This window comes from Vespula pensylvanica, chromosome 1 (assembly GCF_014466175.1).
Source record: "Vespula pensylvanica isolate Volc-1 chromosome 1, ASM1446617v1, whole genome shotgun sequence".
Lineage (NCBI taxonomy): Eukaryota > Metazoa > Arthropoda > Insecta > Hymenoptera > Vespidae > Vespula > Vespula pensylvanica.
In genome coordinates, this window is record NC_057685.1 from 11,864,864 (window position 1) to 11,936,952 (window position 72,089).

At 32.7% G+C, this 72,089-nt stretch overlaps 3 protein-coding genes across 8 annotated transcripts; 1 reads left to right on the forward strand and 2 right to left on the reverse strand.

Annotated features, from left to right (window-relative positions):
* Window positions 1–600: 600 nt before the first annotated feature.
* LOC122635090 (tubulin beta chain-like) lies at window positions 601–2,283 on the reverse strand. Its single transcript, XM_043824896.1, has 2 exons — window positions 2,108–2,283; window positions 601–1,881 (listed from the first exon to the last, which is right to left on the reverse strand). Exons 1-2 carry the CDS (start codon window positions 2,162–2,164, stop codon window positions 601–603), a joined length of 1,338 nt encoding a protein of 445 aa, XP_043680831.1. The 5' UTR covers window positions 2,165–2,283.
* A 142-nt stretch (window positions 2,284–2,425) lies between these two features.
* On the reverse strand, window positions 2,426–22,953 carry LOC122635056 (organic cation transporter 1-like). Of its 5 annotated transcripts, none has more exons than XM_043824829.1 (11): window positions 22,251–22,953; window positions 16,201–16,928; window positions 15,158–15,903; window positions 13,152–13,535; window positions 6,432–6,690; window positions 6,269–6,360; window positions 5,730–5,933; window positions 5,348–5,597; window positions 4,336–4,467; window positions 3,902–4,256; window positions 2,426–3,531 (listed from the first exon to the last, which is right to left on the reverse strand). In XM_043824829.1, exons 3-11 carry the CDS (start codon window positions 15,281–15,283, stop codon window positions 3,306–3,308), a joined length of 2,028 nt encoding a protein of 675 aa, XP_043680764.1. In that variant the 5' UTR covers window positions 15,284–15,903; window positions 16,201–16,928; window positions 22,251–22,953; the 3' UTR covers window positions 2,426–3,305. The 5 variants fall into 5 exon arrangements, with proteins under 5 accessions (XP_043680764.1, XP_043680755.1, XP_043680772.1 ...); XM_043824820.1 differs by having other exon boundaries at window positions 15,985–16,928; XM_043824837.1 differs by having other exon boundaries at window positions 15,158–16,945.
* A 1,857-nt stretch (window positions 22,954–24,810) lies between these two features.
* On the forward strand, window positions 24,811–29,174 carry LOC122628700 (vacuolar protein sorting-associated protein 28 homolog). Of its 2 annotated transcripts, XM_043811249.1 has the most exons (4): window positions 24,811–26,383; window positions 26,465–26,764; window positions 27,782–28,007; window positions 28,087–29,174. In XM_043811249.1, exons 1-4 carry the CDS (start codon window positions 24,921–24,923, stop codon window positions 28,504–28,506), a joined length of 2,409 nt encoding a protein of 802 aa, XP_043667184.1. In that variant the 5' UTR covers window positions 24,811–24,920; the 3' UTR covers window positions 28,507–29,174. The 2 variants fall into 2 exon arrangements, with proteins under 2 accessions (XP_043667184.1, XP_043667175.1); XM_043811240.1 differs by lacking the exons at window positions 24,811–26,383; window positions 26,465–26,764 and adding an exon at window positions 27,354–27,492 and having other exon boundaries at window positions 27,759–28,007.
* Window positions 29,175–72,089: the final 42,915 nt, after the last annotated feature.

A 72,089-nucleotide genomic window follows, 5' to 3' on the forward strand; every position in this document is an offset into this window, starting at 1 on the left:
TGATCAATCCCAGTTGACCAGAAGGACGATAGCGAGTTCGATAGCGAGCCGCGGTAAATGTTCGAGTGTTGGTCACACGAATGCATGCCTATGATTACTCATATTATTATTATTAACAGCTATATTTAAAATATCGACTTTGATTCACGTTAACTTGTTCAAGATATCAATATTGAACGTATTCAGTTGCGTTAACATTTTACATTAGAAATTTAAGATTATTTTAACGCTTGTTCGACAAGCGGTTTTAATGCAGATGTTATAAATTAGATCAATCCAATCTCAAATAGATCTTTAACACGAATACATCCTTACCTTTTTCATAGATCTTCGTTATAACTCAATAAAAAATCAATTACTCGAGATAAATAATCTATTCGACTAACAAATCTCTTATAATTCCATATAAATCGTATATAAAAACTTATAAATCTCTTAAAAAATTCGAAAATATTAAAACGGAATAAATGGATAACAAAAGTAAAATAGATATCGAAAAGTAAAAAGAAAAAGATATAAAAAGTTTCTTCATTGTATACAGTTTCCTTGTATTCCTATCCGATCGGGATCATTCAATGTTCGGTTTTACCGAGCATCTTATTATTTATCTTCGATTTCCTCCTCCTCGTCGTATTCACCTTCGTCTTCAGCCGTAGCTTCTTGATATTGTTGGTATTCGGATACCAAATCATTCATGTTCGACTCTGCTTCGGTGAACTCCATTTCATCCATTCCTTCACCGGTATACCAATGAAGAAAAGCCTTCCTTCTAAACATCGCCGTAAACTGCTCTGAGATCCTTTTGAAAAGTTCTTGAATGGCAGTGGAATTTCCAATAAAAGTCGCTGACATTTTAAGGCCACGTGGTGGAATATCACATACAGCTGTTTTTACATTATTCGGAATCCATTCCACAAAATAGGAACTATTTTTATTTTGAATATTAAGCATTTGTTCGTCCACTTCTTTCATCGACATTCTACCACGAAAAACAGCAGCAACAGTGAGATATCTTCCGTGTCTAGGATCACAGGCAGCCATCATATTCTTCGAGTCGAACATTTGCTGAGTCAACTCAGGTACGGTCAAGGCTCTGTATTGCTGATTACTTCGAGACGTCAAAGGTGCAAAACCTGGCATGAAAAAGTGAAGACGTGGAAAGGGTACCATGTTGACGGCCAGTTTTCTCAGATCAGCATTCAATTGTCCTGGGAATCTCAAGCAAGTAGTCACACCGGACATCGTGGCAGACACCAGATGATTTAGATCACCGTAAGTAGGTGTAGTTAGTTTCAAAGTACGGAAGCAGATGTCGTAGAGTGCCTCGTTGTCGATGCAGTAAGCTTGATCAGTGTTTTCAACGAGTTGATGAACGGATAATGTAGCATTGTAGGGCTCGACGACGGTGTCAGAGACTTTAGGCGATGGTACCACAGAAAAAGTGGTCATTATCCTATCAGGATATTCTTCGCGGATTTTCGATATCAAAAGAGTGCCCATGCCTGATCCGGTACCTCCACCCAAAGAGTGTGTCAGTTGAAAACCTTGAAGACAGTCGCAACTTTCTGCTTCTTTTCTTACTACGTCCAAGACAGAATCTACCAATTCTGCTCCTTCGGTGTAATGACCCTTGGCCCAATTGTTTCCAGCTCCTGATTGGCCAAAAACAAAGTTGTCCGGTCTGAAGATCTGTCCAAACGGGCCGGAACGTACAGAGTCCATTGTACCAGGTTCAAGGTCGACTAAAATCCCTCGAGGTACGTATTTCGGGCCGGAAGCCTCGTTGTAGTACACGTTGATTCGTTCCAATTGTAAATCCGAATCTCCATGATAAGTTCCTGTGTTATCGATACCATGTTCGTCGGAGATAACTTCCCAAAACTATAAATTAGTAAATATCGATTTTGTCATGTTGTTTAATAACGATCGATGAAATTGACGAAATGTTAAATCGAGGTTATATTTGATGTCAATTATACTCTATAAACGATTTGTGATCCGATTAGTATGTTTTACGATAAATTTCAGTGTCAGTGAAAATTTCAAGATAATGCTTTGGAATTTATAACAATGAATTATTATGATTTTAATGGTTTTAACGACAAACCTTGGCGCCAATTTGATTGCCACATTGGCCAGCTTGAATATGTACGATTTCACGCATTCTGAAATTTTGAACGAATCACTCTGAGGGATGAAAAAAGGAGGTGTTGAGCAAATCGAAGATGTTCTCTTCGAAAATGGTCCCAAAGATGTTCGATCGATAGGAAGCACAAGGAACGAATAGGTGTTGTGGAAATGACAGATTAAACACAAACAGACGACTGTTTGTTTCTCCTTAGCGACGGTAATTTAAAAAAAAAAGGATTCCATGGACGAAATGCGGCATGATTTGATTTGAGTTTTTGAATGATTTCACAACGGGTTATTAGATTTCTTTTTATGTATTCTCGCTTTAAGTATTACAAATGAAGAGTATCGAAAATAGCTCGTTCGTTCGACGATTTTCTCCTCGCATTGTAATTTCAATTTGGTCCATTCGATGTTGTAAAAAAGAAAGAATGTAAGGATAGTTTATCTTTCGTGCAGGTAATCGCTCTTGAAGCGACTTTCAAACGTTAAAAATTGTCCTTAAACGTTATAACTTATCACATTTCTTAATATGGACGAAAACGAAGAGCTATAAACGTAGTGTGAGTCGAAGTCCTTAATAAGAATTTTCCTTATTTATCGCGATGGCTGACTAATCATCTAACGGTCTATAATGTCTCTATACACATAAGTGACGAGTCGATGTCGTTAGAACGTTTTTTTTTTCTTTACGTTTACGTAGAAAAGTTTTTTGCTAATTATTAAATTATATATAAAAAAAGAATTCAATCGTCGAGCAATTCCGCGAATAAACCGAGTCATCCTTCGATTATTTCCAAGGATATTTACGATAAATAATAATAACTGCGGTTTTAATATTATATTATTATAATATCGCGAAGTTCCTCTAGTTCTTTTTCATTTTTTCTTTTATTTTATTGAACGTACGATCTCAGTTCACTCTTTCTGAAAACAAAAGACATCTTTGTATCGAAGATGATTGACAAATCAATCGATCCCTTTGTAATGCAGAAACGAAAATTATGACAGGCACACGGAACAGACTTTACAAATGAAACGCATTATATAACATAAATGAAAAAATAAATACAATGCGTGTGCCTATACCGAGGCAAATTATAATACGAAGTTGTAGGAAGCTTTTTGTCCTTTCAGGAATAACGAAAAAAAAAGAAGAAAAAAGGAAAACGTCCTCATTGTATTTTTCTCAGACGATCTATCTCTTCGTTCGACGACTCAGATATTCTTTCTACATCGTCCTTTTCCTTTTCTACGTCATCCTTTATCGGTTTCGTTAATTCCGCTTCTTGACTTTCCTTTTCTGCTTCCACGATTTTTGTTGCCGCCGAAATTCTTTCTGGTTTTCCGTTTACCAGATATCTAAGCGGCACAGATTCTGATTTTCTTTTTGCGTCTTTCCTAAAAGAAAAAATATACCGATTTTATATGTCATCCGAACGTATTATTAAAAAATATATTAAAAAGATTGTGTCACAAAACGTACAATTATACTATATATACTACAACACATATACACACGATGATCCTAATTATTTACATAATTAAAATAATGATCTACATGGACGATTAAGATATACGAAGTTGTCCAAGTCTAAAAATTATTACGTATTTGAATTTGTACGATTAAAGTTAAATACAATAATTTCTTTAAACAATCCAAGATGTCTGGGAATATATTTTAAATTCAAAAGATACTTAATTATATTGTTGCATTATCTAAGTAAATAAATCATCTCGTACAAACACATTCGTTAGAATAGACACTAACTTTGGTATTATTGGACAGGACCAAAGTTTGAAATCGGCGCCAAAGAGTTCACCTTCCTCGATCGTTTGTGGCAAGTGTATGTTGAGTGTTTCCGGAAGGAAAACGGACGTGAGAGCACCGGCTACACTCAAGGAACCCATTATGATCAATGGTAATACCCTGGAGTAGTTAGCTAGATGAACGATGTAAGGAAAGGTGAGTAGGCCGATACCAGCGATGAAAGAAGCGATTCCCATCGCTTGTGACCTCAGCACCGTTGGTAAAAGTTCACCAACGAACACGTAAAAAACGGCGAAGGACGCTGCGATGCCAAATTTTCCAATCATCGCCAAGCATACCGTCACCCAGACAGCGTCTACTGTGACAGAGGTCAACGAGTGTACACTGTTCATTGAGAAAACCTGGTTTTTAAATTTAATTATAGAAGGATGTACCTTCGGGCACGAACATGCAAGAAACGCAGGCAACTCCACCTAGGAGCATTGTTAAACACAGGACCCATCGTCTACCCAATCTGTCCATGGCGTACCACGTGATCACGTATGATGGGATTTCCACAATTCCACCTGTAAGATCGATTCGAACAATTTTTTTAAATGATCTCTATAGAAATTACTCATTTATTTTCAAGGTATTACGAAATAGATTGAATTTGTTAATCATGTATTTATTGTCTATTAGAATCTTATCAGCCTAACAGATTCCAATAATTAGATAATCATTAGATTGATTCATAAATAAGTGCCGCTTTATTGTAATCGATTTTTTACTTCTAACAACAATCATTTATGAATCAACACAATAATAACTGTTTAATTATTCTAATCTATTAGGCTCTGTTAAATAATTTTTTAATTAAATCTATGACTCGATAAGAAAGAGTATATTATGATTTTAATGAAATAATTCTTAGAAAAGAAGCTTCTCGATATCATCTATACTCGATCTGTGTATTATATATCGAACTTTTTACTTAGAACGTCACTTATTTTATAACTGAATCATCTAATAGTTTTGTAATTGTTGGAATTGATTAAATTCTTCAATTGAATAATTTATGATAATCAAATAAAATGGTTAGATCTTATTTGATAAGCAGAAGTATTTCAATACTTGATTATCTCTAAATAAGAAAATTTACTTGATAACAAATGATAGAATGTAACGACGAAGCATCCAGAGCATCGTTCGGGTGTTGATTCTCGGTGAACCCCTTTGTACATTGCTCGGTACGTTCACCGTTTAGATGGGTTCGCGTCCATTTCAATCAAGTGTCGGGTACGCGTGTGTCGTCGTTGAAGACGCTATCGCATTATGCAGGCAACATCAGCCGCAATAACGTATGATAAAAACATATTTACAGGCAGACCGCTGTCGTCATGATAACGAGCACGATCGTATATCAAGGATGAGTTATCGAGAAAAGAGCAATGTTGATATCAATACCGATGAAGAAGGCCAGGTAATCGGAGACCCCAAGGTTCGTCGTATTGTAGGATAATCCATTATAGACGACAGCATTCGCAACCCAATCGAAAGCAAGAATAAAGAATTTCTTTCTAATATTTGGATTCCTGATGAGGTCCATCGGTGTTGCGGAAGGTGGTGGCGACCTGTCTTCCCCTTCAATATCTAGCACAACGTTTCCAGTGTTCTTGCCGTTGCAAGAAATACCTTGTCTCTTCATTATCTCAACCTGGAAACATCGTAAACGTCTACGAAAAATGTCTGACGATCTTTGGATTGCTTATTTGAAGTGAAGATCAAGATCGATAAGTGCTGATTCTCAAAGAGTTTTAATTTGCTTTTTTTTCTATCTTGGTATTACCTCCATTTGCCTCAGAAAGTTGGATGGTACCGTTCTGCCATTGACTTTGGCCATGTGCTGAACGATCACCTCTGCTTCGTCTATCCTGTTTTTGCTTAGAAGCCATCTTGGAGATTCAGGAATGATCCAGTAGTAACTGAAGAGAAGTACGAAGGGTACCGATGTGGCTAATGACAATGTGTACCAATGCCTTAACAAATAACCCTGGAAAGAAGATGCAAGTAATGTTTTAACGTTTACTTATTCATTTAACGTTAGGTTTATTCATTTACTTCAAAAGATTTATGTACGCTCGTCGAACGTTTCAATCAACGAGACGTTCTTTGGAACGATCGTAAATCTTGGTAAGATTGTTCAGTAATTTTATTATCTGTTTTTGATGAATTCACGTTTTCAAGTTTAACGAGTTGAGATTTTGATTATCTTTTCTTTTTCATGAAGTAATACTTAGAATGGAAATAATTAACGTTACACGATTAACAATAACGAATATTCATAACAATAATAAAAATTCATTTTCAATGTATTTCAAAACTTACCAGAAGTGCAAGAAGACACATTGCACTAGCGAAAAACATACAGATCACCATACCAGCAAAAGTCCTATATCTTGGACCCATTAATTCTAAAGCTAGAAATACAAAGTATATCAAATAATAATTGTGTTGAATAGAATATACCAGGGACAATTATTTTTATTACCAAGTATAAAAGGTATCTGATAAATAGCAGGAAAAAAGAGGCCGTTCACCGTCCTCAACGCCGTGTAGATAACATAGTTGGGACTGAAGCTTGTGGCAATCGAGAAGATAACTTCTAAGAAGAGAATGGCGAATATGGCCGTTCTTCTACCCCATTTGTCTGCGATCCATCCAAAGACAACGTTACCAAAGAGGCTCCCAACATAGAAAAATGTCGTTGACGTTGAAGGCCACCAACTGTTGTCACATACCAGGTCTAGCTATGTGGATGCACGATGCTGTTAAAATCCTGACTCTAACGTATATAGTAATCAGCTGATTAATTTCTTTTAAGATATATTTCATCCAAATGTTCGATCAACTTTTAGACATTTAATGTTCTAGACATTTAACGATTCGTTATATTTTATTGTAAGTATGTATGTATGTATTTACTGATTAAGTTTTAATGGCAGATTAGTTTGTTTTTATTTTACGAAATATAAGTATCAAAGACTCTAGTTATCATGCATGTAATGTGACTGCAAAGAGGACACGAGTTATTGACCCTTATAATTTCGTAATTTTTTTCTCTTGCATATGGTGTAACATACCCGTATGTTAAGAGCCTATTGCTATAAAATAAATGATAGGACTAGTTCTATCACTTTTTTGCTGAAATATTGAAAATATTGGATAGGTTCAATATTCGACGGATTAAAAACGATCAGTAAGTAAATCAACTATATTCTTGAATGAGCTTTACAACTCATGCTTTAAGTATTGATCAGAAATTCGTTTAACAAAAATTTCTAGTATAGACGTGTTAACCACAGTTTGTCAACAGTTTGAATTAGTTTAACGATACTATTGTCTCTTATTTGCGATAAATACATATACGAACATGCATGTATACGTATAATCATGAACATTTCATCTAATTAACAAAACATTGTCATAATTTAACCGTGCCTAGATTCTCATAATAAAGCAAATACTCACTCACGATCATATTCGATACTTATTTAATTACATTTCTTTCCTACAAAATCCAATGTCAAAATTAATAAAAAGCAGAAATCAAATGGATAACATATTCTCTTCTGTTCATTGTTATTATTACATATTATTAAATAATCCTTAATAATCCTAATCAACTTAATTATACTTTTTCTTAAAATATCCAAAATCGAGTATCAAAAATAATACAAAACAAACAATCAAAAATCGTTATATCATTATTAATAATCCTGAATTCCATTATTTAAAGATTATTAACAAATAATCATGTATTGTAGTTTTCTTTTCATGTGTACATTTATTAACAAGATTGAAAAGTTACTGCACGAAAATATCCACGATAGAAATGAAAGTGAGTCATCTTGAACGAGCAAAGCTTCTAAGAAGGATTCAAAGTATAAAAAGAGAATGGAGTAGGCACACGTGTGAACTCGATCGTCACACGCATCGTCATTCGTCGATCGTCAACGCGGCGTAACGCTGTGATTCGTGGCGATTCGTGGAGAGTCAAAAGAGAGAAAGAGAGAGAGAGAGAGAGAAAGAGAGAGAGAGCGAAAGAGAGAGGTTGATGATGCGAGGGTGGAGTGGGGGATGGTTCTCTCTTCAATGGCGTCTGTTCGGCTCGCGCGTGCACGCGCGCTCGAAAGCTCGATAGATGATCGCGGTGTCGTCGACGCCGTGTATGCGTGTGTGTGTGGGTGTGTTTCTTTGTGTGACTGTGTCGGTAGGCTCCCACAGTGAGAGGTGTCCATCACCCTCCGTTGACAGGAGGAACGTGCCTCGGCCGCTACCTCGCTGACCCCTCGCCATCGACCTTTCCAAACTCCCTATTGTCCTTCTCGCTAAACTCGATCGACTCTTTCGCGGCTCGCACGTTTGTACGCCATCGTTTCTTCACGTAACTCTCTTTCTCTTTTTTTCTTTTTCTCTTTCTTTTTCTCTCCCTCTCTTTCTTTTTCTCTCTTTCCTTTTCTCTCTCTCTCTCTCTCTCTCTCTCTCTCTCTCTCTCTCTCTCTTTGTATCTTTCTTTTTTTCTCTTTCTTTTTCTTTTGATATTTTAGTAAGACTATTTTCTTGTCAATTGGTTTATCAATTAGTTTAGTTAATCTCCTTGATTCAGGTTCTCCTATGTATTCAGATATTTCAAAAAGAAATTTTACTAGATAGTTATTCGTTTATTGTCTGTAACTAAGTTATTGAATTATCAAGTATAGTATAGTGATACTTGATTATTTGTTTTGTATTAATCTTGACATTTGATTTTTGATGTTTCAGGGAAAGTGTAATTTATTTGGTATCAAGTATTAATGGTTTATAATAATGTTTAATCGTGACAATGAAAAAGAATAAGTTATCTATTTGATCCTTTGCTTTGTATTATTTGTAATGTTTTAGGAATAATTGTAATTAAATTACTGTCAAATATTAACGATATTTAATAATATATGATAATAATAATGATAATGAATACGAACGAGAATCTGCTTGATTCTTTGTTTTGTATTAATTTTGACACTTATTTTTGGACGTTTTAGCAAAACATTTAATTATATAGATATCAAGTATATTATATGATAAATATAAAATCGCAAGGTATTGACGATATTTTATAATATCAAATAAACATATATAACATATAATAATAATAATAAGCTATCTCAAGTATGTCCCTTCAATTATTAAATAGATTTTTGTATTATAACAAAAGTATGGTCTCTATTATCAAATAACATTTTTACAAGAAAGAGAAAGAAAATTCTTTCTTCTCTCTTAATCCAAGAAGGACGATCAACGTTGTTCACGAAATATAACACGCTCTTTCCTGCATTCGCAGTTTCAAGCAAAGAATATCATTTTATTCGTCGGTAAACATATTCAAATAAGCCAAATCTTAATTGAGTGTCTATTAGACCCCAGCAAATAAAGTTTCCCGGTGGGCGTTAATGGGTTTAACACGAACTTTGATTTAAGCAAATTGCCACTCACGGACTTTTAATGTCTGCGTGAAACGCAAAAGGTAAATTGCGTCGGGAAGACAGGAGCACTCGCGTATAATAATATGCTATTGAATTATTGTCAAGGGCAACGTACGCGAGTACACGTAAAGGACGATGGGATATGATGTACACACGTAGATTTTATCACCCTGACACACTTCGAAAATTTTATTGATTTGACCGCGAGTAGGTATATCATAAGGCGATCCCCATGAAAATGTGTCTCTATAGATTACGTACTGATCATGATCAATACTCTCAAAATATGACATATATCTACTTTGTTAGGTGTCCGCAATGTTTGTGATTAAATTACTAATAATTCTCTGTATCTTCTTAAATTCTCTCTGTAAATTCTTAAAAAACGAACTTCACTTCTAAGTTATTTGATATCCTAAGATATCGAAGAAGCTTAGAAAGGAAGGGAGAAAGAGAGAAGAAAGATCTCCAAGATGACCGATACGTCAAAATGACGTTTCGCGTGGGTTGGTCTGTCTCTGAGCATTGCTTCCGATCCGATGATTTATTATTGTACTCGATTTAGGAGGTTCGCTTTAACTACTTCAGCCAGCACGACACTGCGGAACGGGTCATTGTCTTTTCCGTGTGTCGACATGTGGCCGGTAAACTCACCGAATGACGACTTACAAGTTCTTTCTATATACCTTCCAATATTCCATTATAAGTTTCCAAGAAATATAACAAAATTGATATTGATTCGAAAAATATAAATATTCAATCACAATTATTAAAAATTAATTAAGTTAAAAACTCACAACAATGATTAATCGTTACGAGTAATTTCGTGCAAAAATCATTTAAAGTATAAGCATTCGTCAAATTGGTTTCAATCAGCACAATCACGTACGTACGTTAATAAAATGGTCGGAATGTAGAAAAGTGTAAATTGTTGCACAACTCGTCGTTTCTCGCAAACGATATTTTATTGGATTTCGTAACCGATCTCAACTTACAATTAGACTTAAACCGATCAATTGCACCTTGGTCATTTTTCTTTTCGTGTTTCGAAGGGATTGACGAACGAGTCAAGTTGATCGTTGTTAATTAAGACGATTAATGTTTCGTTTCGATCGTTTTCCAATGCGGGAAGGAAGAAAGCGATGCGTTTAACGTTACGAAGGGGTGGTTAACGTATCACGAAGCACTTTGTGCGGTAGAAAGTGAGAGCGATGAAGAACGGAAAACGGAAGGACAGGATTTGCCTCGATGGCTCTTTGCGTCATGTGTCTGCGTAAATCCGGAGCGTGTAAATACGCGGTAATATACCCTCTGCATTGCTAGAGCCGGTAGGAGTTAGCGCTAGCAAATTCACCTACCACGAACTGGAACAAACGGCCCCATTTTTTTTAAACGATCCATTTAAAAAAAGAAAGAGAAAGCGTTCCTTCGAATTTCATTCATCAACGCTGATACATTTGATCTATATAATAGAGCAATTAACAAATGTTTTTTAATCTTCATTGGTTAAACGTAAAGAGTAAATGTGCACTCATTTAATTAAAAAAATTAAGACTTTTATAAATGTTTCTAGAGGATATCCTCTTTTTCCGATGTAAAGCATATTATTGGATAAATAATATATATATATATATATATATATATATATATATATATAAAACACATCCCCCTCCCTGCTCCGAATTGTTCTCGATAAGAATCAATATTTTTCTTTTTTATTTAATAATTATATTGCAATAGAGAAAAGATATAGAGAAATGATTTTCATCGAAATGATTCAAGGACGAATGTTAAATTATCAGTTGTTATTTCTACGAAAAGGAGTATCTAACGAAAGTTTAAAATTGGCGTCTAGCAGTCTGGCTGCTATGGCAAAGCAGTATCGCGCGAAATATGTGGGGACATATACCCTCGACATAGGCAGAGAGTAGTAAGCAGCGTTGTGCGAGGCGTTTGATGTTACATATCACATGACCGGATGCGGGGGTAGGTAAATTGGTCGGCAATTGCTGACGCCACCAGAGCTGCAACCTATCGGCCAGTCACTCTGTTGCTCATCAACCTTGTTCACCTGTTGACATTCTTTCTCTTTCTCTCTATCCTTCATTTTTCTTTAGAAATTTCCTTTTCATAGCTTTTCATTCATTTCTACGATCCATTAGAAATTCCATCTTCGACGTAATCTAACGTTACACGTTGCTTCTTCTAAGAATCATTTGTGCGTTCGTGAATGTCATTGACCACCTGTTGAGTTTTATATCGATCTTACTTTACTTCTGTGCCTTTCTCTTTTATGCTATTATTACCATCCAGTGACATATGTTTTTAATGTCGGGATTGAAAGAGCTATTATTTGGATCTTTAAAATATCTTTAAGTTATGTTAAACAACATTTAAAAATCATTATCTATTCATTGGCTAGTACATACACATATTGGTAATTATCTTTTTATACTGATTCGTGAATTGTTCATGTATAATTTTATAAAAAATGTATCGTGAGAAAATAATAATTAGTATATAAAATATGTAGAAATTGGATCGTATGTGCAACGATGTTTTCTTCTTTCAATTTTGTGCGAATATGAGAACGGTGCAGTTGGAATAATTGATTCCATCTTGACATTTAGAAAATATCTCTATCTTTTGAACTTTGGCGATCACGCAACAAAAAACGAAATAAAGAGAGAGAGAGAGAGGGGGGGGGGGAGAGAGAGAAGGAGAATAGTCGTAGATCCTCGACCCCGCGAGTTATGTTTCTCGTTGCGCTAATAGCTTGTAGCCACCGTGTGTTGTCTAATTGCGACAACTTAATAACCGCGTTAATAGACACTTATGAGACGTGGCCATGTGACCGCGAACTTTTCTCAAGCATGGAGTTTCTCAAAATGTATCTACGTATTTAAATGCACAAGATATGATCAAAACAACCTTATTTATTCTCCCTTTATTATTATTTCTCATTTGCGTTTTAATATCTCGTTTGAGGTAGGAGGAGCTTAAATAAATGTTACAAATTCGCATTAATTTAATGATTCGTCATTTCAACGAGCTTATTTGTTCTCGTCTCGTGACATGAAGTTAAGAAAAATGAAAATATTTATTTAACGAGCAACGAATGTTTTAGTGTATCATTATGATTAATTAATTTGTATAATTATCATTAGATCGAGCGAGAGCGAAATAATTTATCGATAATTTACGAATATCTAGAACGATGTTCAATGATATTTACGAGAAAAATATAGTACAATGAAGCCAAAGGCCAAGGCAAAGTAGGTCGTGAAACCCGACGCTCTACGGAGAAGAAATTTGACGTTGACAATTACCGAGACGTGGTAGGAGTATTATGCAAATAGCATGACTGACCAACGACGAGAAACCAAGTAAGAAGCAGTCAACCAACTTCATCTCACAATTTTATATTTACCATGATGTACCTTCATAAAATATAACGACAATCATTTAATAATGAATGGTCTAATGACCATAATCTAAAAGGGTTGACTACTCAATTAATAAATTATTCTTCGGATTAACTCGTTAGTTGTCGTTAATCGAGATTACTTAGTATTACGCTTACTCAGAAGATATAAATGTTACCTGGAAAGAACAATTACTGAGGATTTCAGAGAAAACTTATTCACTCCGATTAAAAAGGATATCCTTTGTAAAATTTACATGCCATGAAATCGAAAAAAGGAAACGAAAGAAATTTCGAATAAAAGAGAGAAAGTCAAGTTTACCTCTGTGACGAGGGTGCTGTCATAATCCTTGTTATCATAAATCCAACCGTGTTGGCATTTGTTGACTGGCCAATGAGGATCACTGACAGGAGGTGGTGGTAATCGGTTTGTGGGATGAAAGGAAGATGTCGAGGAAGGCGACGTGGTCGAATGCGAATCCATCGTGTTGCTAGAATTTTGCGATATCCCACGTTGCAACCACGATTCGATGATCTCTGTATAATTGACGTCGTACATTTGACATTTCGAATAAACTCTCCTACCGTCCGACTTCATGGAGTATGGTAAAGATAGAGCCTTCTTTTCTTCCAAGGTCATCAGGCCCGTCAAGTTCTCCAATTCTGGTATTTTGCACCAGTGTTCTGGTGAGGCACTCACGAATACCTAGTTAGAAATATTTAAAAGATTGTTCTAATTCTATTAACTATGTTATTTTTTCAAACGATTTTAATCATTAATTTCAATCGTTTATTATAATCTTCAATCATAATCTTCTAAAAATGTAATATCTACAACCATTTTGTTAACATCTTATATCGTTAAAAATAATTTGTTTATTCGTTGTACGTTGCAATCGCCCGCATATATTCTTATTTTGAATTTTCCCACGTAAATCTTTGATCTTTGCTAAATCAAAGGAAGTAGAAACTCTTTAAGAGATAGATAGATAAATCTCTCACACGGGATAGTTTATTAAACGATACGATTATATCTCTTGGTTGCATGCGACCGATCGATGAAGCTCTTTGAAAGCATGCAACGTCTGATGCAGCTGTGCAAATAAATATTGCTACTACCTAAAAAAAACATTAGCATTCGTCGGCACGTTTCAAATATCGTATGCGTCGATGAGACGATTCTAATTCTAGTTTGTGTCTCGAGGAACGAGATTCGTGCTTGAGTGACGACTATTGGAAAAAGGCTATTCGCGTCTGCAAGTTTTCTTCTTTTTGTTATTTATTCATTGTTCATTATACTCAAAGACGAGAAAAATAAAGAGGAGAATCTTTCGAAAAATTCCCGATGACTTTCACGCTTAAAAGTTTGAAAAAAAATCTCATTCTATTTAGGAAGATGACGTAATTTTATATTTATCGAATATAATAATAAAATACTCTTTGCGTCCTTTTTTATTTGATGAAAGATGTATACATCATTATTTAAAGATTAATCGAGAAATGATCGAACCTGTAAACGTTATCGAAGATACAATTAAAATAAATAATTTAGGAAATGCGAATAGAAAGATGATTTATGACGAGTATCATTCATTTTTTGTATCTATATATTTTAATTACGATCGGTTTATATACAAAGATTTATATAAAATGGTATAGTTGCGAATTGTCGGTCGAAATTTAAGGAAAAATGTAAATATATTTTCCAGCTAGTACACGAACTAGAACATATACAACTGTATGTACAACGTAGACGCATGTGATCGATATGGTCTATTCGATATATCGAACTATATTTAGCTTGGAAGCATTTCCTTCGACGTAGATTAGGATATTTAACATCGCTTACGTAAAAACACTAATAATATCAAGCTTGGATATTAACGGTTGGATTGATTGAGGGCAAATCAGATATTGTTCGATGGGCGATGGTAAAATCGCTCGGAGTTAAATTAAAAAGAAAGAAAGAAATCATCGTTGATTAATAAAAGATTCTATTTTCATTTCATTTGCTAGAGAAATATTCAAATGCAAATGAAGTATAAGAAAATTTAAACTTGACGTTTTATATATCACGTTGTACGATAGCTTAGACACATTATATTAAAATATAAAACAAATTTACTTTATATCGAAACAATATATGAAGATCTTACGGCTGAGAATAAAAAGAAAAAAAGCAAAAAGAAACAAAAAAGAGTAAGGAAATTAATCGATCAAATTTGGTATACAAAATCAAATCATCGAAATAATCGAATTTGTACGATCGATTATCAAACAAAATGATTAATACAAAATAAAAAAGAAGTTATAAATGAGGGTACTTACCTGCGAGAAGGCCAGGAAAGCAGCCGGAAGGGTTGCAGGTATACATAGGAGATAATACATGATGTTCTGATATCGGCCCTTCTCTCCCACGTGTAAAAGCACCTCGTCAAAGTCGATCGAGCTCATCTTTCCAACGCTGCTGGCACTCCGTCGCGCTTCAACAGCGTCAGTGTGACGGTGACGACGACGACGACGACGTGGACAACGGCGAGGATAGCTCGGCACGATGAGACGTGGTTCACGTGGTGTCCCTTTGAATTACACGGCATGACCGCCGTAGCTCATCCTCATACCGAAGATGGCCACACGATTCGAACAATTTTCCTTTTTCTTTTTTCTTTTTTCCTTCTCTCTCCCTTCTTCTTCTTCTTCTTCTTTTTTCTTTCTTTTTGTTTTGTTTTTTTTTCTTCAATATCTTCTCTGTCGAGAAGGAAACACACTTTTTTCAGCTTCTTTTGAAAGCACTCGCTATAAAAAAGTCGAGCGAACCTCTCGAATTTACAAAAAACTTCAAGTTCCTTCGAAATCTCTCTTGCCTTTTATCTCTCATTTCGAATTCGAAGAAAAATCAAACTTTTATACTCTTTTACCAAGAATTTAAAAACCCGTGGGAAGCTTCGAACGCTGTTAGCTATCACGTCCGATCAGTGCTCGGCCTCGTCTACTTTCGAGACACTCTTCTTCTACGGAAGAACGAACGTATCTTCTTCTTCTTCTTCTTCTACTTCTTGCTTCGAGACGACGATCTACGAACAAACGTCGATCGATTCTCATTCTCCCATAATCCACTATCTTCTCTTTTACTTATTTCTATCGACAATACCCACCCTGATAATCTCAACACGTAACAACGAACCGAACATCTCGTAGAGAATTCGAAATTCATCAAAGAAAAAATTAATCCCTTCCTAGATCGTCTTCACTAACGAATTATGATGCCGTATTTGAGAATGCACTTCACACTCACCAAAAAGAAAAAAAAGGGAAAAAAACGAACAAATAAAAAGGAAACACAATTAATTCTAATCTCAACGTAAACTCACCGACTGCTTTAATTAGGAGAAAGGAAGGTCACTTCGGTCACTTTTGCTTTTTCTCACTCGCGATATCTCGCGATATGTAATTCGCGACTGACTGAGCTTTAAGCTTGGTGAATTAAAATGTTGTCGAGGTCGTTCTCATCTTTCTCTTTCTTCCTTTTGCTCTTCTTCCTCCTCTCCTTCTTCTTCTTCTTCTTCTTCTTTTTCTTCCTCTTCCTTTTCCTCTTTTTCGTCGTCGTTGTCGTTGTTGCACCGCTTCCACGTGTCGGATATATGCAAAGGTAGGTATATATATAATGAATGTATATATATATATGTGTGCGTGTGTGTGAGCCTGTGTGTCTGTGTATGTGTAAGAAAAAATCGAGCTTGAAGGATCGAGAGGTGCGCGCGCACACGCGCTAAGGATCTCGAGTTAAAACGAAGTCGATTTCCGATTGATGCCGAGTCAAGAGCCGAGCTGTCCTGTTCGCACAATGATCAAAAAACGCGTGCATCTCTTTTTATACGTAAGAGGCGTCTATAAATCAACCATTACCGGAGAAGACCGACACTCTTCTGATTCTCTCCTGCATCATCTTCGATGACGTTGTCTCGGTGGCTGTCGACACCCACCACCACCACCACCACCTCCACTACCACCTTTTTCTCCTCTTTCTCTTCCTCCTCCTTCTTCTCTTCGTTCCTCACTTCCAACGTAAGCAAAGCCCGTCCGTCGCTCTTCCGCTTTTCTGAAAAGCAAATCGTCCTTTTCCTATGTTTCTTTGATCGTTCGACCGGCTGATCAGAGGTACTCTACTCTATAAACCTATTTTTCTACGATTCTTACAACCCTCATCTACTCTTTCTCTCTCTCTCTCTCTCTCTCTCTCTCTCTCTTTCTCTCTCTCTCTCTCTTTCTCTCTCTCTTTCTCTCTTTCGCTCTTTCTGCTTCTCTTTCTATTTCTTAAGCATTTCATTTTAATGTCAGGTAAAAGAGAAAATCCTGAGATCAACAAATTTTGTTAATTAAGAATTTCAAAGCTTTCTAATTGCGTGAATCCTTTTGAAAAATGTATTATTTTTTTTTTAAGTATAAGAATAATCTAATTATTTTATATATTATAATTAGGTTGGAAATATAAAATTGTTTGATAAACTTTATTGTAAACTTTATTGCAGATTTACGTAAATGTATGATATACGACGTTTGATCTACACAATATTGCAGTGAATTTTTTTCCTACAAAATATTATGGAAGATACTGGTTGGTTATATCAATTTGCTTAATTTAAACTTTCAGAGATATCGTTTTATCAATCGACGAGCATTTTACATCAAGGAACAAAATAACTTCAAGTTTTTAAAGTATCTATGTTATTGAGTCTAATGTCAATAATTGTACACGTATTTTGAACATTGTGCTATACAAATTAATACTTTTGTCAGTTTTCATTTTCTTTGATTGAACATTATATAAAGGATCAAGATTTACAATGCTCATAGATCTAATTTACAATACGCAATAAGAATTAAAGCTCTTGGCGAGAGATAAATCGTACAATCAATCATAATTGCACGAACATTTTTTGTTCACACAAATGAAAATACCAAAAGACATTAAAAATTAAAATTTTAATTAAAATTAAGCTTGAAAAAGAACTCTTTGATCTGACGTAAATGAAAACGATTTTATTTATCAATCTTAAAAAAGAAACTTATATCTAAGATCGAGTTACCATTCGTAAATATTAATCGTAAATGCGTATGAATGCGTCGCAAATTAGAGAGGTTTCTAGTGCGTGATTCGCACTCCGTTTATATGGTGTGTGTGTATATATATATATATATATATGTATCTATGTACAGACCTCTACGCCTTTTTATTGTTTTCATTTAAAACTCGACTCGCGTGTGTGTCGCGTGGACGATTCTAATACGAGCTACGACGACTATTAAGGAGAATCGAAAGGGGCAACAAATGGTACTATAATTTTTCTTTCCTTTTAATGTAATCGAAAATTAATAATAATTATATCGAAATTATCTTTCATATATTCATAATTATCATATATACACGCGCACACACTCATACATACACACGCGCGAAAAGAAATATGTATTTTAATGAAAAAAAAATACGATAGAATTTTTACGAATTTTTTACTCCTTTTTTCATATATATATTTTATTATATATATATATCTTTTTTAAAGAACGCAATTTTCTAATCATTCAACCGAAATTTTAATTCTTCCAGAGAGAGAAAGAGCGAAGCGTTGCGAAACCGTAGCCAGCTAATGCGAAGTGATAATGTAACCCTCCCTCTATCATTCATTTAAATGGCTCCTATCTGTTCGTCCGCTTCGCAAATATTATTTGCTGGCACAATATCTCCGAACGTAATGAATTTAATGATCATCGATAAGTAGCGAAAAGAGAAAGCTTAGATAATTTAGATAGGTTTAAGTAGAAAAATGCGTTGATTGATCGATAATTTTTATCTATTCGAATATGTTTTTCATTTAATATTATATTTTTTTATCATTTCGAAATGAAACTTTATTTTTATCGTAATAAATCTTAAATTTTCTTTCTAGTTTAATTAAAGATTAGAGATTTTAATTTCATTTTTTTATTATTTTGAAATTAGATTGTTTTATTCGACGACCGTATCAGTGAATTTTGTGAGATATTCATACAAGGAAGAAATCGTAGCAGGTTGTGTAATTTGCCAGGCGACTGTGCCAAATGCATAAAATCAAATCAAAGTGAACGAACTTCCGTCTAATTTTCAACGTTCTCTAACTTTCCTACTATATCGAATTATTAAATTATCCTATCGTCATTCTAATACATTATAAGAAGTTTTTTATTTATCTACATTTTTATTCTTATTCCAGTCATTTATCATTGTTCATAATTGCTACAAACGAAACTAATTTGATGATAATATGTTTACTTACTTAATAAAATATACATCTTAATTTTTATTTATCTTATCTGATTATTTATCTTGAGAAAAAAGAGAATATAATCATTTCAAAAGTATTTTTCATTCGTAAAGATTTAAGCTCACAATGAGAAAACATACCTCGAAAGATCTTCGAATGTTGTTTCTATAACGATATGAAACATCGATTAATTAAATAAACAAAACTATTGTTGTTAGAAACAATTCATTCTTTCATAGATTATGAAATTTTATTATGCATAACTTCCTTTTAGCTTTCATTTCTTATCGATCAAAAATGTAATAAAAGAAAGAAAAAGAGAGAGAGAAAGAAAAAGAAAGAGAGAGGGAGAGATAGAAAGAGAAAATCTATGAATACAAATAGTAAAAAACTCGAGAGATAAGACGCGAGTGCACGTAGAATTGCAGTGAGACTGAAAAGTGCATAGCGAGATGGATACAACTCAATGCATTGGTGCATTCGTGTGCATGTGTATATGTATTTATGTATTTGTATGTATGTATGAGTGACACAGAAAGATAGAAGAAGAGGAAAGAAGAATAAGAAGATTCCTTGCTGGTAGACTTTAAATTAAGACTGTCACGATATCGCCGATGATTTAGACGTTTAGCTATAAGTCCGCTCGTTGTTTTACGTCAAAGTTGCGCAGTAATAATAAGAACGTGGTCAATGTTAAAAAAAAATTAATCCATTGGGAGCAAACGACCGTGCAATATTTCTATCGTAATTAATGCTCGTAGTAATATTTCCAAATGATATCGGTTGTATCTACAAAGATATCATATCACTCGGTCTATTAAATAAATATAGACGCAATTGATAATATTAGAGGAAAAACAACAATATTATTGTTGAATCTAAATTATCATATTTATTCAGTCATATTCTCTTTATATTGAAGTTAGTCGTTAAATAATTGTAGATGATATTGATATTTAATTAAAAAAATAAATGGTGATAATGATAAAATTTCCACTACGATTAGTGAGTTTGATTAATTCAACATTTTTCAATTGAAAAAATGTTTACTGACACGATAAATATCGTTTATCAGAATTTTCCCATGTTTTTTTTTTTATCAATGTGTTCGTTCTAAATCAACGCACGAAAATGAAAGTTTCATCGTCATGAATGATTACATAAAAATTATTATGATATCCTCTGTTTGTTTATTACTTTTCGTTGCGTTATTCTGATAAGAAGTGTCAACGATTTACATTTTACGACGATTTCAAGAAAGATCTTGATGGATTTGCAAAGAGATATAATAAGCGAATAACAAGAGAAAGAAAGAAAAATTATATAAACAGAAGATTATTAAAAGATAAGTGGAGAGACATAACTAAAAGAGATGACGTTGTTCCTTTCTATATCTTTCTATTTTTAATTTAACAAAGAAACTGAATACTTTGTTAACTATCTTTACTGAAGAATCTTTACAATAGAAATGTATGCAGAAAATTCATACTTTTATATATTTTTTGTTAAAATAAAAGATATATAAAGAAGAAATCTAGCGAAATAAAAATTTTTATAGTACGAATATAATTTAATAGATAATATGAATAGAATTTAATTTCATTCAAAATTTCTATTTAACTCGATAGAAAAAATTAACAAAGGATATTATGTATGCATACATACACAATTTGTGTTTATGTGTGTATTTATGTGCGATGTTCATTCGACGTGATCCAAGCAAAAATGTTTTTGGCTCTAATTGCACTTTTATATATTGTAGTATTATAAGTGTATGTAGCAGTAAATAAAAATATTCATCTTATAAATACGTTATTGTTTTCGTTGAAGTAATAATGACTATCATTATCACATATATTCTTCACTAACCAATTTATAATATGTATGTATACATATATACGAAAAATACCCATTGACACAGACAAAATACATCTGCACAGCTCCGTGGTTGCAGTGGGACTACCATTAGCTCTAGTATCACATTTAAATATATATATATATATATATATATATATATATATATTATTATTATTATTATTACTAATAATAGTAATAACTCGGAAATAGCAGAAATGGTTCAATACTAATAAATTTCTCTGCGTATATGTTTCCACATGATATATCTATCTTTATCGCTAATATTGTTATCTCTAACGTGAACGAAAATAGGATGAATTTAAGCACTTTGTTGATAGAGAAATATCTCAATATTGTAGCTGTGTAGTAAAAAATAAAAATAAAATTTTAAAAAGCATGGAAGTATCGGTCTTATACCGATAAATTTTTAAACGAAAACTTGCGAAAAGAATGTTTTCATTGTTTCTTAATCATTAATGAAACTTGTCAGCGGTATCGACGAACATCTTTTCTTGAAATATAAAAAATTTCAAGGAAGAGAACAAAGAGGTACTTCGTTATTTCGTTATTTTCATTTAAGAAAAATACGAAATAGTCTTAGTGATCCTCATTCGAGGAGGACTAACCCTAAACTCCGGGTCGCGGCAACGCGAATGTGCTCTCGTGCACGCGTGCACTCTCATTGTTCGTTAGAATTACGAGTGACGTCACGGGTGCAAACAATGTCATCCCACTTCGCACGCCTTCGCCTCTCTCTCTCTCTCTCTCTCTCTCTCTCTCTCTATCTCTATCTCTCTCTTTCTCTCTTTCTCTCTCTTCTAATTCGTTTCGTTTGCAATCTCTCTGTTTAACTTCTTCTCGCTTTTTTATCCTTATTTACTCATCTAGTACAGCGTGGACAGCTCGTCTAGATATTTTTCCTTTTCTAAGAAATCGCAACTTCTAATCGTTTTTCTCAGTAAGAAAAAAAGAAAAAAAAAAAAAACGTAGAAGAAAAATACGAGATCTAAATGCGTATTATTGCACATACATCTCACGAAATTCTAATGTAAATGATTTTTCTTCTGATAATATGTTATTCTCTTTTCTTCTTTTTATTATTAATCAATGAACATAATCAATTAATGAGAGAAACCTTGACAAAGTATCGATATGTCAATTTTGTATATACTTCGTCAAAATTTGTTTGTCCTGTATGAAGAAGAAGGAATATTTTAAGCAATTTGGAATATTTAAAGAGAAAAGAATTTATTTTTCAATACCTGCTTCGCGTCTTAATAGACCACCACGACCACCACAATCAACAATACCACCACTACCTATGGTGTCTCTCTTTCTCTTTCTCTCTCTCTCTCTATTTCTCGTGGTCCTCCTCCTTCAGGCGGAGCTTCTTTAGCGTGTGGTCGCGCGCGACGCTAGCAGAAGCTATCGCGGTATATTGTACAACCGGCGCTACTATACGACGAGTCGCACGTACGCGCGTACGCGCACGCATTTAACGCGGCACTCGGAAGTTCGGTGGAAGCCACGAACACTCTTCAGCGAATCAATCGAATCACTGCACCGTCCAACATCCGGCTACCTCCGTGTTGTCTCAACGTATCCGTCAGAGCCTTCCTCTTTCTCTTTTTCTTTTCCAACGATTCTCTTAAAAATCACTTTTTTCACCCCTTAACTAAGTCAACCCTCCGAGAAATCTTCAAAACTAATTCGTGCCACCGTACTCCTACATATATCCTCTTCTTCTTAAACGCGTTTACTTGATCCCAGCCACGTGGTACCAACCACTCTCCGCTAACAACCCTTACCTTCTTCTCTCTTTTTCTTTTTTTCTCTTTCTCTCTGTCTCTCTTTCTTTCTCTCTCTTTCTTTCTCTTTCTTTCTTTTCGTGAACAAAAAAGTCACGGTGGCACCAGCTAAAAGGAGCAAGTAGCCTCCATCGCGAACTGAAACTGAAGCAACGGTGTCGCAAGGGGTCCGTGGTATCCCGTCCTCCTATCTATCATTTCGAGGCCCCCTCTCGTACCCTCTCTCTCACTCCCTCTCCATCTCCTCTCTCCCTCGATCGTTCATATTCTCTCTCTCTCTCTTTTGTGACTCACGATGCTATGTCCTCCTTCTCTTTTCTTCTGTCTCCCTCTCCTTTTCATTCCTCGCCATCGACACATCCTCTCCTCCCTCCCCCTCTCTCACTCTCTCTCTCACTTGCTCTTCCCTCTTCTGTTGGCCCTCATCGCACCGACACGCTCGACTATCTCGACTATTAATATAAAAGGGGGTTCCTCGACACTCGCCGCCCGGTAATTGTGCGGCAAGCCGAGTACGGAGTACTATCGCCGATTTAGATTTCCACGCTGGGCTTGGAACCCTTTCTCGTGTCCCACCACAAACCTAGATCGTAGTAACCACTCTCTCTCTCTTTCTCTCTTTCTCTTTCTCTCTCTCTCTCTCTCTCTCTCTTTTTACTTGACCTTTGATACCTTCTTCTTCTTTTTCTTTTTCTTCTTCTTTTTCTTCTTCTTTTTCTTCTTCCTTTTTCTTCTTCTTTTTTTTCGGTCATTTTTTCTTGCCACCTTTCGATCAACTGGAAGTCTCTTCCACTCCAATCACAATCATTCTAATACATTGTTGTCAGTCTCTTATTCTTCTTCTATCTTTCCTCTCTCGGAAAGTAATGAAGACACAAGATGAATTAAAGATGTGTAAGAGGGTAGAAGGAAATGTTACCGATTATGGGACCATGTAATTATTTTTTACTGTAGTTACGACAAAGAAGATTATTAGGAATTGGATTACATCTCTAATTAATAAGTAATTATAAGTCTTATTCATTTATTGAAAACTGATTGTTATTTTCATTTGTTAAAAGTAATTTATAACTATAATTGTTTTTGATTTTATTCCGAATAAATTATGGTTGTCCATTGTGAATTACAATAGTCATCGTATTTTTTTAATTCTTTACGTTAAAAAGATATTTTACGTATCACGTTTCATTGGAATGATCAATGGAATTATTCCCAGTACGATTTTAATACATTTCGGTATATGTTAATGCTTTATAAAAATGAAATATTTTTCTTCTTCTTTCTCTTTCTTATTTTTTTTTTTTATAATATTTTCATCCTCTCTTTATCGTATATTTCAAATTATTGGAAAAACATCGAGCGTATTTGGAATTTTAAGCTTCGAATGCAACATTTTTGTCATAATGCACGTAATGGTTATTTGGGATTGGAATTTCATCCAGCTATTCGAGTTGTATTTTACGGTCCAAATATTTCATGATTATATATACATACGTAGAAAAGCTATTTAGAAAATATCAGAAAATAAATGTAATGTTAATGTGTAGCAATAAACAAGATTTTTTAATAAAAGTTCCTTTTCATGTTTTTAAATACACGAGAAACTTTAATATTATTTCTATATGCGTATTTTCTATATTATTTTTTATTATTCGATTTGTAATTGTTTAATGTATAATATTTTTTGTTTATCTTTACAACGATAAATAAAATTATGCAAATAAATAAAATTAAAATCTAGTGTTATGATTACAATTTCCCCGCTAAAATTTCGATCGATTCAGGCATGTACACACAACTTACTGCACCCAACATCCAAAACATTTGATAAAGTTTAAATATTTTGTTTATTTATAATTTTTTATTTATCCACGTTACTTCCAATTTCTACATAAATTTGTACAAATTTCGAATACCTTTTGCGTCATGTATTACATAAGATTAAGATGAATAAGCTCTCAAGATTTTACTTTCCTTTTAACTTTATTTATTTTCATCGAATTACAATATGGCGACTATCAGTGTACTGTGTCATGTTTCTTTTGTTTCTTTTCGTTTTTAATATATAAACATTTGTATATATATATACATATATTATCTTCAGATTATACTTTCTATACTCCAATGTTAAGTTCCGATGATACTGAAATTGAAAATGTTCCGCAAAATGAGAGATATAAAAGAAAACCAAAATACATCAAGAGGTTAAATTTTGGTCAATCTATTATAAATTTAAATACAGTTGATAGATTAAAGAAATCTGATGGTAATAAATTTATAATTAACGAAAATGTGGCAAGAATACCTAGTACAGAAAAAGAAGATTTTGTACGCAAGTGGATTGAAATTCATAACAATAATGATGATCTAACCAATAAAGGATCTTATCAATCATCACCTATATTGGGTGCGCCTATATCAATACAAGCACAAACTTCTCCTATTCTTGGTGTTTGTAAATACTATAATAATATAAGATCAAAGTCAGATTATAATCTTATAACAAGTGAAATATGTAAACATTTAAAAACTTCACCAATTCTTGGTACCTTAAAACGAAAGAATAGAAAGGAGTTAAATCATTCTGCTAAAAAGAAACAAATCAAGTTGCATATAGATGATCATGTTAACACAAAAAAAAGTCTTTTTGTAGCAAATTCTGAACATGACAGTTCACAAAATGTAAACAACAAATCTCCTATATTAGTTAGAGATCCATATTATTACAAAAGGAGACGTAGAAGATGCATTACTGAAAATAATCAAATACATAAATTAAATACTGCTATTGTTGAGGCAAGTGATTGCAGTGATAGAAATATAAACTTATTATCTTTTAATACATCACCAAATTTTAATTCTGTAAGTCCTGAAATTTTTACATCCAGTACAAAAGAGGGAAAAATAGATTGCGGTAAAGATGATGAAGAAATTTGTGTATCAAAGAATGTGATTATTCCTACTCTCTCAAACTCTTCTATGATAGAAGATAATGTAATTATTAACAATAGTTCTATAGATAAAAACAGTCCAGTGATTGAGTCAGTATCTAGCGACGATGGTAATATAATAGAGCACAAAGAGATTACAGATTTAAGTAGTGATAATGATGAAATAATAAATAGTATGATAGAAGATATAGATAATGAAGAAGTGATTGCTTTAACAAAAAACTCTATTCCTGGGTCTAATATTGTATCCAAAAGTTTATGTAAGGCTATAGATGAATGGTCTGCTGCTTCTCCTAAAGATTCAGACAAGACATTTTATTCTGAAGCAGAAATTAATGAGAATAAACTTTCTTGTGAGATTGCAGATAAATGGAATATAGAATCTTCTAAAGATTCAGATGAAATATTGTGTTCTAAAACAGAATCCATAAAATCTGTGTCATCTATATTTCAAAATAATCATTCATTAGACAAAATATCTCAAGCAACAAGCTTTTCTAATGAGAGCATAGATAGTAGATTAAGTCAAACAAATCTTTTTATAAGTACTGCTACATCTCCAGTAAGAACAAATAGCTGGCCTGCTATGACTTTACAAATATTAGATTCTTGTAAGAAAAAGCGCAGAATAAAAAAGTAAATATTTTTAATAATTTAAATATCTCTCTATACGGCAATTCTTATATATTAATACATAAAATTCTATTTTTGTTCTAGGAACAGTTTAGCAGCAAAATTGCAATCATTGGTAAATAGACAAACATCATTTGTTCGTATGTGGCAACATCAAATGAAGCAAGCAGATATAGATGGTACGTCTATGCCACACGTGGTCGTATATGTAGATAAATGTACAATGCATTTGTACAGACAATTTTTAGAAGGAATTGTTTTAGACGATTCTTTCAATTTATTAAATACTAATGAAAATCATAGAAAATCTAATCTGTCTGAATCATCAAGTGAAAAGATATCATATAAAATGATTACTATGATTGTTATACCCGATATCGTAGGTAAGATTGAAATGAAATCAGAAAGCATTGTAAACATTTATCCACCATGGGATATAATGGATGATTCCAAATCGGTATTAAACATAACGTATATTAAAATTGTTTCGAACGAGCAAAGAAAAGTTATACTTAACAAAATTAAGGTACCTGATAGAAGAAAGGAGAAAGTACACATTAAAGAATTTCATTGTTCATGTTTAGAAATGGAAAAAATACTTTCTTCTTGCAAAGAAAGATCAAACGATGAAAAGTTTGATGTAATGGAAAAAATATTTAAATTTTAAAACAAATTAGGAAATGAGATTGTAACTCTTTTATTGTAATGTAATATACGTAGTAGATTTTAATAATTTGTTTATTATATGATTTTTACATATTGTAATTATATTCATTTCTTCATCATTCGATTACTCTGTTATCTTTAGATAAATTTACATTTGTTACAAAAGTAAATTTATATATGTTTATTTTAATCCCATATTGTCTTTTTATCGAATAACGACGAATGGAAGATTACTGCAAAAATAATTAATTTGAAATCAATTGAAACGTGCTGAGATGGTATAGAATCCATCTTTTTTTTGTAGCTTGTCCAATAGATGGCACTAATGTCTACGCGGACTCGAAGTCTTTGTATATCGTGTCAATTAAATCAATTAAAAATTATTGTTCTTTTTAATACAATTACCAGAATTTGAGGCTATCCTGTCCGACAAATAATTTATTTAGGTATGTAATATACAATTATAATTTTTTTTATCAAATAACACGGATTTTATACGTAGTTTAATATTATGAGATTGATGTGTCATAGGTCGATGCGATAAATGATAAGAATATTATAAAGATAATCAATATTTTATCTTTTCAAATACTAATACTGAATTATACTAATACTGTATTATAATTTTATTATTTATAAAGCCTAACGTAGATTAATTATCTTTTATATCTATTTGTCTACCTAACCTCTTATATTGTTTTTTTAATTCCAGTTTCACTCTTCTATTATTCCATACACAATAATGTCGGTTGCTCAAGATCGTCCAGAATTATACGAAGAAGTGAAATTATATAAAAATGCCAGGGAAAGAGAAAAGCATGACAATCAAGCTGATCTTTATGCAGTGGTTAATACATTGCAACATTTAGAAAAGGCTTATATCAGAGATTGTGTCACACCGAAGGAGTATACAGCAGCATGCAGTAAATTGTTAGTTCAATACAGAGCAGCATTTAAACAGGTATATGTTCTGATATGATATTTATAGGTTAACATTATTTATAATTCCTTTTATCTTATATACGAATATCATATATTAGGTTCAAAGCGACCAGTTTCCCACAATAGATGCATTTGCAAGAGCATTTCGGTTGGATTGTCCAGCTGCTCTGGAAAGGATTAAGGAAGATAGACCAATTACAATCAAAGATGACAAAGGAAATACTTCTAAGTGTATCGCAGATATTGTTTCATTGTTCATTACTTTGATGGACAAACTTCGACTAGAAATCAAAGCTATGGATCAGTTACATCCAGATTTGAGGGATTTAATGGATACAATGAATCGTCTTAGTATATTATCCAGCGACTTTAATGGAAAAGAAAAGATTGCAGAATGGTTACAGACATTAAATAATATGTCTGCTTCAGATGAACTGTCAGATACACAAGTGAGACAACTTATTTTTGATCTTGAAACATCTTATAATGCTTTCAACAAAATTTTGCATAATTCTTAACTTTGGATATTCAACAAATTCACTGCTCAGACATTATTTTTATTAATGCAGTGATATTCGTTCCAATCGTTCAGGTCGTATTACGTGCAATTACGTAAGTTTTTGCAATGAGAACTACTCATGTCGAATCATATTCCTCCGATTGTTCCTTCAATTTTATGCGAAGATAATGATATCGAAGGATTTATCGTATTACCATTTGCTCGCTACATGTAACTGAGTTAAATATAAATATAAGTGACGTATATATATAAAAACATATATATATATATATATATATATATATATATATACATATGTATAGCTATGCACAGAGTTAACTATTTTCGATGTGATACTTTCTAAACCGTACACAGTGAATTGCAAAGTGTGTGACACCTGATGTTAAAGATATGTATATTATTAGAGTGATAAAATTATTTGTAATTGTGATTCTCTATTCGGGGAATAAGAAAGAAAGCCAAAAATCATTAGATGAATTTTTTGTTTTTTAGATCTTTTTTTTTCTGTTTTGTGAATCAAAAACTAATTTTTGGATAACTTTACGTCGAACGTTTGCGAATATTAAATGTAGAGTAGTCTAGGATAAGCACATGCGTTGTGTTTGTTAATACGAACTATTTGTTGCTTTGATTATATCGAAGAAAATAAAAAGGAATAGAATTTTACTTTAATTTTAATTGAACTTTGAAGAATGAATCTCTCGATGATTCATCAATCTATTAAAAAGTTACAGAAAGATCGAAAACGTGTGAACTAAAGTCTAATACAGCTAGAAACCTGCTCGAATGGTATCGATCGATCCTGTCGATGGCAAAGCTTCGATATCTCTCGGGCAGGCTGTTTGCGAACAATGCCAGCGTGGGTTTAATTCGAGCCGCGTCCCTTTGATGTGCCGGCTGCAGACTTTTCCAAGTCGTATTTACGCGGGTACACCCGGTATGCAAATGAAGAGGGTAGTCCTTCGACGCTCGCAGACAGTAGTAGTAGCAGCAGTAGTAGTAGGAGCGGCAGCAACAACAACAGCAACAACAGTGATGCCGGCAGCCACGGTCGTTCAAGTACAATAACAGCCAAACTATTGACCAAGCTAAACTAAATTAAACCGAAGCTCTACCAACAAGCAAATCTACCTTGCCGGTTTTACCGTCGGTCTATTTCTTTCTTCGTTCGCCAAAAGCAACGTTACACATGACTCGCGGATATTGCGATTCCAACTATTACTTCTTTACTTTTTCCTTTCTTTCTTTCTTTTCGTTTACTTGTCGTATTTTACGAAAGTTCTCCGAGGAAAATCTTTCTCTCAAACCACGATTAGAAATTTCGAGTCAAAATACTCGTCCTTGTGTCTTATTCGGTTCTATTTTTTGAGCAAATAATTAAATAACAATTTTAATATTTTTAATATTTACTGATATGTGTATGTACGTGTGAATCATTTATGAAAATGGTTTATATGATATTTCGATATGATTAATATTCGTAAATTTTCTTTTTCGATATAATTCTATCTCTCTCCCACAAATTTTTTTCTTTTTCTTTTTCTATCCCCTTTTTTAGTCGGCAAACGAGAGAATTTCTTTATGAAGGGCTCTGCATATGCCCGAGGGCAGAAGAGGGCGACATTGAAACGGAGAGATTCAGACATTGGCTGTCTCCGTAATGGAATATTCGGTCGTTGGCATTTGGCCATTGCAACGTTGTTCCTTTTAGACGGATTCGTTACTACGGTCAGCATTTTAATAATAAAAATCTCTACAATCTCTCCCCGTCAACTTGTTTCTCTTTCCGTTTGTGTTCGCTGTTACTTCCTAAATCTTGCAGTTTTATTTTTTAACATGAATTTTAAACGTTACGCGAATTCTAAATTAATAATGATAATTATATAATTAATAAATTAATTAATACTTATTAACATTTTATATATTCATAATAAATATAATAATACAAATACATCAAATCGCGATGGATAGAAATATAAAAATAAAACGAAGACAAATAGATTGGCTTTTGCTTTCGTAAATTTAGAATTTTTCAATTCGCATTAAAAAATTCAGAGATGATCGTCAGAACATTTCTATCGTATCTAGACGTTAAGTGATGCATATCGTGTTAGGGAAATACTCTCGAGTAAATATACCTCGCCCATTGGCTGACTTTCGATCGATTCATTGCGAGCTTCCGTGATATATAACCGAAAATCAAACCTCTATTTCATTGAATATAGAGACCGTCCATTTTTGCAGATTCTATTGAACGTATGAGTCGGCTTTTCATTCGTTCTTATTTATCAATGAAGTTACGCTAATTATTATTCAAACGCACGAAACGAGCTATAACGAATTCCTTTAATCTCATGGATCTTCCAATTTATTTTAGAAAGATAACGAACGACGTCTGGAAAGAAAAAAATATTCTTATTTTTACTTGAAAAATTCGAAGTAAAGAAGATAGAAAAAAAAAGAAAGTAGTTCCATCTTCACGAAGAAACGTTTTTTATATTTTGACATATTAAAGGGAGAACGGTATTGGACATTTTGTCAGCCAATTCGAAGGATACTCGTCAACGTCAACGGTTGATCCTTCTTTTAGACGAGGGTGAAACCCAAAGGATCTCAAGTAGGTACGAAATAAGAGCTCTTCGAAGACGGTGCCTCTCTCGAACCGATCTTGAACGTAACTTACAAAGGATTTTTGTGTCTTGTCAGATATATCTGTGTACTTCGTAATGGATTTGATAATTTTTTATAAATACACATGAAATAATTAGAAATAAAATATCATTATGATATTTAATCGAGTTAAAGATATTTAACAATTTTATTTTGTTTAAATAATAATATACGTAAATGATACAAACTTTTGCCACTTGTTAGACATTAAAATATACACAATTAATGTACATAGACTCTTGTGTATTTATTCGTTTCTTTTTTTTTTTAATGTCACTTTAATTGTTGACCATTTACAATTCTATTATTTTTATATTCTTAATTATTTCGTAAAATATTCGTATTATTTTTCACTGAAATAGGATATAAAACACAATCTTTTTGCCATCGAGACTAGCTTAAGGTCCTGTTTCTCTTTAAAGCAATCTCGAAGCTATTCCATCATGACAGAAAATGTTCGAGGTGTCTTTTGGCGGGAGTCAATATATATATATATATATATATATATATATATATATTTTCTCGAAGAGACGCTGACGCTTCCTTCCTTTTCCCTTCTCGACCTCGTTCCACGGGCTTTACTCGTCGATCCATCCTGTCGCTCGCTTACGCGATGTTATTTCAATCTAAATCCCTCGAATCGCGAGTAAATATGCTCGGAAGACTTATTTTCCCTATCTCTCCTTCATCTTCTTACACTGCTATTCCATCTCTCTCTCTCTCTTTCTCTCTCTCTTTCTTTTCCCTTTCCTTTTCTCTTAATTTCTCCTATCTCGTTTTATTTAAATATTCATCAGATCTTTAACCTTCTACACTATGATGTGACTACTAATTGTTAGTACAACATTTTTTTTCTTTTTTTAAATCAACTCCGACGCGACACTTTATTTAATTAATAATACAGGTAGGGAATAATTTTATTTACAAATTCTTTTTAAAGCGTATAAAATGTCTTATTACAAATGGAAAATATTTTAGAAATGACTTGAGCATATCCAAACAATAAAAGACAAAGTTATTTAAACACACGTCTTATTTGACTTTGTTTTCGAATAATAACGAATTATATATCACGATAAGTCTTTCATTAGATAGACGAAATCCATTATGTACGGAATATCTATCGATAATATTGAAACTCTTTGTGAAAGAACTGGACAAAGTTTCCAGCAAATTCGAGCAACGTTTGGACATATGAAGAGAATAAAACAGTCATTGATAAGACGTCTGTTTATATTCAGATGTAAGAAGGTCATTTTGAACATCTCTTATGAAAGTAAGCAGATAGAGTTCGTTGAAAATCAAATCTGTTATAACTCAAAAACAAAGTCAAATAGGACATACGTTTATACGTACTTCTTTCGTTGTTTAGATATGTTAAAGTCATTCCTTTCCTCTTAAAAAATTTCCCACTTATTTTGAGATATCCTGTATGTATACGTACGTAAACACATGAGATATTAAAACCAGAAAAAGTTAAATCAGAGTTGACTGAGAATAAACTAAAGAAAAAAAAAAAAATAATAATAATTGTAACACCAAGGATTAAAAATTGAAATGACAAAATTATTAGAATGTCTTTGTAGTTTACAAATTAGGATGTATATAATACTTCAAAGAAAATGATCTCAAAGGATTTTCTTTGTTTTTGTCATCAAAGTATATATTACTCTTGATGTTATAATTTTTCTCTGACAAGTAATTAAAAAAATAAATGTAGATAGTAGAAGCTGAATATATATGTATATATGATCTTTATTTTTCATTGGAGAATGATGAGAATATATTTGTTGTTTTCTTTTCTGTCGGCCTGTTTCGTTTGAAGATTACGAATAAAAACGAAAGTAAAAGAAACATGTAGAAAGAGAAAGAGTATATTCCTTGTAGTATTGTAGATGTTATTCACGAAGAACGAAGAAAAAAGAGAATTGCAAAATGAAGAAGAAGAAGAAGAAGAAGAGAAAGAGAAAGAGAAAGAAAAAGAAAAGCGAAAAGAAAAATAGAAAAGGAAGAAGAGGTACTTGTCTTCCAGATTGTCGTGCGTGAGGATAGTAGACGAGGGGCTGCGTTGACGAGATCGTGGTTGCATTCTTTGGATGCAATCAGAGAATGGAAAGGGTGGACCTGTCGTCTAGACTACGTGTTTATGTCTTAAGTGTCAGGACTGCATTTGAACTCGAATGTGGAAGTCATAAGAAACAAAGAAAAAAAAAAAAAGAATTTAATAAATAGGAAAAAAGATAGAAATGAGATAAAAATATGACATAAGCAAATGTCTTTCATGAAACGTTCAATTTTTTTGTTTGAATATTAAACTATTTACCATGGTTTTATTGATTGCTTGTAATCTACGCTAATAAAAGATAAATATCTTCTTTATTTTGACGAAGTTTTAATATATATATATATTTTTTAAATGAGATTTGAATGACGAATGACTTGAATGATTTGATGATTTAAATGAGATTATCTCATTTAAATTGTTATTTTATTGATCATCGATAATGAAGATCGGAAAAACAAATTTAAAAGGATATATATATTTTTTTCATGCATTTATATATTATTATATATTTTTATATATATCTAATATATGTTATTGTAGATTTTTTGTAAAGAAGATATTTCTTTTATCGAATTTTTGTTCAAAGTCGATTAAAATTCCACGTTTGCGCTGTAGTCGATTACGGTATTTCGGAAGCTTTTTTCTTTTTCTCTTTTCTATCGTAGATAAATTTCTATCGGGAAGATTTCGAGGAGTTCCTCACGGCAGAAATCGTATCGTAAAGACCGGTGTGTCTCTCATAGATTTCGTATTACCGCACGATTTTTTCTCCATTATCTGTGCATCGCCATAAATCCCAGTGACGTACTCAAATTGAGTGCTTTCTAACTTTACCGAGTACCTATTCATATACATATATGTAGCATAATATACACATATACATGTGCGTTCTCATATACAAAAATATGCACAGTGAAATAGGTATGTACATCACGGACAGACACGCAAGCGAACGAAACGCAGGGTATTTCGTGCGAACACACGCAGCTTCGACGTAGCTTTGTCGCTTAAAAAGCATATCGCATCTGTGCTACGTGAGCTGCTTTTGAAAAATTGTTCCCGATACGTCAGCGCCGGGGTAGAAAGAAAAAGGGTGGTTTCGTGAGTACAGGAAGCGATATCCGAATCTTTCTCTCCCTTTCTCTTCTTTCCTCTCTCTTTTTCTCTCTTTCTCTCATTCACTCTCTCTTTCTTTCTTCCCCCTCTTTCTCGACTTTCGAGCACCTGAGTATCTGAACGATATTTCTCTTCTTTTACGTGTTTCGAAGAACGATGATATCCCTCGCGAAATCGGATTTACGCTCGTCCGAGTACGGTCTACGAGATGCGAGATTATCGAAGAGAAACGAGAAATGCGACTTCTTGATCGATGAAAAATGAAGAGAAGGTAAAAGGCTACGGCGTAAATTCGTTCTCCGATAACTTCTCTTACACGAAAGTTGTTTGGGGGATCTTTTACGATTTTTCTATCCTTCTTCATTTTTGGTTACTTTTTCTCAAATTTCTCATCGGTATTTTTCCTTTTTTTTTTATTTTTTATTTTATAGGTAAAAGTGATACCTTTAACAAGGTCTAAAAAAGAGTAGAAATATATCGTGAGGAAGGTACGAGCTTGCTTTCGACGATGTTCGTATCTAAAAAAAGATTTTCTTTTGGGGATACGGTATCCCGGGCAAAGTACCGATTTAAAATTTTCGTTTAAAAGATAAGCTAACGAGAGACTTTTCTTGTGGCAAGTTCGACGATCTTTGCTGGTTTAACGTACATACACTTTCTGCGAGAGGATAACTTGCCGACTTTCGGGAATTGATCCGTAAAGAAATTCCTGTCGTATCAGTTATTTTATAAACGAGTAGACAAGATCAGTGTTTCAGATAAAATTCAATAAAAATGAGTTTTATACGGACTTGAGAGCTTGAATTCTCGTCAGACTCGTAGAGAAAAAAGAAATTAATGATCCGGAAGGATCAATTACTTCTTTTTCCTTTTCTCTCTTTTTCTTTCTTTTTTCTCTTTTTTTTTTTTCTTTTTTTAAGTACTCGAGGGATTCGTTTCGAAAGCTTCGTTATCTCATGGTATTCATTCACGACACGGCGAGACATGCAATTTCCAAGATGACGGAGATTACTGAAATCGCATACAAATCGTAGCGAACTACGGAGATCGTGTTGCATGTATGATATTAGTTTCTCCTTGCAGTATTTCATTCTGATGAAGCCATCCTCTGGGACGTACTTTATGTTGATGCTGTCGGCTACTCAAGCATTTGATCGCCATAGCCATTATAATGTTCGAATTCGATAAGTATTCCCTGTCCGAAAAAATTGCTTATAAAGTAGAAACACCTTTTTTTTTGTCTTCCTCTTGTTCTAAAAAAGAAAAAAAAAGAAAAAGAAGAAAGAAAACCAATAATTAAAAATTTTTTTTAAAAGATATTGTATATCTTTTAATTCAGTTTAAAACACGTATATAATTTAAAAGTAATTAACCTTCGAGGATGTATAATGAGAATAATAATAAGAATATAGTGTACAATAATACATTTTAGAATGATTTAGAACTTTATAATTATTCTTTTTTGTATCGGATCGATAATCGAAAGAATCTATTTTGTTAGCGGATCGAAGCAAAGCGTAAAAAAGTTCCGCTATGAAATCGAGAAACGAAATGATATTTGTCTTCTGGCAAAGAGAATGTCGATTCTTTGACTTTTATTCCGCCACGGCGATTACGGTGGTCGTAATGAGAAAGGAAGAGAGAGAAAGAGAGACTACGATCGTTCGTTAACGATCTTTCTGTGCGTGCTCGTTTCATAGGGGTAGATCGTGTTCTAAGGGGTGCCACAAGGGAGCCATTCGCGTGTCCTGAGGCCTGGCGACAATCGCAGCCGTTACGATAGCCTTCGGACGTTTGGTCCGATCGATAATTCGATTCTCCTGGGAAAAATCGAAATGAGATGGTTTCCATTGAGAATTCACCGAAGAATTTAACGGAACGTAATTTCGTGGCGACGATATTATTGCTACTGGATTGTCTTCAATTTTATCATTTCTTTTTCTTATACAATTATCGCAATTATTTTATACCATAAACCAATATATTTTTCTCGATGATTATTTGAGATAAGAGAAATTATAGAAAATGCTATAAGTCGTATAATTAAGATATAAGAGTATATTAGTAGTTTTTAATTTGCTACAATCGAAATATCTAATATCGAAATATAATACTTATTATTTCTTATATCTCCTACTTCGTGTTCCAATATAATATTTTTTTCAAGCGACTCGATGTGCTATATAATTTCTAAATCACAAATAATAAAAAGATAATGAATCTTATATAAATAAATATACGTAATTATTGCAATACACTAGCAAGAAAAAAATTGATATAACGAATAAAAAGAATAAGGGAATAATTTTCTAAATACTTGAAAATTTGGATTCAGATTTAATTGATTTTTTTAGTGCGATAAAAAGAGATTTTGAAACATGATTAAACATTTTTTTACTCAAATTAAACTAAAGATATGTGTATTTTTTAGAATTTAGATTATTTCGGCACATATTTTACGTGTTAAGGAGGTGGAATGATCCATTATTTCTAACAGAAATCTACTGATAAACTACTGACAAGCGAAAGTGACTACGTGCTTAGAAGAAAAGAAAAGAATTTGATAAGAAATCACGAGCCCCGTTTTCGATAACCTCGAAAATAACTCAGTTGCCCTCTTAATCACAGTTTGTGAGAAACTTTTCAGCATATAGTCACTTTTTGTTTCGTGGCCTATGTAATAAATTAGAATATTTCCTATTTAAAAAATTAAATATATGCGTATGTATATAAATGTATATAAAAATATATATGTAATATAATAATATAATAGTTTTATGTATATATACTTTTATATTAAAATTCAATAATTTGATCAAAAAATATACAATACTTATAACATCTTAATTTTGTTTATTTGTAGATAAATGACAAATTGTAAATGTACGAAGTGTTAATATACTATAATAATTTTTAATATACTAATCGTAAAATACGTTTAAAACGTTTTATAGATTATACAAAAATTAATGTCAATCAATAAATTTAAAGATTTGAAAACTGTTTGATATATTTCTAGTTATGATCACAAGATCAAATTAGAGAATGATCACAAGATAAATTCTATTACAAATATTCTATTTCGAAGTATTTTTATGGAAATTTTTTATACATCTAGAGAAGTCTCTTTGCTAGTGGACATTGCATTTGTAAGTTACTATTTCAGAGCATAGTTCAACTATCTGAAAGAGATTGTATTATACCATTCTCTCAAATGGAAACAAAGGAATATTATTATCGGAAAGCTTTCTAGAATACGAATCAGTTTTATATACAGTTTTATATCAGAAAGTAGTAGTACAAAAATGTTTGCACGAAAAAAATTAAAGAAATATGAATTATACGAAGTAAATTTATTTATTAGTAAATTTAATATTGAATAAAATTATCTCAGGCTTATTTCAAAACTAACTACGGAACAGTGGTTATCTGAATAATGACTATCAGTTGCTATTTCAAAACAATTACATGTTATTAGCTGTTTGGTGTCGAGTAAACATTCTCGTACTTATTTTCAAATGAATACAAAGTTTGACAATACCTTCGAGGATAACTACCACAAAAGATTCTCAAATGAACGCTTAGTTTTATAAACAAACATTCAGATTCTTCTTCTTACAATATAATTTCTTATTAGATAACTATCTAACATGCACATTTTCCTTCGTTCGTTTCATTATTTCTAGTTTATAATTATTTTATTTTATTTTATTTTTTTCAATGTGCCCTGAATTCAGCTATAATCTTCGTATCTCTATGGTATCTTTTTTATTCGTTTTAGTCTATTTGATACATTTGAAAAAGTTTCTAATTTCTTTCGTTTTTCTACTGACTTTGTGCTCGCTATCCGACAATTTTTCATCTTTACTGATTTTCCTTTCATCATTAATCTTTTCCTCTTCGTTGGTATCATAAATTGTATCAAATTCTGCTTATAATGTTCTTCTTCTTTTGATTCGAAGTAATTGTATTCTCTTTTCGATCAACTCTCTCTCTCTCTCTCTCTCTCTCTCTCTCTCTCTCTCTCTTTTCCTCTCTCTTTCTCCTTGTTTTTCTTTCTCTCTCTCTCTCTTTCTTTCTCTTCTCTCTCCCTCTCTTTCTTTCTCTTTGTCTATCCTTTTCTTTCTTTCTCTTTCTTTTTCTGTTTTTATCTCTCTTTCTGTCTCTCTCCCTTTCTCATTATTATAAATTTAATATAAATTTCTTTGAATTAAAATTCGTGGTTAACTTATTTTCTTTTGTTTTCTTAATCAAAACTTTATCTTCCGAATCTAACTTTTTTCCATTCGTTTTATTTTCGAAATATCTATCGAAATGATTTTTCTCTTTAATTTTCTTTCACGTATCGTTTTCTGTTACCTTTGTTATCAACAGATATATTATATTTTTACTTAACTTTTGTAAGTTAATTTTTAATTTTCTTTCAAATAACATTTGTGAAACTTCTGTAATTGAATATGATGAATTAAAAAATATATTATTAATTCTTTGCTTCATTTCTTTCCTTCTGCATATGTTATATTTCGTTTTAGAATCTTCTATTTCATTTTTCTATTTCTCAGTTTATTTGAGATCAATACCGAGCTGTATATATTATTTTTATATTATTATCGCCCAGTCAAGCTGTTAAATCTGTCTGTAAATTGCAAACTGTAATATTCGGAAATTCAAATCGCGCAAATACTTCAAATAAATGTTTTTTTATTATTTTTGCTATTATGTTATTTAATATTGTCATTTTGAAATATCGATAATAATAATCTGTGACAACTAAATATTTTCACTTGTCGGTAACGATCCATTACAACTGATTGTACAATTCCTACAACGAAAGGTTTGACTATAGAATTTTTTGAATTAATTGATATTTTTTACACAATTCAACGATATTTAACGTGTCTTCATCTATTACTTTCTATCATAATTTTATTTTCAATCGATTTTTCATCGTCAAAAGTTGCGGACGACCCATGTGCGTTAATTCTAATTTCTCTTTTTTTTTTTTAAACTTGTGGAATAACAATTTGCGCGTTCCTCTTAATACTAAATTATTATGAATAATTAATTCATCCTTAGGAATTCTAAATGGCGAGTTTTTCTTATGCCTTCCACCTATTATTTTGTACTGCTTCTTGATGCCTTCCCATTTATTATTTCGTACTGCTTCTTGATGCCTCCCATTTATTATTTCATACTGCTTCTGAGAGTACCTTATCTTTCTTCGATTTCTTCTATATTTCTTTTATCGTCATTGCTTGTGGTGTTACTTTCTTCCCTGTGCGATATATCTTTCGTCGTTTTTGCTTCCATTTGTATGTTTACTCTCTACACTTAACCGTGATAATATATCAGCTATGTATGCATTTCTTTTCATATACTACTTTATACTTAAAATGGTTTGTAGAGGTACATCCATCTTTCAAGTTTTACGTTAAGGTCGGTGAATACGACAGAATTTCGCAACGCACGTTTGACGGACGATAAAATTCCATGTGTCAACTTGCTGCTCGTCTGCACCGGGCTCTGATTTTGGGATATATATATATATATATATGTGTGTGTGTGTGTACTTTAGTGCTTTATTACCTGTTACTAATTCGGATTCTATATCATACAACCAGCTATAAAATCTTTCCAATGCATATATTACCTATACCTAAAGCTATTTTTTTGGCTTGTGAGTATCTTCTTTTACAGTCTGTTAAGTTTCTACGTACATAATATATTACTCTCCATCGATTCTGATCATTTGATTATGTTATTACCCATCTTATAGCTACCGGATTCACGTCTATCGTAATTATCATTTTCTGTTTTGCATCATATATTTCTAATGTTTTCCTACTTGTTAATTAAAAATTTTAACATTTATAATATCTGATATTCGTTATTTATTTATTGTTTTTAAATTTCATATAAATTCATTGATTCCTAATACTCAAGAGTTTTGGAAATATGAAAGTTTTTCATTTCTTCTACTTTCGATTTCAATGGTTGATAACAACAGTACGAGATTCTATATCACATAAACACAATTGCTTTTCTTCCAAACACATAAGTACTTATCCTTATTTAGCTTTATTCTTTTATCGACTAATACTTTCGGCATTGGCTTTAGTCTGAACTTCAAGTTCTTCTTTGGTTCTGCCATTTACAATGATATCGTCGATAAAAGATATTGCCCCTTCACAAGTTTCCAATATCAATCGCATAATTCTCTGAAACATTTCCAGCGTGCAATTAATTCCAAACATTAAACGTTTGTAACTGAACGAATCTTCCTCCGTTACAAAAATTGTAATATCTCGTAATTTTTTTATGTAATTTGGATCTAATGAATTTTTTTCAAGTACCATCGATTCATTTCTTCTTCTCATATGTATGAATAATCTAATATTACTATTTTTTTTTTTATTATTGATATACATATCTGGTTTTGTTATCACATTATTGATTTTATTATCGATAACATATGCCTACATATATATACTTATACATAGTTTTTTAGCTTACACATATATATATACACTATAGTATCTCTCTATATATATCTATATTTAAAAATTAGTAAAGTAACTATAGCAATAAACACGTTTTACGATTTTCACATATACATTAAGCCAGAGTGCAAAAACCTACAGTAGAGAGTCTTGAGACATCTCCGTTTAATACTCGTCTCATCTGTACTCCGTTCAATGAGTCTAGTTAGGAAAGGTAAACAAATGTACGTGGTTGGGACGTGATCAGAACAGGAACGTATTCGCAACCTTCAGATACGGTAACACTTTCCGGGAGGGAAGTCGAAGCAAGCCCTAACAATGACCTATGCAAATTCTCTCTTGAATTCAACAATTCACTACCCGTTCGGCAGTTAATAGCTGGAATTCTGTGCATCTATCACGTGATGTTTTGTTTACCTCTACTGACTCGACTCGTTGAACGGAGTATAGTTTAATCGAAGATGATTAACTGCTCAGGATTGCCGAATTGTAAGCGATAACGCTAAAGGACCAGCATAGAGTGCTTTGTCATTTTGTCAACGAGGGATTAGGCATATCGATGGTTAGTTACAGTGTATTACAACTACGTCTCCTAGTAAAGAAAGGTATCGGTGGTACGTATGAACGAAATAACAAAAACACTGTATGTATGTGTGTATGTATTGTATGTGTATATATGTGATGAGAGTCTAGAATAACAAACACAAGACTGAGGCAGTATGTTTGCGTCCGTCATTGAGAGCACTTCGTTATTTAGTTTTGTTTAATAAAGTTATCCTAGTGAACCTAGAATTGGTTAGTTTTTATATTATAAGTTTTCTCGTCTCTTTTTTCTATATAAATAAAATGTAGAAACTACTCGAATTAAATTTAGTATCGTCTCGTTAAATTAATATGTTACTATCGTGAATTAGAATCAATGCATCACCGAAGATGATAGTACACTTTTTTTTATAAAAGATAATTGGTATAATGCTTCAAATTTCATAACAAAAATTTCAACAAACTTTCTGTGACAATAATTTTCATAAGATTTTTGTTTTAACATTACTTTACAGATCATCACTGTGATTTCTTAATATAAATTTAATCGATAGCGATTTCAATCAACTTCGATGTCGACCTATCTCATTTTCAACTTGTTATGGATCAAGCTATCTCAATTTCAACCTGCAACGAGTGTTTTGGAAGCATCGCAGAACTTCATAAGTAGTAAATGAAGAAATTAAAAATCCTCTGATATCCATCGTGTCGAGAAAAAAATCAACACGGATTACTACTTCTAATTTTTGATATAAATTATTGACGAGTAGAACGAGAGTAATTCCTCTCTTGAATTTACTCTTGATTAGTATAATTTTCTTTATTTATGTTTTTCATTGTTTAATTATTCTACATGCTCATTTTTATCAGCTCAGGACAGGATCTTTTTGAACGCTTCTATGTTATAATAATCAATAATTGTTGCGAATTTATTTATTTTATTTATTCTATTTAGATTTATGATTCTATTTAGAAATGGTAGAAAAGAATTTTTGCGAATTGTATGCGTCGGTATAACTTTTGAAATCTTTTAAGTATAGGTACATATAGGTAAGTACCATATTTTTTGTGCGAATGTATGATTATTTTCAGAATACATAGAATTAATTGAGCTGCCACGGCTAATTTAATTTCTACTTACGAATGAAAATTTCTGCTTTTAAATATAAACAACATGTTCGGAAAACTTGAAAATACTTTGAAACATAACTACGTATCCATTTCATTTATTTCATAATTACTTTGCAATTTTACATTTGGAAATATATCAAATAGTTTAAAATAGTCTTTACATCTGTTAAGAAATTAATTTTTTTTTCTAATTTGTAGAAATATTTGAATGTGCCGTATTCTTAATATTACGTACATTAGCACTTCGTATATATGTGATTTGTTAATTATCTGTAAAAAAAGTGAAAATCTCATTCATATTGTAGATTTTTCATATTTTTTTGATCGAATTTTTAAATTTTACCGCATGAGGAATTATGGTTTGTAATAAGTTCGTCGTATTATCTAGAGTAAATTTTAAAGCAGTGATTAGGGCATGAAGCCAAGAAGTGGATATATGTCGAAGAAGCCCCCACAGACTGTGGTTCAAGAGGGCAACTTTCGATGGTGAGTTATTTTCGAGGTTATCGAAAATGACTTCTTGTCTTATCAAACTCTTTTCTTTTTTTCTTATCATATAGTCACTTTTGCTGGATAGTATTTTATGATTATGATTTATGAGATGATAGATCATTTCATCTCTATGGAATGTAAAATACGCGTTGAAATAATTTAAAAGAAGCTCGGATCTTTAGTTTAATCAGAATGAAAAAACTTTAAATCGCGTATTAAAATCTTTTTTTATTACATCGAAAAAATCAATTAAATATCTCGCTTGTATCGTAACTTTGGAATATTTAGAAAATTTTTCTTTTTTTTATTCTTTTCATTCGTTATATTAATACGTTTTTATTTTAAAGCATTGAAATAATTTAGATATATTTATTATTAGAAGAATATATGAGATTCATTAATTTTTTGTGATTTGTCATTTATAAATCGTATGCTGTAATGTAAAGTCAGTTGAATAAAAAGTAATTTATTGCTATGTGAAATAGGAAGCGATAAGAATAGATAGGTAATATGATAACAAAATGCATTTTCTGGCACGTTCAATGGATATGCATGCTTGGTGCGTGTCACATGTATCATTATTGTATAATAACATTACTGGATTAATATATTTGTTCTTGTTTTGATACTAACAATAGCTTCATCATCATCGTTATTAACCATTATTCGTTATAAGAAAACAATTTTACACACTTTTCAAATGTACGCAGCCCAAGATTTTTCAAATTTATTATAACTTTAATATAATTTATTTATTATTAATTATATTATTATAATTAGTTTAATATAATTTATTATTACTATTTATTAATTTTTGTATTTTCATTTCTAAAGCATTTTTTAATTGTTATTTAATATCAATTTAAATTCTACACTTATCGCTACAGTAATAAATTTAATATCTATCTCGTTAAATACTTAATCGTTTATATTATTTTATTTATAAAAGTAAGTATGCATCATTAAGCATCGGACGAATAGGGCTTGTGCATGTTTCCGGTGTGAAAAATAAATAAATATATAATCAGAACCACTTTCTTATCTTAACGCGATAGCAGGTTTGGTAGAGAAATGTTATAGCTAGGATATCGACTTTGCCATAACATACTCACTTCGAATTGTTTCGAGAGAGTCGAAGTGCCGTATGCAAATCTTCTTCCCGCTTTTCTCTCGCTTTTCTCGAGATAAAGTCTGTCGTAAAAACCGGACGACAATTTTATGTCTTGTGATAAGAGGACATAGAGAATATTGTCGTTTTGCAACCGCTTATACTGTTATGCCGAATATTAAGAAGCATAAAAAAGTTTTCACGGAAGAGATGTTTTATACTAGTGACGACGTCGATTTGCAAAAAACGAAGATTTTTTCTCGCAAGATTTATTCATACTTGCTAAAAATGTTCACAATTGAAATCCAAAAAAAATAAAAATGAATAATATCCGATAAGCGATCCTAACATATAATATAAAAATATCAATATTTCTATTCGATCAGTTTCATACAAGCATTATTTTTTGTAAGTAATATTTAGTCTTACACATTTTGCAATATCCCTGACGAAATTGATATTTTTTTGATTATTTTCAACTTCGTGTTTCTGATTATAAGGATGTTGGATCGTAGACAAAAAATTTTAATTTACTTCGTATAGTGTTTCGTACATCATTTGATACTTATATTGGCAATTAAAAATGATAAATACGGTAATATATATTGAAAAATTATTTCTACCAGAAGATCTTCGCGAAAGTTTTCTAATTTCTTATTATTTCTATGCGATTATAAGAAGTTCCTTATGAAACTTTTGTAATATCTTTCACCAAACAAGAAAATACTTTATTTTATTGGTGTTCGATTAATTCGATCGGAAAATCAAATTTGAAATTTTCATCGAAATGACTTTCGTCATATAGGAGAACCGTCCGAGTTTGTACCGGAAGCTCTCTCGTCTAAGATCGAACGATTCTACTAAATCCTTTTTCTTCTTATTCTTCTTCTTTTCACGGATAAATTTGCATGGAAACGAGGACGGAAATTTCGTTCCGATAAATGCGGGAACGAAGAGAAATCGGTCTCCTGGAGTGCAGTAATCTGTAGAAAAGAACGTCTTCGATTCCAGAACGCACAACGAGAAAGAGGAAAGCCGCGACTCGATTTACCAAGGTTCAGACTCAACCTTGTTCAACCGGAATGGAATTCGATCGCGAGCTGCAAAACGGGACGGGATACACGATAGACACATTCAAAAGAGAGAGAAAGAGGGAGAGAGAGAGAGAGAGAGAGAGAGAGAGAGAGAGAGAGAGAGAGAGAGAGAGAGAGAGAGAGAAAGAGAGAAAGATTACATAAAAGATTACAGATTAATCTTTGATATAGCAATTGATAAACAAATATTAATCTTTGATATAGCAAATAAATAAATAAATAATCTTTGAGTTAATTTATAAATAACTTTTGTTCTAAGAAGTTTATAACAATAAAACATCAAGAAATTTATTTATGAACTAAATCAATGGAACTATGTAAAATTGTGAAAAAATAAATTCTGATTATACATAAATTATCTATAATTTCTTATAAAATCAAAATTAAATTAAAAAATTAGAACATTTAAACATGAAATAGGTACATACATATATACCAATTGTAAAATTAGAAACTTTTATTATAAAATATTTATGACTTAATTCAAACGCTGAAACTATTAACAACTAAATCAAAACTAAATTAAGAAATAGAATATGAAAAAAATGACATGGAGATCGATTTAAACGATAGATCGAATGTCGTAGAAGGAACGGACGATCGTTTGTCGAAGATGTAACCCGATCGAACGTCGTCGTTCAGCGTTGTTCGTTCATCGTTGAATTTTCACGTTTTGAACATGGCTCAAAGGGGCTGACGCGACATAAAATCCGTTCGAATCCTGCTATGAAAAATGAAAGAACGGGTCTGTAGCGTGTGAGCACAGGGCTGCCCGTGTCTGGATATGAATTTGATGGACGCATTCAATTTCTTATTCGATCGATATTGTTTGAACTTCCGGAACTTCGTCAAACATTGCGTTTCGATCAAATAACGTACATTTGCAGAAAGAATTTCCTGAAAATTGCATTTTTGTAATCGACGCGAGTGAAATCGATATCTATGTAGGTTTAAAAAAAAAAAAAAAATGAGAGAAAAAAGAAAAAAAGAAAGAAGAAAAAGAAAAAGAACAAGAAAAAAAAAAAGATCGAGTGAAAGCAGATCTTTATCGAATATTATTTTTACGTCTGTCGTATCGACGACGAAAGAGTGAAACGTAACCATTGAGCAATGCAATCGATGATAGAACTAAAAAGTAAGAAGGAAAGGATAACGAGTATTTCATCGTTGACATCCTAGCGAGCGAGTCTATAACGTTCGAGAGAAATCATTCGAGGGAAAAATCTATCGAGTTGACAAAAAGAAAATAAAAAAAAAAAAAGAAGAAAAAAAGAAAAAAAAAAGCGTCGAGAGACAAGCGAAAGCGTATCGCTATGTTCATACGAAATCTCAGCACAGCTGTTCGTCAGTAAATTGGTAACATTTGTCGGCGATTGGAAGAATTTACGGGAGCTTCTCTCTTTCTCTCTGTCTCTCTTTCTCTCTCTCTCTTTATGCTTCGTCCTTTTTTCCCTTTCGTTTCCGTTCTCTCTCTCTCTCTCTCTCTCTCTCTTTTTTGTTGAATCGAGCGATAAATCACTCTTCCGACTCTACGAGATTTAATATAACGTCAATATTCTCAGCAGGAAATCAGAAAAAGAGGAAAGGATAACCGGAGAGTAGTCGACAAGCATCCAAGGATTCTACGATTCCTTTTATACGTGACGTCCTTTTCAGAGGCGTTCCTTCTCGACGCTGAAATCACGACTTTGAAAATCTAAATTCACTCACACCGGATCACGAATCATACTCGAAAAATTCAACCTTCTTCTTCGTCCTTTCCTTCGACGCCATTTCTACAGGTTGAATTTTATCGAGAATGCGAAATTTCCCTTTCGTTCGTTCGCTTGCTCGCTCAGTAGCTCGCACATTTTTGTGAAAACTCTTCGGTTTTTCTTGATTGTTATTCACCACTTTATTCCTAGGAATCCTTTCGTCTTTTACTTTTCTTTTTTCTTTCGTTTATCCATTCATCTATCGTGCTCAACACGATCAGGAACAATTCGATATTTTTGAGAATGATGGGAACGGAATATTGAATTCTTTCGAGTACAAAACGAGTTCTGTACTCTTATTGGATTCACGTAGTCGAAGTTACGTGCACTAAATCATATACGATTTAACGGAATGTCATGCTGTTTGAAATAACACAAATCCACGAGATCGTTGCGTATAAATATATATGTATGTGGGTGTATACAGTATGTATGGTAATTCGTGTCAAAAGCGTCTCGTCAACTTTTACTCGGAAACGAACTTTTAGACAGAAACGAGACTTTGGCGGATAAGATGAAACATCCTGAAATACGGAAATTAATGTTTGCGGTTGTAAAATTATCGTGTTCGCCTCTGAAAGGATTCAACGTGTTTACACTGATCACACGCTATGCGAGGATCCGCACAACGTAGAGAAACTAATTGTAACCAAATTGCCCGTTCGTAATTATTTCCGCCCGGCGTTCACTGTTGTCTACACGGACGCCGGACGGAATTTCAATCTTCCTGCCTGGTATCAATCGCAAAAAGCGATAGTATCGATATCATGATATTTTGACATCGAAAACTTCTACATGTCTATACGCTTCTGTCTTTTTCCTTTTTACTTTGTTTTTATTTAAATTCGATTAGTTGTTTTAATTATATCAAAAATTTTAATTACGTTGATTCTATTTTTCATATAAGAATTTTTCTGAAAAAAAGAGTAAGCATAACCGATGAGGTTCGCTATAGTGGTTAACACTATTTTAAATATCCCTCTGTAATTCTTATTTCCTTCAATTTAATTCGGTTAAATAATTTCCATCACTTTGAAACCAGAATTAATAAAATTGGACTGAAATAATTTACGGATCTTCATAGCGTGTAACTTCGTATACAATTTAAGCTCAACTATGCTCAACCATTTAAACTAAAACTAATATGTGGATTTGTGTACGCATATACACATATATACGTTTATACGAATACGGATGAATCTATGTATATGGAAATACATTACGTATACATTCTGGTAGGAAATTTAAAGATAGATGAAGATTTCTCGTTAAGTCCACAAATTGAAATTATCATTATAACTGTCCATAATAATGATAATTAATAAAATTATCGTACAAAATATATTTGATATAGATCATTATATTATATATGAATTATTATAACTATTCGATGTTACCACGAAAAGAAATTTCAGTGTGTAGAAGCGCTAAAACTAATATGAGAATAAGGGGATAGGGGTGGGGGAAAGGATAGAAGAGCACGCGAGCAACGCAAAAGCTCTTCAAATTATTTCCGCATTGTACTAGACGTAAGAAGGAAAGCGGAGTTGCGGAATTTTAACGAGTTTTGTGCAACTTGATATTACGAGAGTAGAATATACCTTGACAGAGAACTATGCGTCCTCTTTTCTGACAGAACTGTCGCATCGACTTTGTCTTTCTTTCACGAACAATACATTTGCTTGCTTCTCTTCTCTTCTTTCGTTAAAATCCGAGAGAATACAAAGAGCGAGAGAGAGAGAGAGAGAGAGAGAGAGAGAGAGAGAGAGAGAGAGAGAGAGAAAGAGAAAGGAAGGAAAGAGAACGAATTCGTTTTTGTCCCGTGCAGGACGCGAGAAATCTCAGAGATTCGAGAGAAAATACCTTGAGTATCATAGCGAAACTGTTTCTGAGTATTTTCCATTCAAATTTATACAATGAAATTATTATATTCGTCGAATCAATGGTCATGGAAATAACATCTCTCTTTTTCTTGATAATGGAAAATTCCATCTGTTAAAATCCTAGTTAATAAAGAAGGAAACTAACAAGTTGATTTACTTTTTGACCACAGTTTTGATAAATAAGTTCGTTCTAGTGAAAATTGTAATTTTCTATTTTCCAAAAAAAGTTAATTAAAGTTATTTCGGTGAAAAGAAAGAGATGGATTGAATATTAAAAGACAAAATAATATTATTTCTACAATTGTGTAGGTTGTTATTATAATTACAGAATACACGCACACATACAATATATATATACACATACATATACATATATACGTATCTATTTACTGACACGAAATGTGATGTTAATAATAATTGCGATCCAAGCTTGTAATTGGATCGGTCATTGAATTACATTTAGCCAGTATTTCGTCCCATCGTGTCTCGTCTTCGAGAAAGGCCTATATACTATATATCTATATGTATGTACCTACCTTACTCTCGAATGCCGTTCCGGAAATTTACGAGCTCTTATGCAGCGACGGGACTGCTCTTAATGGCGACTCGATTCGTAGTTACACATAAAATTAGAGTAACATCGCGATTTAAGTGGAGACAAGGGAACGCCGACCAGTTTAAACACAGAGAAAGAGAGAGAGAGAGAGAAAGAGAGAGAGAGAGAGAGAGAGAGTCCGACTATTTCTCGACCCTACTTTAAACTTCCTCGAGAGTAAGTCCTACGATTAACGTCGGACGATCCCCTAAGCTTAAACTTTTAAATCCTCTGTTTCCACTCTCTACGTCGTGATAAAAATTATCGAACGTTTATCTCCGTTCGAAGCAGCACGGATAATCTTGCTTTTCCAATTCAAGCTCTGTTAGATTACTTATACATGAAATGTTCAGAAAAGCTATAATTTTTTTAATCGTATTTATTACGAATTTACTTCAAACTTTTCCTCTGAAAATGGAAAAAAGAAAAGAAGGATATACGATAAAGATACATTATTTTTTATAGTAATCAAAATATAAACTTACAAAACTATTTAGATACTAATTAAATACATTCTGTGTTACATCATTTTTTTCAGTTCTCATTATTTTTCAGTATGGCATTCTTCGACTTCGAAAATTGAAATTTCTTTCTACTACAAGATTCTAAAAGTTTTCGTTTGAGCGTGAAACCGAACCGAGTCGTCTGTACATTCCAGTCCTTAAAAGTCACCGGACTTCGAGCAATATACCATTCTGTCTTCTATTCTCGATAAGAATTGCTAAAAGAACGAAAGGGAATATATAGGTGCGATATGTTTGCCGCATACCGTGCATAAGCCGAGTGCATTCGAGCCAATGCACTTTTCTTTGGCGAACATGAAACGTAGCCATTATTTTGCGGTTCAATAGTTGTTCAGAGATGTTGGAAGAGGAGTTAGAAGAGAAGAGAAGAAGAGAAGAGAGGAGACGAGATGAGTCGAGACGAGAGGAGAGGAGAAGAGAGAAGAGAAAGGATTACGTAGGCTGCTCGTGGCCGACTAATTACCAACGTGACGTGTCGAGTTTCGAAGATGGTTTCTATCTCTCTCTGTCTCTATTTCTGTTTCTCTCTCTCTCTCTCTATCTGCAATCGAACCGAATGTTATTGTTAATGAGAATCGACGGAATATCAACGTACTACGGTCGCATTCAAGATGAGATTGGTATTATGAATATTAGATTGTCCATGTTGGGCGAAATTCGGCCTAATCGTCTCTATTCTCTTTTGATTCTACAGTTCGATAGAATCAGATAGATCGTGCTTCTCTAATCAGCTGCTTGAAATCAAAAAGAGGAAGTTAAAAACGAGATATAATACAGTAATCAAAGATAGAATTCTGCATAGGTATGATTTTATAGAATTTCGTGCTTTAAGACGAAATAATCGATACGAAATAGAAGAAAAATAATCGAAAAATAATAGAACGATTTATTAGTACCTCAATTTGGTAGTTTTTATTTACCGTTTGTTCCGTGAACAGTTTACTTTCCACAATTTTTCTTTTTCTCTCTTGGATGTCGAAGTTTTACACGGTCCATATGAATTAAAAATTTTTAGCCAGTAGGGCTGCCCTTGGCGGCGTGGAAATTCGTAGGGCCAGCCATAATCCCTTTTTTCTCTTTCCTTCTTTCCCTTCACCCTTACTCGTTTCGCGCATTCGGTTCGCTTTTGTACCGCGTCGCGTTTACGTCGAGCACCGGGATTTCATTCCCCTCAACCCACTTCGTCCTCTTGGCCGCAGAGAGCATAAAACACTCGTAAATTTGCATTCCACGCGCGTCGAAAGAGAGAGACAGTTAGAGAGGTGGAAAGGGTAGAGAGGGAGTCGTTGAACCACCCTGTCGTCACTCACGCTACGCTTCTCATTGTCGAACTCGTTACATTTCTCTCTTGCTCGATCGTTAAATCGTACGAAACGATTGCTTCCTTCAAACGAATCTTGATAATTTTTCTTTTGAACTTTTTTTCTATCTAGATCCTATAAATCTTTCCGCTTTCTATCAATTTGTATTCTGAAATTTTACGATCAATCGATATTAGATATATCTACATGAAAAATAAGCATGACCGTCCTCGATGTGGCTGATATACTTATATCTTCCGATATGGTATATGAGATGTTTTAAAATGACTATTTCCTTTAAGCGATTCTTGATAATTTTCTTCTGAGATTTTCTATCTGGATCCTACAAATATATCCAATTTCTATCAATTCGTATTCTTGAATTTGAGGACCAATCGATATAGAGATACATATCTATATCGAAGGACTGTACTTGAACATTATTATTCTTATTTTTTCCGCTATAAGTATTCTTCTTCCGCTAAAACTAGAAAATAAGATTCGATCAAGAATTTTTATTTGATTTTCTTATTTCGTCATAAATGTGTCAGAAATGATTGAAATAAAGAAAAGGACTCGAAATTGAACATCGTATTCTTTGAAATATTTCAAGTATTATTTTTTTCTTTGAGTTATTGAGCTTCGTAACACTAAGAGGTCTCAAAAGAGAAGAGTACGCTCTCCATCAGCGTTTACGCGGTATACGTTCCGCGGACGGTGTTAATCCGGTTCTTGCCGACAAATCGCCGGCCGCACTCACTGGACACGCTAAGTCTCCTTTAATCCGCGGTCTGATCTCAGATTAAGTTTTACGCTCGACCGGATTCCGTGACGACGTAACATTTCTCACTTTCGAAAGGTGCACACAAATAAGATGACCGACTCAAAAATACAAAACTCAATTATTTCTTATGCTTCTTAGTAATCCAAGTTTTTTTTATTTATTTTACTTGAAATAAGAAAAAAAAAATGAAGAAAGAAAGAAAAATATGATTCGATAAAATCATCGAAGCAAAATATTCATCATCTTACGTTATTTTTTTTCGTTTTCTTTTTTTTTTTGAATGAAATTATCCTAATTTTTTCAATGAAACTATCCTAATACAAAAGTGTAGGCACTTATCTCGTTTCTTGTCAATAGATATAATAAATAATATCTGTTAGTTATCACCGGTCTTTTCGTTTGCTCTTTTAGATTCCACGAAAGAAACTTAAGAAAGGTGTAACTTGCGTAAAGTTATTTTCACAGTGTACACAGGCTATCGATCCGAAATGCAAAGGGTCACCGTGAGACAGCTCAGTCTGTGCTTTACTCGGGCCATAACACAATTACGTTAATTGGCCGATGCTTACATTAGTATTAAGTGGAAGTCTGACGAGAGGAGCCGATCCTTTGGGTGGGGGTTCTTTGGATGGGTGTTGCGTTAAAGAGAGAAGGATGGACATATTAAGAGGCCTAAAGAGAGTGAAAGAGAAGGAGATGACGATAGAATAGAGTTAGTAGGATGAACGAAGGAGAAGATGCAATATATATAAGAGCTATATATATATCTATACATACATACATACATACATATATATATATACATATATATATATATATATATATATATATATATATATATCTAGCTCAGATGGTAAATGCAGAGAGAAGGAAAGGAAGGACTAAAGGAAGGACTATAAGGGTAGAGGAACAGGTATATAGTTTCATCCCAAAGTTTGGTGGTTAGCTCCTTATAGCGGCAACTACTCGTCCGTGTCTAAGCCATATTCGACGTTGAAAGCAGCACAGCAGCGGTTTAGGTGGCTTGTCGGAACTCCGAGCTAGCACCGATTTTACGCCGTTTGAAGGATAAACGAGCCCGAACCGACATGCTTCCTTCCTTTAACACGACGACGTTCACTTGTCCTTCGTTTGTATGCAAATTTTCGTCTGAATTTCAAGATTCGTATGCATTTCCTCGTAAATGTCGTATTCCATTGATTATTGTCACCACAAGTATTATTATTATTCGATCCGTTATCGAACGATAATCAACGATATGTATCTATGTATATTCGCATGTACATATTAGATAATTCTTCCTAAAATTTTTTTCAAAGCCTTCGATCGATTTCAATAGTTTTTTCCTTCATAGCGTTTTTATACGAATAAAAAAAAGAACAATATAAAATAAAAAAGAACAATAACAGTCTAAAGCTCTTTCACCGAAAAGCCCTGAAATATCTTTTGACTATATAAAGTTTATATTATAAACGAACGTATCCTGTAACAGAGAAATCGGATAAACAAAAAATCTCATCGAAATTTCCGCTTCGTTTTAGCGAACTTGTCTCTTCTCTTTTTCTATTCCAATATTGTTCGATCTTTGATCTCTTTTTCTCTCTCATTCTCTCTCTCTCTCTCTCTTTCTCTTTCTCTTCTCTCACAATTTTTGGTCCTCTCGTTCAAGGGCGGAAGAAAGGTGACGGTTCCGATGCCGTTCCATCGTCGGTAATCGAAATTTAATCGTCGGAAAGAATAGCACGCTGACGAAAGCTTCGTTCTAGCCGAAAAATTCTATAAAAATGGACGTGGAATCCAATCTGCGAGATAGACGAGACTGATCTGTGTCGGTGATTTGTATTCGTCAGGTATATACGCCATGAAATCGAATACCGAAACCGTCCGCTTCCGTAAAGCTCGTCAGAATCACTTCCACAGCTTCATCCTCCACCTCTACATTCTCATTTCGAAGCGAACGTGTCAACGGCTCGCTTAAAATCCGCTAATCGAATTTTCATTAACGCAACCTCGTCGTGCGAACTGTTAATTGCCCGGCTAATACCCTCATTTATTTGAAATCAAATATGTTATATCGTAATGGCCGTATCTGCACGTCCAAAACGTTCATTATCTGTGCGACACACGAAACGATACGTTCTAGCTATCGAGAGATATTTCGCGAATTTCAACATTTTGCGGCTTGCGAAAGGTTCGTGCGGTCATTTCATCTATATCTACGAGTGAGAAATTAGATAGTTTTTCATTGTATCATGGAAAATGGTAGTGAGTACGTTAATACTATATACCTGTGATTATACTTCATTGTAAAGTACATTCCCATTTAGTGTTTGATAAAATTTAAATAAATATTTAAAAATCACAAACATTCATCTAATATAAAAAATATATATATACAAAAATAAAAAAAAAATATATATATTTAAAATATCTTTCTTTATTAAGATCTTTTTGAATAAGATCGTTTTATGAAAAGTATGCTATGTCTAGTTCGATTGAGTACTCTAGCGTCTACTGAATACTCTAGCTTCGTTTAAATATTCTATAGTCTCTATCTATGGTATCGCCGTTTAACGGTATCTCTGAACGTACTGTTATACAGAAGAGAACAACGATGAGGAAGAGAAAGAAGAAGAACAAGAGGAAAGAGAAGCTCGGGTGAAAAAAAGAGTGGACCACCGCCTCATTTAATTGTGAAACCACTTGGTCGGTTTCTAAAGGTGCTCCGACAAGTAGAAGGACTGGCTTTACTTCCTATAGACTCAGTTTTGCGGTGAAAGACGAAACTCCGAAGCTTGGTCTACCATCGCGCCACTTTCTTGGCTTCTCGCCCACTCAAGAAGAAGTAACACGAGGATCCTTCGGCTGTCACTCATGATGTCACACATAGATTAGCGAGATTCTCTTGACAAGATACTAATACAATAGAATCTTTATTAAAATTCTCTTTTAATAAACAGAATCATCGATTTTATATAAATACTCATTGATATTTATTAATATAAAAGACTTAATTGTGTATGTTTATAATTTCTCAAAAACTTCTATTAATTTTGTTCAATCCAAACGAAATTTTGTATAATTGTTTTTCATGGTTCGAACAAAAATTCAAACTGCTTAACTTGTGGAAATATTAGTTATAAAATAGACTAGACGGCTTTAAACGGGTAAGAGAGAAAGAGAGAGATCGGTGTACGACAACATAAAGGATAGAACGAGAAAGAGAGAAAAAGAAAAAGAGTATAAAGAAAGGTGGGATGAGAGAGGAGGAAATCGTGAAGTTAGTTACACTAGTTACACATTGATTGAGTGATTTGTGATGTAACTTTTCTATTTTGTTTATATACGGATGGTTCGATGGTAGTGTGCTTTATACGAATCCGTTGGAGCGTCCGGATTTTGAAATCCGGTGGTGGAAAAAAATTTTATTTCGTAAATTCTAGCGATTTTCGATTTTCCGATACGCGGATGGTATCTTAAATAAATTTTTACACTTCCCCAAATAATCGATGGTAGAGTCTGTATCAATAGTACATAATAGATGATTTGAACTAATAGGAATGCTTGATATTATATATTATTTTAAAAAAAGGAAGTACAAAAATGTTTTCTTAAAGCTTAGTTGTCTGTTTCGTTGATATATTTAAGTGCATTTGCAATCATTCTAATAGATCCCTCAAGACGACTTTCACAATATTACTTTTATACTTATTTATTAAAAGGAAATAAAAATCTTTTGAGATACTTCTTCGAAAAAATATAAAAGAAAATATAATATTCTACGAGATGAAAAGTTTGTTAGAATAAAAGAATATTCGTATAATGATTATTCAAATAATAAAGATTCTATCGTGATCGATGAATGTGGTTCAAATTATTTTCACCGACCGGCATAAATCTTTTTATACTTCCTTCACGTGTTGTCAGTTACGATGTTGCTCACATTTTCTGCGGTATAGTGAAAGTTAGATTCTTCAAAATTTCAACAAATCATTGAATCCTGTCGTTCCTACGTATATCCATATCTAATAATAATTAGATGCATCGTTTCGTTGTCATCGTCGGTGAACTCATATCGAAGAAAGAATAAAAGAAGAAGAAAAAAAAAAGAAAATAAAAGCGAATTGGTAGTACGGTTATACGAAAAGCCGATATTCATCAGCATGATGGCTTTTACTTAATACTTCGCTGACTCCCGTTGTAACCAGCTTCTATATATCTCCTATCAATTATCCTCTCCACACTCTACGCTCTCTACACTCTTATTAACGGAGAAACACTTTTATATACTTACGATATACATACATACATACATACATACATACATACATACATACATACACACACACATATATATATATATATATACATAGACGTGTATTAGTGAACGTACTAGAAAGAAAGAAGAGAGAAAGCAGAGACCAAAACTTGGCTTTGTGTATTATATGTCCTAAGAACGTGAAAAATTCAACGTTGAAAAAGTAGTCGAGAGTCATGCTTGGGTTCTATAGGCTACACGAATTTTTCTGGCACAGTGAAAACCCGATATTCATCAGTCTGATGGCTTTTACTTAACGCCTCGCACTACGAAACAACAAGCCCTATAAAGGTTTTCTTACTATATCCCTCTTTCTTTTTCCTTCGATCCCTGAACACGTAGAAAGATACTACGTGGCTTTTCTTTTATCTTTTTCTCTTCGAAACCACCTTAATAATCGCACGCGTCCCGAATTAATTTTACCACTGCTTGTATTTTCTTCCTTCTTCTTCTTCTTTTATTTTTATTTTCTTGGCATATCGTAAAGCGAACTAACTTGATCCTAATGATATGAGTAGGAACAGTAGAGGTTGATTATAGATTAGTTAAGTCTATGTTATTGATCGGTGAAAGACTAGATAGGTCAGTAGATATATAAAAGTCAAGTAACGATATCGTTTTTGTAGATTATCTTGTTTTCACAAATTTAATTCAAGAATGTAATTGCAATTATTTGATAAGTAGATATATTAGATATATAATTATTAGATAAGTAGATATATACGTATTGAAATGTATGAAAATAATCGAAATTAATATTGATTCTTTTTTTTATCACTTTTTTGCTCTATTATTTCCTTTTATATACATTTATATTTCGCTTACTCATATTCGTGTTATTATTAAATTAACTATTATTATTTTATACAACGTACATGTTTGGTTGTTAAATTTTCTCTCTCTCTCTCTCTCTCTCTCTCTGTCTCTTTATTTCACATATATTATTAATACTGGCATCAATATAGAAGCATGTTAGCCAAGTATCAACTCTTTTAAAGTATTAAAAGTAATGGCTACCGGAAAAACCAATGGCTCAGCTAGTTACGTTTGTACTAAGAAAAATTACGAATGTCATGTGACTCGAGCGTGGTAAATGGTGTAAGAAAATAAAGAGAGAAGGACGAATTTCCGCAAGAGGATAGAAAAGGGATGTTGCGTCCATCCCCGTAGTCGGATTGAGCTTTTACTTAACGTCTAAAAGACGTTACGATAGAACCTTTTTGCAAACCTTTTATTGGACCTTTCTAGTTTCTTTGCGAGTCTGTCGTTGAAAGTTCAAGACGAAGAAATACTCTCGGAGATGCGTTTTCTCTGAAGGTATTACTAGCATGAAAATCTTCTCACTCAGACGTTATCTTCAGAAGACGATACCTAAATCGATGTGGAATTAATATAATAACTTTTTTGACATTATTCGAAAAATATGAGAATAAATTATTAATAACGATTTAATGATCTATACATATTATTATATTAAGAAAAATAATATTAATGATAAAGTTATACAAAAAATTCCACGACTTTCCACAACGATCGAATATCAAATACTACCAACTATATAATTTTCTACCTAATTGGCGATAACCTGTCTGAGACATATAAATAACAGCTCGTTAAACCATTCGAACGAGTAAAACCTTTACGTTCTTTAACACACATACCTACATGATTTACCCATATAGGACACAACATGTAGGTATAAATCGTAATGTTGTTGGTTCGAATAAATAGATAATAAATTAAACAACATACGTAATCAATCTGGCGAATCGATCGACCAACATCAAACAAGAAAGAAAGAAAGAAAGAAAAAAACAGAAAAGAAAGAGAGAGAGAGAGAGAGAGAGAGAGAGAGAGAAAGAGAGAGAGAGATAATAGATCATGACTTTTAAATCGAGCTGAGTAAAGAAGAAGGACGAAAACGCGTTCACGAGACACGCATAACGCCGCTTATTTATCTGGTTGTGTTCGTACTATCGCGTTAATTGGCTGGCGCCAAGAGAACGGCACGTTTGGAATGGCGCCGATCGACTTCTCTTTCGAAATTCACGTTTGGTAAACGACGCGATGACTGCATTCGTGAAAGCGGAATCGAACTGGTCGACGTTTATGTACAACACGCTCGTTCGTTTGTTGGTTCGGTTTATAAAGCTTGAGTTGCCTCCTCTATCCTCTCTTCCCTCTTTCTCTTCGTTGTCCTTCTCTTTCAACTCCCTTTTCCTCTCTTTGTCGTTCCTACGATCGGTTGCCTCGGTAAGCCACGAATCCACTTTCATGAACTGCTTGGACAGCCACGAACGATAAATCAGATCACGCGAACACGATTCGCGTTCCTTCGGCCGAGATCGAACGATCAACGTTGGAATGCGTCTACGATTCCGAGATATTCGATTCTACGCTTATTTAGAGATATATTATGCTCGGTATAAAGAATTAGTTATGTTTTATTACCTACGATAAATATATAGTAGCTGTAAGTATTCATTATAAAAGTGGGTACATATAGTAACAAAAAATATTCATCCTTTAATAATTTATTTTTTTCCGAGGAATAAATTTGATTTTGTTGCTTCAACATGTATTGAGTATAACAATTAACTATCTTTTATTTCCTATATAAATATATAATAGTTGTAAGTATTTATTATACAAGTTATCGTACCTGTATTAGAATATGCATATATGTATTATAATAGATACATGAACATATACGTTTATATATATATATATATATATATATATATATATGTATATGTATATGTTCCTGAATTAAATAAAATTTGTACACTATATTATGGTATCTAAGTATAATAGATTTTTTGCAATGATTTTATCGCAGTAATAAAAAATAATAAAAAATGCATAAACAAGTGATAACTTTTTAAAAGATATAAAAAGCAAAAGAATCGTATGAAAAGAAAATAAAGTAAAAAAGAAAAGAAAAGAGAAAAAGACCAGAAATATTCCAAGCGAAAGGGATGATATTGGTAAATGAGAGAGAAAGAGAGATAAGCTGCAGGCGGTATAAACGGAAAGGCCAGGGATCAATTCACTGCTTGGCTATAACGCTTTAACGATGAATTATCACCGTCTTCGTGTTAATAATGATCGTACGCTCTCATTACCGGGGTCGTTACTTCCATTATCGCCTTTATATAAACATTTTAGCAAATTGCTCATAGCGAGACCACGGGGAGGAAAGAGAGAGAAAGATAGATAGATAGATAGATAGAGAGATAGATAGGAGAGAGAGAGAGAGAGAGAGAGAGAGAGAGAGAGAGAGAGAAACAAGAAGAAAGAAAAATATAGGGATTATAAAAACGTGCATCGAAAGCGAGCACGGTTTTCATAAAACACCGGCTGCAGGGACGATAAATCAGATTATACGAAACGTTCTGCACGCGGATCGAGTTGAATGCTGCTGCAGAAGGCACTGTGAAATGTATGTACGAGTATGTACTTATGTAAATAGGTATGATCGTGAGCAACGAAAAAAAAATATTACATCGTAAAAAAGCGAGCGAAATTATGAAATAGTGTTCTTTCGACGTTAATCTTATCCTTTTTTATGAGACAAATTTCTTTTCGATTCGTTTCAAAGCTTATATATTCTTATGATACATAACATATGTATAATTACGTGTAAATGTTGGATTAATGATTTATACAAATCATCAAGTCATTTAGTTTATACATAATGTTAATTTTGTTTATAAATCATGGAATTTATGATTCGTAATTCTCGTAGAAGTAGTAGTACTCACTGACATATAGTCAGACGTATGATAACTATTTGATCGCGAAAATAACTTTTTATTAATAGAAAAACCTTTGATTTATTTAGGACGTTTGAAATAGAGTGCTTAGAACGATAGTACAATAAATTATTCAAGCTCGAAGAATTGTAAGAGAAAAAGGTAAAAGTAAAAAAATTCTAGTACCACCGTCTTTTCTTACATAGCTATCATATTCATGTTAAACCAAGCGTCGAGGGCATTCTCTTGATTTTATCTCGGCATCGGTATGAAATATTATATCGAAGATGGGACCGAGTCCTCGTGCTCACGGTGGGAATTCTGCATGTGGCAGATAATTTAATACGAACTTAATATCTTCCCTCACCAGTGGAACAGTGACAACGAATTAAATTTGGATTAGGGAGTAAATTAAATATCGATCGTACGCGATAGTTCGCGGTTCGATGAACTCGCATCTTCCGAAACGTAACGTTGCATGTAGGTTAACGCGTTTGTCGATTCTAATAAACCGTTCTATTGTTTCATCCTTAACGAATCGAAAGTGGCATGATCATTGATCATTTATAAACCAGTCTAGACAGGATAATTCCGTTCGATATTTTACGTAGATTCTCGCAATAATCATAATTATCTTTTTCTTCTTATAAATATTGCAGAATCAACGGGATACCTAATTGTTTGATTAGATGTACATTTTCAATCAACAAAGCTGACGTTCGATTGTCTCTCAACAGAGGAATTTCATTAACTCTAATGTTCCTAATGAAGATGGCGATGCCAACGTTAGCCCAATAACTCTGTCTCAGGTGCATCAATAATGTACTAATGCACCTCCATTAATAATCCATTAATGTTACAAACGGACTTGAAATTATCGTAATGTTCTAATGTAGCTCCTTGCAATTGCAGTCTCCTATTGTTTTTGTAAAATATACAACATGCTATATTGAAAATATTTTCAATACGTTATATATAAATTATAGATAGGCAATTATAGATAACAGTATTTCATAGAAAAATCCTTTCTTAAACTCGTCACGTTCGATTAAATTTTCATAAATATAAAGTTCAATGCAGATAGCAACTGTCGAACGCAGTGACGTTATCAAATGCATGGAAAAAGATTGCTTATTCTGGAATAAATACTGAAATTCTCCGTCAAACTTCTTCTTTTTTATTTTGGCAAACGATCTGTTCTCTCTCTTTTATATCGAGTTTTCAGACAGTGTGCCTTAAGGGTCTATTACGTTATCATTAATTACCTTCGGGAATAAATTTAACAATGATGATGTATCCAAATTATCTTCTCTGTTTATTACTTTCCCCTTTGTACTTTTTATTCTACTTTCTATTTTCCATATCATGACAGTTATTATTATTATTATTAGTATTAGTATTATTAGCATTATTATTAGTATTATTACTGTAGAAAGAAAAATAATATCAGTAATGATAATGTAAACGTTTCGCATAAATATTAACATCGTAGAGAGAGAGAGAGAGAGAGAGAGAGAGAGAGAGAGAGAAAGAATGAAAGAAAGAAAGAAAGAAGGAAAAAGATACATAATTTTATATAGTAATATAAAAAAAATATTTATTCATGTACCTTGCGGATATATATCTGTATATGTATATCTCTCTCTCCATCTCTTTATTTTTCTCTTTGCACTTTTTCTATTCCTCTTCGATATGTACGTAATATCGAGTCTTATAAGAGTGGATTTCGATACACGTGGCTATCGAGACTCATCCCTTCTTCCATCTCACAGTATCGTATCCTTCTATCCTATATTTCCCAAAAGTAGAAGAAAAATAAAAAGAATTTGTCCAGTATTCTCCCGAAGCAAAACGAGCGGAGGTGTGTGGGATAGGGAGATGAAAAAGGTGGTTGAAGTCGGGTGAACTCTCCCCTTGGTCGATACTCGCCGTCTCGACCGGAATACTTTTTCTTCGTTAACTTTGTTATTGAAAGGAAAGGAACACACGAAACAATAACGGATGATGCGACGACGACAAGAAAGAAATATTGAGACAAATGAGAGACGTATCGTTCATTAGGTTAAGAAGAAACTGATTGATAAAGAATAAAGAATGATTCGATGACAGAAACCGTCTTTGAAATTAAATCAAAACCATATTCCGATAATATGATTGATACGAGAAAAATTGTAATTCTCCGAGAAAAATATAAGGACAAATTAATATTTATATATGTATATCGTAATAAGGTACTGTATGACTACTAAAGAGTATAGCCGCGCATACAACTTCAAAAATGTGTGAATAAAAATAAATAAATAAATAAATAAATAAATACAAAAAAGTACAAAATTTATTGATAAATTCATTAGTTGTCAAATGTTTATAGAAAAATTGATCACATTATTATGATTATATATTTTATTAAACTTCAAGACATCATAAATCGTTGAAATATGGATGAAAAGGTACACGGTCAATACTCCTTTCTTATTGGTATTCTCTATAGTTTTTATAAGGTTTAAAATATCGATTTCCATTAAAAAAATTATTACGAGTTCCGTATCTTGACAACAATATCCTATATAGCTACAATTCATATTACATTTTCCCTTCACAATCTACGAAATTTTATTTGCATCATTTGTTTATAAAAATAGTAAGATAGGAGATATTTGGCTATACAGTTTTAAATGAAACATTCTGTATATATTTAATATAGTTTAAGATTAACAAATATTTACAAAGTTGAGATATAGAATTTTTAAATTATAGTCTCTCTTTTCTCTCTTAATTTAGTTTGATATCTTTTATCAGCTAACAAGAGAGAGAATAGAGAGGCAAAGATATACGTACATATATATTATATATATAATGTGTGTGTTTATATATATATATATATATATATATATATATATATATATATACAGAGAGAGAGAGAGAGAGAGAGAGAGAGAGAGAGAGAGAGAGAAGAGAGAGAGAGATAGCAACATGGTATAGAGAGAAAATAGGAAGGAAAATAAGCACGAAAGAGAGAGAAGGAAGAAAAAGAAGAAAAGGGTCGAGGTGGTCGACTCCAATTACGACGTTTAGAGGAGGCACGCGGGCTTTATAAAGGACAGAGCAGCTCTCGCAGTTTTCCTTATCCCAAGGGCATCCCTGATTTTCAGATAGAAGGAGAAGGAAGGAAGGGAAGTGAAAGAAGGGAAGAACGGATAGCAGGTAAAAAGAGAGAGTACGAGGGAGATTTCCATGTTGTGATCTTGTAGTAGAGAGGGTCTCGTTAAATTTTCCTATTCGCATATTATACATTCGCATTATACGTGAGAGTTATTCTCTTTTGCTACTTATCGATTCGTTGAAAGTAAACGAGGTATGTTTAGTGCTTCCCTTTTCCGAGATGCTATCTTGAAGTTCTAATAAATACTGTAAAGCATTAATCGATAGAATATTCATGATTTGCATCATATATATATATATATTAAATATTATTATATTTATTATATATATTAAATATAATTTATATATAATAAAATTTGAAATATATATTTGCCATTTTCATAATTATACTTTTTTATTGTTAAAATATATTTTTTATTTCATTTTAATCATATTTCTTAACAAACTGATTTGTTAAGAATCGAAAAGAATTTGTTTAAAATTTTAATTTGTGACAAGTCGAACGAAGCATATTTTGCAAATAAACATACTCGACAACACAAAATCAATTCTTATCGGTCATACTCCCTTCAACACGTACGCTATCTTTTCGCTTCGACTTCGCCGCGAGTCATCGCGTAGTTAGGCGGGTAGTAAAATAATGTCGCGGTTCCTCATTAGCGAGGCATCATGCCGGGTCACGTAATCCCTCTTTTGACGAGCGGTTTCGTCAAACAAGCGAACGAATAATTAAACGAATAATTATACATCTTCTCGAATCTACTTTTTTTTTTATCTCTATCTTTTCCACCGTGTTCTCACGTGTTATTTAGAAGATGATTTTATCATGAAACAACCAATAAATTTCTTAAGTACTAAATATTTTTTAAGTATTATTTAACATGTAAAAAAATATTATATATGATATTTAATATTATTTTATATTTCCCTGTGTGTTCCTTCTCTTTCAGTAACAAAGTTAATGGAGAAAAATATTAAAATATTTTTCATGAGTAATATAAACGGTATTTTAAATGAAAAATATTATTCGATACTTTTAACAAAAAATATCAATGGAATTTTTTATTAAACAAGAAATTATGAAAATTCTCTCGGCGAACATTAAAAAAGAAATATTCATCTCAATTTATTTCCAAATAAATTATTTTCAAATTACATACCTTCAATGTTGGATACAATTTTATGGTCGTCAGGATATTGTTACGCTTTCATACAAGCGAGTATTCGTTTTCATTTCCCTTTTCTCTCTTCTTCTCATTCTCTTCCCTTCGTTCTCCCTTTCATTCCCTTTTTCTCCGATCAACTCCCTCTCCCTCAATGAATTTTCGGTCATGTGGATGGATAGAAGTGATAACAAAAGTCGTGTCAAGAGTGACGGAAGATAGAACACGTTCACGATTATTCGTGCATTAGTTTCGATGATCCTTGCTTTTATCTCTAATATACAAGTATTTATATTACATCAAGTACATATATAGAAATACAAACATGGTGGGTAGATGTTCAGGAAAATGATGAGGTTTAATTCTACGAGGTTTATATAACTACATAAATTTAACCATATATATATATATATATATATATATATATATATATACAGAGAGAGAGAGAGAGAGAGAGAGAGAGAGAGAGAGACATTATATGCATGTATGTATTTACAAAACAATAGTACTCTGGCAAGCGGACAAATGGTTCGTACAGAGCGCCGTGCAATCGAATGCCACTTCAGTAATGAACTTACAGGGAAACATGTTGATTAACTGGAACAGGACAGCAACCTTCCTACAAGCTAACATGCCTAGAGCACTTTGTACCTATCTCTTCTCTCTCTATCTCTCTCTCTCTTTCTCTCTCTCTCTCTTCCTTCTCTCTCTCTCTCTCTCTCTTTTTCTCTCTCTCTCTCTCTTCCTTCTCTCTCTCTCTCTCTCCTCTTTCTCTTCCTTTCTTTCTCTCTCTCTCCTCTTTCTCTCTTTCTCTCTCTTTCTCTCTTCTCTTTCTCTCTCTCTCTCTCTTTCCGTTTGCCTTTGGATATATATAATTACTACTTGCGATAGCGGAGAAACTGTTTCTCAATATCACCAAAAAGACTACAAAGTGCTTTGTTTTCTAAAAATTTCTTGTAAAATTTTGATATTTCTTGTGTTTTTATGTCCGATATAAATTATTAAAATCTTTTGTATTAAAATTATATAGTCAATTTAGTAATTCGATTTATTTTATGGTTTTATACAGGATAAAAATTATTGATATGGCTGTACTTAAATATATACGAGCGAGAATGGCTCGGCCATTTCGATGTCACGGATATACATATACTTTGGTACATGTCGATTTTATACTATTCATACTTGAGATCGTACGTACACAAGTACACACACACATACATATATATACATATATACATACATACATACATACGAGAGAGCATGTCCAAGATTTTTCTCCTTTTTCTTCGACGTACACGAGAGAACTTTATCGGCGAGTGAAGCAAGTTTCTCTTGTTCTACCGTAAGAGGCTTTCAAATGCAGAAACTTTAAGTCGACGATGTCGTCTCGTCGTCCACTTTGCGTTCGATACGATTAATATTACGTGTCTAGGAACTCCCATTTAAGAATAAGACTTCGTAATAACATTAAAATAAAATAACGGATAAACTTTAAATATTTATACAGCAACAATGAAAACTTTAATTGTCGAAATAACAACAATCGATATAATAGTTATCATTTATATTCGTACTAATTAAAAATATGAATTTATATATTAATGTTATCTTTTATTACGTCAGATGTGTCGCACTAACTATCTATGTATAATAAAATTTAACAATTTTACTTTTAAATGATTCTTTAGATCTTTATGTGGAGATAGATTTTGTAAACATCTATCGTATTTATCAAGCGCGTATTTTTCTGTCAAAAACTATTGGTTGATGATCGGTTCGATTAATCGATCTCACAGTAAATCGCAAGCTCGACGCGTCAAGCTGATAATTTTGAAGATCACCGTGATCGGTAACACGGGGAATCATCGATTATACAATCTAGTGCGTAACGAGAGCAATCCGGAGGCCGTCCTCGGAAATTTAATTGAAAGCGCGTGTTACCACTTTTCCACGGGATTTAAACGGGATTTTAACGTGATAACTAGGTCCATCGATTCTCGATAATTATTTTACACGTTTTATCCTAATATAGAGCTTGAAAATTTCCTATAAAGATCTATACTAGTTATTCTCATGAATGTAACGACACGTAGTAATAGTAATAATAGTAATAATAATAATAACAGTTATCTATTCAAGAAGATATATTTTTCGTAAGAAAAGACTTCGAAATTAGATGCGACGACACTAGGAATTTCTTATTAAACTTTCAACGTACATTTTCTTGGCAGGGAAATTGGACTTTCGTGAGGTCTTCCATTTTGATTCTCGTACGAGCTTCTTCCCGGTGTTACGTTTTATTTAATTTCCTTTATACACTATCATTATTACTATTATCATCATTATTACAATCATTATATTATTATGTGAATGTTATTGTTATAATCTTCGTGTTTTGATTAACCAGTCCAAGTTCTTTTCTTGTTCATTTTCTCAAATAAAAAATAAAAAAATTAATTCCTCAACATATAAATGTAAAATAGGAGTAATAATTAATACTGCAGCAATGTCAACAATTTCATAAACGTTACTTTCTGAAATGATTCTATATTTTTTCTTTTGCTATTTTCGTGATTATTGAAAATACAAATACAAGATTCTTAATGACGTGATTTAATCAAAAGAGATAGAACGATCAAGTTTGTTAGAAGTGTTATAACGAAGGTTAGTTTAATAAAAATAATCGGGTTAATTAAGAGGTGAGTTTAATTAGGAAATAACGTTCCGAAAATGGGCTGCTTTCGATTTAACCATGATATTCTAAATGCATGTGAAAAGGGTTTTGGGGTCGACCGGACGAGACTGTACGAGGAGAGTTTAGTCTAATCGTTCAGCCTTCCGTATGCTTATCCAAACGGAGAGCACGTAATCGTAATCGGCCCGCATGACCACGATTTAAATACAAACGGCAGTACTTGCTGGGAACTGTTGTAGTCTGTTTTAATAGTAATATCCTTTTGTCGAAGTATCGCGTTTGAAATTCACCTGTTAAAAGTACTCTTTTTTTTTTTTTTATTAAAGTGTCTTAAAAAAATTGATAATATCAAAACAATATCTCTTAAAATTGAGTTAAAAATTGTATCATCGAAATTAAAATATTGTAAAATACCCAACAATGTTTTTTTTTTATATTTATATAACACAATAAGAAAAGAAACTAACAGATTATTTAAATTAAAAAAAATTTGAAATAAAAAATCAATCCCCATAAAACAATTTTTATTCAATTCTTTAGTTCTCCCAATCATGCATATTTTTTTTTTAATACTCCATATTTATTATAAAATAACGAAAACCAAAACTAATAATTAAGTGAGAGAAGCTCTACTTTTTAGTAGTAAAAATTTTAATAAACTTATATTTCGAGAGTGCTCCGCGAACATACTTCCGATGAAACTAACTTAGAATTGATATGGTTGAAGAGGATGGTTAAAGTCAAGCATGAAAAAGGAAGACTATGAACGCTGTCGAGTACTAATAACACTAACGAAGTGCCCTTAATAGGGTGGAGCGAACATCTAACACCATGACATGCATTCTTCACGGCTGCTGTTCAAAAGCTAATGCCGTTCTACTTTGGGTGAAGAGAAAGAGAGAGAAAGAGAGAGAGAGAGAGAGAGAGAGAGAGAGAGAGAGAGAGAGAGAGAGAATGCTTCGGTCTAGTCCACTCGAAATTTTATGAATCCTAGTCCCTTCTGTACAGGATACTAAAAACTTTTTTATTCGCTCGGATAATGTATTAGATTATTAACGCGAGAGAGTACACTCTTCCACTACGAACAAAATGACTAACTTTTTTCTAAAGAATATATTCATTTTATATAAAGAAAGTATCTTAATATTTTTATTCGTTTACTCCATTAAATTCATCATTTCAAATTTATCATTGTACATTAATTCAAATTTGTGAATATTATTTGTTAATGCGTTGACAAAATTCATAAAATACGACGTGTTTTATTGATAAATGCTACAACTTGCTATATTTCGAGACAGTATACGTATTAACACGACAAATATATAAACTGAAGTGAAGCTTCGACTTTTTTCTCTGTTATAAGTATAATACAAAAAAATATTTACTAATCCTTATGTAAACAATATGATCTAAATTGTATATTTACACATCACTTTTATATATGTCGATAGGTCGTACATTTTCCTACTTAATTTTAAAATCATTTACGATCTTACAGATCGAGTGTGTTTAACGTAAAAGAAAAAATGAAATGTTTCTTCTGTTTTTCTTTTTTATATGATATGAAAATTAAAAAATAAATTAGTTTACTTCTTTTAATTCACTGTCGTCGAGAAATAGAAAGCCGGCGTGCAATCCACTCTCGCTGCCGGCCATCTTTGCTAATTCCTGCAAAACTACGCTTAAGCCTGGCTTTAAGCGTTACTCGTAATGAACATTGTTTACCAACAAATTAGTCGCCAGCTCCAACGTGAAGGATTTCCCGGACAAACTTGAAATCCGTACTTCTAGCCTGGGGGAGGCGATGCATTTGAGAAACTTTCGCTACGCTCGAGCATCTAAATTATTTAAGGGAACTTTGGCTTAATATTGAAACTGAAATTTTAATATGACCTACCGAGAAAGAAAGAACATTTTCTCGAAGCTTTCAAAAATTTCAAACCATTAGAATTTTACTGATGCGAAGAAAGAAAATAAAGCTTTCGTCGAAATTAGGAAACTGGTATATCCGACTTAGCAAAAAAATTATTTAATGTTTATTTCTTCGTAAGAATTCGTTGCGATTTGTTTCATTGTTAAAAAAATATTATTAAATACGTTTTTAATTAATTACATGATTTAATTATGGCATAAATTTTAAATGAACTATGATAACTAAATGATTATTATATAAATATGAAAATTATTAAAATAAATTTGATAAGATTTTAATATCATAATAATTTGCATCCAATTAATTCGTTTATTTTTAATATTTGATATAAATGTTAAGAATGATCAATATTCTTTGCTTATGCTCGTTAAAGAACGCGTTTTGCGATCGCATAGTAGCTCCTTAATGTTTTAATGTACTCATAGAACGTCAGAGGCATCAACGTCGATAAACTTGTTCGGATGATGGCATCGCTCATCTTTGTTATATCCTCTTTCAACATCGGCAAAAATTATATGAGTATGCTTTTAATAAAAGCTACTATGTGAGCTAAAAGTGAACGATCTATAAAATATTTAATAAGAACTTTCCGCCCGTAAAATGTTTAATAACTTATCTGGATAGTAATGTAGAAACGTTAACACATATAGGTTTTAATTTAATCCTAATCAATATGTATAGAAATTTAATATTCAATCACCTAATAAAAAATATCGATATTTTTTAAACAGTCATTAATCTAAATACGAATTAAAAAATCGAATCGTATTTTACTTCCAATCTCAAAGTACCCTCTTGGCTCGTTCAAAGCTTCCTATTAGAAGAAAGAAAAATTAATCCTATACTTACAGTACTAGTATTAGCACACAAATGGTATTTTATTACTCCCACTTTGAATTGCTTTCATCTTAACCTAATCAAAGTGAACGTTAAACAACATTATTCCAGCTTAGCCACAATGAACTCAAGCGTACTGCCTTAAAAGCAAACGGTAGTCTCATTTTCTTAAGAGAGGGAGAGGGAGAGAGAGAGAGAGAGAGAGAGAGAGAGAGAGAAGTAGAGAGAGGAATCGAACGTGTGCTTTCTTCGTGGTAACTACTCATTTTTTTTTTCTTTCTTCATCTCCTCTCCTTTTCCCGTTCCTTTTTAATGGACTCGTCAATTGGGGTGGCACGTACGACGATACGATCGGACGACCCTCCTATAGGCTGCTTTACGCTTCAAAAAGCACTCGCGAGTACCGAAAAAGCCCATTCGCTTAATCTCATGCCCTAAGGGTAAATAAGAAGTCGCATTGGGTGAAAGACGTGGTAGTACTGTTGAGGATTGAATTTCTCGTCCAGCATCGTCCATCTTTATTCAACTCATCCTCGTCTTCTTCCGTTCCGCTTTTCAACTCATCGTTCATCGCAATTCCAGCTATTACTACGTGAAAATCGCGAAAGAGGCCACGAAACGATTTATGACGTTTTAACAGATGTTCCTCTCTTTTTCTTTTCTCTCTCTCTCTCTCTCTTTCCATCTCTATTTGCCGTTTTTTCTCGGTACTTCTTTCGAAGGCAAAGAAGCGGAAACGCTACGGATCCTCGACGTTCCTACACCGATCCAGTGCTTTTAAGCTCTTGGCGATATCGACGATCATAAATTCTGCTTGGAGCTTCGTCGAGAGCGTATTTCATCTTACCAATATCCCTATGGAATATCTGCTCTCGATTCATGACGTTTTTCAATCGATATCGAGTCGAGCTGCTATAATCGTTGAAATAAAATTCATTACTCGAATATTTATGTTCTACATCTTAATTATCTACGGCGATATTATAAAAGATATAAAAGATTTTAAAAGATTTTCTTGTTTTTTTTTTCTTATTCTTTTCTAGCGTTCTATACTTGGTTTAAGTAATAAGATCTTACAAAATATTCCGTGCTTTGATCTGAATGGAAGATCTGATCTTTGTTAAATATATATTTGATATTTTCTTTAATACGGGTTATCGAGTTTAATCAACACACTTTCAAGTTAAACCAGCCTGGCTTCGAACGTGGCAAGTCAAGCGAGCGTTCTCGACGTAAATCACGCGCGTAACATTGTCGCTTGACGTCCATGCGTCATTACACATGCACCTATATGCAGAGAGTAAATGGCACGAAGATATGTACATACATACATAGGTACAAGTATATATATATATATATATATATATATATATATATGTGCATACAGCTTATGTATATAATGTGATGTGCCACCCTAGAGAGTAATCCCTTGTTCTATGTCAAATCATCTTTCAGTTAGGTTCGATTATCTTCGATCTTATGTATACGATCGTCTTGCGTGTTTTTGATATCGATTATCGTTTTGATTAAATAAATATCATTTTGTTTGAAAATGAAATAATAAATCGTAAAAAAATACTTATCTTTTTGTAAGATTCTTCTTCTGGCGATGATTCATTTTTTTCCCACAGATTGCTATCGATTTGTAGATTTCCACATATTTTCGTGATATCGATATCGCAGTCGAGAAGAGTACTTTCATGTTTTCAGAATGAAAAATAGAACGATTACCAAAGAATAAATCGGTGCTTTCAATCGATAAACGATTTTTGATGTTGACAAGGTCAGTTTGAAATCGGAAGTAACCCATGTTCTATCTGACCACTGCTTTTAGATATTTTGTTATCGTTCAAATACATTCTAAACTCAAATTTCTGAACGAAAAATTTATAACCATCTGTTACTGATTTTTATATTTACATGTACCGATCATTGATATCAAAATTTTACATAAATTTAAAAGATGTTTATATGTTCCTTATAAAAGTTTTAATAATTGTTCGATTAATTGCTTCTAAGAAAGTATGTACATTATATAGATGATAATGATTATTTGTTGTATTGCAAATTTTTGAAATTTTCAGTATTTTTTATAAAATATTTTCTATAAAATATATAATATAATATATATTATTTGTATGTAATAATATAT

Coding starts and splice junctions, on each gene's coding strand:
- LOC122635090 (XM_043824896.1), bottom strand. CDS start 2,164: ATGCGTGAAATCGTACATATTCAAGCTGGCCAATGTGGCAATCAAATT. Junction 1,882..2,107: donor GCAATCAAATTGGCGCCAAG/GTTTGTCGTTAA, acceptor ACTAATTTATAG/TTTTGGGAAGTTATCTCCGA.
- LOC122635056 (XM_043824829.1), bottom strand. CDS start 15,283: ATGAGCTCGATCGACTTTGACGAGGTGCTTTTACACGTGGGAGAGAAG. Junction 4,468..5,347: donor TTACCTGGCCTTCTTCATCG/GTATTGATATCA, acceptor TCGATCTTACAG/GTGGAATTGTGGAAATCCCA. Junction 4,257..4,335: donor TTGCATGTTCGTGCCCGAAG/GTACATCCTTCT, acceptor CTGTCACAGTAG/ACGCTGTCTGGGTGACGGTA.
- LOC122628700 (XM_043811249.1), top strand. CDS start 24,921: ATGTTAAGTTCCGATGATACTGAAATTGAAAATGTTCCGCAAAATGAG. Junction 26,384..26,464: donor AAAAAGCGCAGAATAAAAAA/GTAAATATTTTT, acceptor TTTTTGTTCTAG/GAACAGTTTAGCAGCAAAAT. Junction 26,765..27,781: donor GTTATACCCGATATCGTAGG/TAAGATTGAAAT, acceptor TATTATTCCATA/CACAATAATGTCGGTTGCTC.